The sequence below is a fragment of the Pecten maximus genome, chromosome 15 (assembly GCF_902652985.1).
Source record: "Pecten maximus chromosome 15, xPecMax1.1, whole genome shotgun sequence".
NCBI lineage: Eukaryota > Metazoa > Mollusca > Bivalvia > Pectinida > Pectinidae > Pecten > Pecten maximus.
In genome coordinates this window covers 16,808,064-16,867,918 of record NC_047029.1, presented here as the reverse complement: position 1 = coordinate 16,867,918, position 59,855 = coordinate 16,808,064, and the positions used below count along the sequence as shown (strand labels likewise).

Sequence of the window (59,855 nt, the reverse complement as noted above, 5' to 3'; positions counted from 1 at the left end):
GAGAAATAATCTCGTTATTACGAGAAATAATCTCGTAAATACGAGAAATAAACTCGTTATTACGAGAAGGAAACTCGTATATACGAGAAATAAACTCGTATATACGAGAAATAAACTCGTATATACGAAATTTTTTATTTATTTTATAATGATACCAACTAAGTTTATTTTTTTATATTGGTCCTATTCGGCTTCCGTATAGGAGAGATAAACAGAAGAAAATTAGGAGAATTTAGAAAATAATTTGCTCTATTTTGAAGGTACAAGACCAAATAGACTGATTGATCAAGACAAGAGAGGTGGAGGACGCCAAACCGGAATCAAGTTAATAATCATTTAGTAGAGTAAATTTACAAAAAAAAAATGTATTGAATTATTCTGTTTTTGTTTTTGTTTTTGTTTTTTCTTTTAATTTAAGCTTCCTCTGTTTAGGACTTAACGTTTTTGCATCAAAGCTCATTTTAAAATTATCGAAACACTTTTAAGTCTATATTAAGTTTTTAGGTCTATATTAGTATATATATCTGGCATCTTTTTATTTGACAACTAATTTTGAAATTATTTGGATTTATTTTTATTTTTCTCATATTTTGTGTAAAACGTTGGATATCAAAACTAAATTTTGTGTGCTATATAGAATTTGCGTCAACTTCTCATATATCTTGCAAATTGTGTATATTAAGAGCACAAATTTGGCATTGATCTTTTATGTCCTAAATGCTCTAAAACGTTAGCGTAAGCATTTTGCAATTCTGCATGACAACCACCAGGGAGCTTTGTTACATAAGGTGTACCATTTTCACTTGTTTCTGATGCTGATGGTTCCTGCAGGGCGAGCTGAAATTTCTTCCAAAGAAACAAGTCTTCGGATTTTTCTTTGTCCCACTTTAACCGACCGATTGATTGCGTTCCCTACCACGTAATGACTAGTTATATCAATTAGTGAGTTTGACTAGAACCATCACCTAGGGACAGCATTAAAATGACCGATGTTCTTACTAAGTACACATTTTTTTTAAATGAAACTTAATCAGAACCTGTACTGTAAAAGAGGTATATCAACAACAACAAAAAACAGTTATTCTGCGTATATATCGGTTGCATTTTGCTATGTTGTGCGGAACCCCCTATGGCGTACCTATGGCGTATATTTCCCTATGGCGTATTTTAGGGTCACCCACCACGATATTTGTTTTGTTTTCATTTTCCCCGCGCAATATCACTGTTAACTCTTTTACATTGAAAACCACTAATGCTATACACTCATTCGAACTACATGTTGTTTACGCTGGTGTGTAAAGACAAAATACGAGAGTGCCGAATGCCAACCAACATGGCCGCCCTAGGTTTTAAGGGTCTGACGCGGACAGGCCTTGTACTTTTTGCGATTGGTTTAGTGTTTGGTTTCTCTCTAACATACTTATTCACCACAACACGATCATGGACACCACTGAACAGACCAATATCGCGTGCACAGTACGTGAGGGATATGATCCCACGTCGCCCGGAACAACACATGGACGATGATGAGACTGGGCCAGAACAGTCAGTAGCCTGGTTAGACCAGGCGTTTCACAGTCACGCAGGTAATATTAGCTATAGCTGACGTTACGATCTTCACAACTGAAGTATGTTAAGGTGTATAGTCGATTGCAATGGCCTACAACATCAGGTGGGAACAGGTTATTCAGAAAACATGCATTGAAGTGTTTGAATTAATTTTCGAAATCCTCGCTTATTTTGCATTCAGATTGTCAACAATCTGCAATCTGATCGCGTAAGGCTTGAGTAAAAAAAAAAAGAAGAAAATCCGGATTTTCTAAAAACAAATGCAAAAATACTCATAAATATGATATTCACTTAACTTAGTATTCGGTTTATTGTTATTTGTAGTTTTATAACTTCTGAAATATTGTGATTGAATCTGATTCTCTATATAATATTGCTGTGGAACTTGTGTTATTTCTTGAACAAATTCATTTTAATAAGTTGTAAATTTTGAATTTTCATCAAGTCATGATCAAGACTTGAAATTCTCACTACTCAATACTTCAAACACGGAGTAATCAATGAATTGAAAATTGAAGTCAAGGCAATGAGTTAATAGTTTCCTTAGATAATTTTGTAATATACAACAATTGTTCAGATGACTATTTGTGCCATGCTGTCACAAGATTTCAATTACAATTCAAAAATTGAATTTTAATATATGCTAGCCTGTCAATAACCACAAAGTGAGTGTAGTCAAAATCTACTGTACCCAAAGTCATGCCAGTAGATAGCAGTACATTGATACTTATTGCCTAGTACATCTAGTGCTTACTTGTGTGAACAATAAATCAATAACAAAATGGTTCATATATTTATATTTGACTTCACAAATTATGTGGTGTCTGAAGATCTGAATGAAGAGAATAAACGATGTATTAAATTATTTTTATGAAATATTCAAGTCATAGATCATTCTCTTTTTAAAATATCGATTTCGGGTCCATTTTGGTAATTCAACTATGACGGCAATCAGGCCGTGAATCGCGAATGATTAAAAATTAATTTAAGATTTTTCTTGGTCATATAAACCCCTATTTTACATATAATTAATATATGATACATTTGGACATTGGAGAACATTTTTTTTTTTTTTTTTTTTTTTTTTTTTTATATTTATTTTATTTTTAAGACATTATCAGTACATAAATATGTAAAAGTCACACACACAAACGCACATCGATTCCAGTATGACTGGTTTGTTATCCACATATATTCTTAATATCATCTTCAATGTCATCATTACTTATATTTTTCATCATCATAGTCTCATCATCCTACTTAAACATTAAAATCATCATCGTAATACTAATCATCATCATACTAATCGTCATCTTCAACATACTCATCCCCATCATCATCATCATAATCATCCTCAAAGGCATCTTCATCATAATCTCATCATCATCATCATAATCATACTAATCATCCTACAAATCATTATCATCATAATCATCATACTCATAACCATCCTAAAATCATCATCACCACCATCATCATCATATCAGCATCATTATATCATATTCTCATCTTCACAATCATATCATCCTAAGAATCATTACCATCATAACATCATCATCAGCATCATCATCATTAGTCATCATCACAATCTCATCCTGATATCATCATCATCATAGTCATCATCATCATCATCATATTCTTATCTTCTTCATCATCATAATGATAATAATAAACCTTAAATCATCAGCATCATCATCATAATCTCATCATGATATCATGTATATATAGTCATCATCATAATCATCATCATCATCATTTTACTCATCATCATACTAATCATCATATAACCATAATCATCATCATCATACTCATCATCAACATCAATTTAACTACAAGGATAAATACATACAAACCAAACATACTCCTATACCTGTATACATATTCTGATAAACATACATCCATCCACACCTACATACATATTCAGTTTCCTGGTAGCCTGATCAATCCTGTCGAGGGCTCAGCTTCTGTGTTGGTCATATCAACTCTTGCCACATCAACTGAGTCATCGGCACCATTGACCAGGCTCCACACTGACTGCACCATTTAAATCTAGCATATACACACAAAACACACATACACATTCAAAACAATATCATATGTATACACATTCAAAATTACTTAAATGTGCACTAACTAACTACCTTACCTACACACACACACACACACACTAACATACACTCTCACACACATACTCATGCATATTCACACATAATTGCATTTAATAGTCTACTTGATATTTTGACTTATATATAAATCATTTAGCAAAAAAAAAACAAAATAAAAAAAAAGGAGACAACAAAAAAGGAAAGGGATAAAGCAGAGAGAGATAGAGTGAGGTCATGGGATGATGAATTCCTTCTTATCCGAATTACAGTGTACAGGTGTTATTGTCAGCACAATGTCAGGATTAGATTTCAAGTTTAATAAGATTTTCCCATTTTCTCCATTCATTCATAAATTTTAATCTTAAAGTGTTATTTTTGCTATTTGAAATATATTTTTGCACAGAATAATGACTTTGTATAGTTTTTACTAAAGTATTGATATTCAGAGAACTATGCAGGCATCGTGTTGTGTAGATGTAGTGTTTAATTATCAAAATTATTTCATTATCAACTCGAACACTTGGGCTATTGTAACTAGTAATTCCAAACAGAAAGGATTGTTTATTGATAGAAAAGGGAATAAACAATGCATCAAGAAGTGATTCTAGTGTCTGTATGAGTTTTTGAACTTCTTGGCATTCCCATAGAACATGACTGACTGATTCTCTTTCATAGTTACATAGGTTGCATAAGGGACTGATAACTAGTCTTGCCTTAAACAGTCTTGAATTGGTAGTTAAAATGTTATGAGTAATCCTGTATTGCAGCCATTGAAGCTTAGTATTTTTTGTTACCTGGAATGGTAATTTGTAAATATTTTCCCAATCTTTACGAGTTAGTTCAAATTGTCCCCCCCATTTTGCTTTACCAGTTGGTTCTGCTTTAGTTATGTTTAACAATTTATAAAAACCTTTTGTACCTTTCTGGTTCCTCAAAATAATCTGAATATAAAAAGGTATTATTGGCCGCACAACCGTATTTTCAAATGGTAACCTATCAGCAATGAATCTTTTAATGGAAGATACAAGTCCTTGGTATTGAAGGAAGTTAGTTGTTATATCATATATTTGAACAAAATCTTTATAACTTAGAAAAGATTCAATACTATCAGATTCCAACATATCCACTACATTTATTACTCCTTTTCTGTACCACTGATTGTAAAAAACTGGTTTACCTGATATAGTAATATTCCTATTAAACCAAATAGGTGCTTGTAAAATTGAATTATCCTTAGGAATAGTAGTTTCTAAGGAAATATGTAATTTATACCATGCTCTAAAAACCTCCTTCCAATATTTATTAGTACAATTCTTATGGCATTTTTGTATATACTCACCTCCAATATTTAGCAAAACATTAGTATTTACACTAGTATTTAATATCAAGGACCACTTGCCTGGTGTACGATAAAGTCTTCTAATCCAACTTAGTTTTAATGAGTCCGCGAAAGCCTTGATATTAACCATTTTTAAACCGCCATTTATGATATCTTGGACAACAGTTTCTCTCTTGATTTTGTCTACTTTACTGTTCCATAGGAATTCAAATAGAATAGTGTTAATAATGCTGAATGTTTTTTCATCTGGATTAGGCAGAGCTGTAAAAAGGTGGATGAATTGTGAAATAAAAAGAGATTTAATTATGTGTATCTTCCCTATCGGTGTGAGGTTTCTTCTTTTCCAAGTATTTACAAGAGTTTTAAGTTTTACAATTTTCTTGTCATAATTGATCTTTGGCATAGCATGGAGGTTCACATCAAATTCTATCCCAAGTAGACTAAACCGTTCCCGTCCCCACTGTAGATTAAGTTCAGGCATAAGTATGTCCTGGCTATATTTTTTTGACCCTATCCATATGATCTGTGTCTTATCAATATTTACTCTAAGCCCTGAGAGATCTGCATAGGTATTTAGTTCGTTCAGAGATTCAGATAATGATTGTTGTGATCCATCAAGTGTGAAAAAAGTGTCGTCAGCATACTGAGAGAGAAGTATGGGGAAATCACCCACTTTAATACCATTAATTTTTTTGTTATTTCTCACTTTAATAGCTAGAACCTCGGCACATAAGATAAATATATATGGTGCTATTGGATCCCCCTGCCTACAACCCCTTTTTATATCGAAAAAGGTAGATAAATTACCCCCCTGATTGATGGTGGCCGATACATTCTTATGTAGAGTTTTAAACCAAGAAACTATATTATCTTTAAAACCAAAATAATTTAAGACATTTTCAATGAATTTCCACGAAACTGAGTCAAAAGCTTTTTCGAAATCTATCATTAGTATCATGCCTGGTATATTATTGTCTTCTGTAAATTGCATCAAATCAAAGAGTAATCTAGTGTTTTCTCCGATATAACGCCCCGATAGAAATCCAGTTTGGTCCCTACTAATAAGTTTGTCTAATACTGTTCTGATTCTACATGAGATAACCCCGGATGCTATTTTATAAGTAATGTTCAATAACGAAATAGGACGCCAGTTTTTTAGAAAGTGTCTAGGTTTATCTCCTTTAGGTAGACAGGTGACTATAGCTTGTCTCTGTGTGACAGATAATTCTCCATGTGCATAACCATAATTTAAAGATCTTACAACAAAATTTCCCAATTTATTCCAGAAAAATTTAAAAAAACTCTACAGTAAACCCATCAGACCCAGGACTCTTATTGTTTTTCATATTTTTTAGAAAATTGCCGGCTTCTTCAAGAGAAATTAAACCTTCTAATTTTTCTGCTTCTTCAGCAGAGAGTTTAGGAATGTTTACAAAGTTGAGGTATTCTTCAATATCAATATCTAATAAAGTGCCATTTTCCTTGTAGAGATTTTCATAAAATAACTTAACTCTTTCTAAAATTTCTTCTTGCTTTGTAATGATAGTTCTTTCATCTGTTTCAATTTTAGGAATTATTTTAGAGGTGAAGTTTCTATTTTCCAGCCCCAAAAAATATTTTGTCGGTTTCTCCCCTTCCTCAGTCCATTGTGCTCTTGACCTCACTAAGCTACCTTTCAATTTCAGGATTCTCAGCTGTTCTAATTCCTTTTTCTTACTTTCTATCTCTACTATATCTATGTTCTCTTTATTTTCAAGATTTTGAATGGTACTTTTTAATTCATATTCTCGTCTATTTCTTTCTCTTTTTTTATAAGAGGAGTGGGATATAGTCTTACCTCTGATATTCATTAAAAGAACTTCTAAAAATAGTTGGTCAGTAATGGTTAATTGCAATTCCGCATCTGAAATTTGGTCAATATGTTCATGATCATAAACAGGCAAAGAATATTGTTTTTTTGTATCCAAGATGATATCTTTTACCAATTCTATATATTCTAGATCATGTAATAGAGAATTATTGAATTTCCATAAACCTTTGCCTTTAGTAAACTTATTAGATTTAAGAGAGATTGAGAGACATTGGAGAACATATAATTGTGTCCATTCTCTGAAAGTAATATTTAAGCAGTATTTTTCTCGGTTTTGGTAATTCCAAGTCAATATAAGTCTGTTCCCTAAACCCATATTTTTAGCCCACCATCATCAGATGGTGGGCTATTCAAATCGCCCTGCGTCTGTGGTCCGTGGTCCGTCCGTCCGTCCGTCCCTCCGTCCCTCCGTCCGTAAACAATTCTTGTTATCGCTATTTCTCGGAAAGTGCTGAAGGGATCTTTCTCAAATTTCACATGTAGTTTCCTCTTGGTGCCTAGTTATGCATATTGCATTTTGAGACCAATCGGAAAACAACATGGCCGACAGGCAGCCATCTTGGATTTTGACAGTTGAAGTTTGTTATCGCTATTTCTCAGAAAGTATTGAAGGGATCTTTCTCAAATTTCACATGTAGGTTCCCCTCGGTGCCTAGTTATGCATATTGCATTTTGAGACCGATCGGAAAACAACATGGCAGACAGGCAGCCATCTTGGATTTTGACAATTGAAGTTTGTTATCGCTATTTCTCAGAAAGCACCCAAGGGATCTTTCTCAAATTTCACATGTAGGTTCCTCTTGGTGCCTAGTTATGCATATTGCATTTTGAGACCAATCGGAAAACAACATGGTCGACAGGCAGCCATCTTGGATTTTGACAATTGAAGTTTGTTATCGCTATTTCTCAGAAAGTATTGAAGGGATCTTTCTCAAATTCCATATGTAGGTTCTTCTCGGTGCCTAGTTATGCATATTGCATTTTAAGACTGATCGGAAAACAAAATGGCCAACAGACAGCCATTATCCCTAAATCTTAAATTTGTTATATAGGTTCCCTTTGTTTGAAAAGTACTAGAGGGCTGTTTCTGAATTTACACAGATTAGTAAGACTTAGAGGTAGGGAAAAGTATAGAAAAGATCAATCTGACATGGAACCTATAAAGATCATTCAATGGTGGGCGCCAAGATCCCTTTGGGATCTCTTGTTAATTTGATTATATTGTCATGGTAGAAAGTACAGAATAGAGCTTCATAAATATATTTTCAAAATTACTAATTGAACATGACATTTTAAATATATAAACCAGGTTACCTCCCATCACCGAAGGTTAACTAAAACTTGCGTCTGTATCATTCAAATTTTAATATATACGGTATGTAAATACACGTATAGATTAGATATAGTTTCGAAGTTCCTGTCGTAGTTGTACCGAGAGAAATATTTACATCCAATCACCACTAGTTTATATATAATTAAAGGGAAAAATTCTCATTAGACTGAACTACCCAGGTGACCAGTATACTCTCCACTTGAACATATTGGGAATTCCGTCAGAATGTGGGAGGCCATTTTGATTTGCAGGACAACAATTTAATCCACCCTATATAAAACATCAAAATTTGGAATATGAATCCATGGTTTTCCTGAAAAACTCCTACATTGTATTTTCAACTTTTTCTCAAGTTCCACCCGTGGGATTCAGCTCAAATCTAATAAAGCAATCCTGAGATGGTCCTGACCAAGTGTTATTATTTTCCGGGTTGGTCTGAAATCCGAGATGGCTACCATCGTATAAAACACATTTAAAACTTTTTCTTCATGTCTGCTGGTGTGATCAAGCTGAAAATTGGTGAGGATGTTGAGGAGGGGGAGGAGGGGGAGCCAACAAAGTGCTGTTATTTTTCAGCCTCGTAACAACTTTGACATGACAGTCATGGCTGTTCTTAATTCAATATGGCCAGTATGTATATGGCCACTACCTTGAAAAACACATTTTAAACTTCTCAATCTGACCTTCATTTAATATGGCCCCCATTTTACCATTTTAGATTTTAGATGAAGTGTCTTAAATGACTAATTATTGATCAGCTATCAAGCAATGAAAAACAAATATGAAGTTTAATTGTTACCGATATTTCACGAGAACTAGCAGCTGTTCAGAATTGTATCTAAAACCATTCACTATTCTAATAATATTGAATCATGTTCTCATTTTATATGTAAAAAGGACAATATCAAACAGTAGAAATGAATCTTTTGGTAATTTGCTCCTTGTTCAATATATTAAATAGGATTTATAAACAACCAAACAATATGCTACAGTTTAATAAATGCTATTTATTAACTGTATGTATGTGGCCTGCACAACATTGTGTAGAATGTATTATCATAAAACAACTTACATATCTATACATTATAAAAGAAATAAAAACAAGAAAACATATACAGACATGATCATCTATACACATACAAAGTTTGGCCTTGGGGGCTATATCACACTACATATATATAACTATGGAAATCTCACGGATTACTGACGTTATCCCACCAGGAGCGAACTGTCACTCCTTGTCCCAGGATTACTGCCAATATTATCCCACCAGAAGTGAAATGGTCACTCTCCAGGTTCCAACGGCTGGATGAGATTTCCCATTATCAATACGTACCCCATGAGAGGATATTTCTGACAATCCTGGATCCAGATATACTGAGTACCTCATATACCTGGATCCCATGAGAGGATATCGGGTCATGAAATTCCTGGGTCCGCATGATATCTATTGTGCTGTATATAGATCCCATGAGAGGATGTTTCCTGAATCCTGGATTGGACCATAAGCCCCGTTAGCCCATGTAGTACCAATCCCATGAGAGGATTCAACTTGTTGGAAAGTCCTGGATCTATATGATACCTATAGCTTATAGGCACCTTTATATTATGTAGGTATAACTGTATTAACTTGGGGGCTGAATACAACAACATGTGTTGTGTACCTCCCGTACCTCCCATATTGTATATACCTTATTGTATCCCTATTCCTATGGTGATATAGCCCCAAATACTATTACATTATATAATGTTTGTATATTAAAACATGCTTTGAAATATGATGACACCAATATGGACTTGTGTCAATTTAAACATCATCATTACAATTACATATTATAATGAACTGCTGTACGTGTTATCTAATGGTTACACTATATATTTGGATGTTTATTATTAATGTGCATAGCAAATTGAAATATATATAATAATGTCCACCAGACTCAGAAGTTACAATTTACATGTTCCAATGTACACTAATCACTATAAGGTGGAGGTTGGGGTGGATGGTGGTAAGCTTGTAATTATGAAATAAGTCCACACACTCTGATAAATCTTAAAACACTGTGGGTGAAGCTGATCTAGTAGTATAGGTCAGCTCCTTAATTATGTGTGGTTAAACTGCTTGACCAATCATATTGGTCTTGACCGATTGATTGACAGCTTAAGCCAATCAGCAGCATCTCAGCTAGTTAATTACTACCATATGCTCACTGATAGAAGTGTAGGAAATAGTGGGGCTGTTCTTTGTGCCATAATATTATATAACATAAGAGCATGACCAAGCCCTGATGGTGGTACACACATGTTAGTAATTATATAGACAAATGGCTAAAGCTATAAACAAATCTAACTCTTCAAAATCAACAATGTTGTCAGGCTATCCACAGAAAAGGCTGTTTACAAACAAAGTTTATTATAAATAATAAACTACAATTTATAAACAACCAAACAATATGCTACAGTTTAATAAATGCTATTTATTAACTGTATGTATGTGGCCTGCACAACATTGTGTAGAATGTATTATCATAAAACAACTTACATATCTATACATTATAAAAGAAATAAAAACAAGAAAACATATACAGACATGATCATCTATACACATACAAAGTTTGGCCTTGGGGGCTATATCACACTACATATATATAACTATGGAAATCTCACGGATTACTGACGTTATCCCACCAGGAGCGAACTGTCACTCCTTGTCCCAGGATTACTGCCAATATTATCCCACCAGAAGTGAAATGGTCACTCTCCAGGTTCCAACGGCTGGATGAGATTTCCCATTATCAATACGTACCCCATGAGAGGATATTTCTGACAATCCTGGATCCAGATATACTGAGTACCTCATATACCTGGATCCCATGAGAGGATATCGGGTCATGAAATTCCTGGGTCCGCATGATATCTATTGTTCTGTATATAGATCCCATGAGAGGATGTTTCCTGAATCCTGGATTGGACCATAAGCCCCGTTAGCCCATGTAGTACCAATCCCATGAGAGGATTCAACTTGTTGGAAAGTCCTGGATCTATATGATACCTATAGCTTATAGGCACCTTTATATTATGTAGGTATAACTGTATTAACTTGGGGGCTGAATACAACAACATGTGTTGTGTACCTCCCAAATTGAAGCTGTATACCTCTCATATTGATAGTGTGCAGCTGAAAAGCCCCCAAGGTGTATACTTAATTTTTTTATAAAACAGTTATGGGTCTCTATCATCATTATGTTATCAGTTGTATATTGACTAAATTTTTTAGAAGTTCATGAACACTGTAATGTAGTATCCTAGAAATCCAAAATAAGCCTGACTCGACACGAGAGTTCATGGACTTTTCTTACATTCCAGGTGCACTATATAGTTTAATTCATTTCTTGATAATAACGCTGTCGATTACACACTCTGTGTTATTGAAACAGTACATATATACACATTTCATGCACTTGACATGCTAAACTGAGCATCCTTGATAATGTTAGGAGATGTCCTTATATATCTTTGGTAACAGTCTGAAGACCATCTACCTAGAGTTTTAATGAGATGGTCTTCCACCTTAGCTGAAGCAGCAGCAGTTGCAGCTCCAATACGAAAGGAGTGTCCACTGTATAGGGTAGTGTCTAATCCAAATTTCCCTAAACTATGTTTCAAGAATTGAATAAATACATTCCTTGATAACACTGTGCCCTCGCTGGTTACGAATAGGGGTGATGTACTGGTCACTTGGTACATGTTCTTTCGGATACTAAGATAGCTACACATCGCTTTGTGTGGGCACACTGACAAACCATTTGCAAAAATAAGAATTTGTACACCTTTCCTAGCGGGATCCGTTTTGGAAGCTTTAAGACAAATTTTGAGTAATCCGTTAGACTGGATTTGAATATCACCTACACACAAATTTATACTAGGATCAAATCTGTTTTGGTTAATAGTGAATTCTCCACACCTCAGAAATCCATAAAAGGCTACACAACATACTGCACGATACATCAGTTGATCATGATAGCTGTATTTCACATCAGCCAGTGACTCACTCAATTGTTGCAAAATTTTGAATGTGATAGGCAGGCGTTCTCTTGTACCTAGTTTCTGAGTTTTCTTTACTCCATTGAGAAACAAACTGAGTCGAGGAAAACTATTTCCTTCCTTAGTTTCCAAAGGGTTAGCTCTCCCATGTGTCAGAAAATGGTATCTTATTCCACATAGATACAATTTAATAGTAGACAACTGTAGGTTGAGAGAATGCACACAATATGCCACGAAGAAGATTAAAATATCCTCAGAAATAGGTGGTAGGGACGAAGTTGTCCATATTATACCATACATCACAAGGAATCTGCAGAAGGTTTGATAACCTGTTGCATAAGCTTTTCTAGTGCGTTCCCCCACAGTACTGGTCCATATCTTATCCACTGTTTCTTTTAATTCCACATTACCTCTGAGGGAGGAGGACACTTGCTGGGCTTCAGCGCTGCTCTGGGTGCTAAGTCCCGGAAACGATGCATCTGCAAACGAGATAAACTATCAGCAATGTTGTTTTGAATTCCAGGGACATGTTCTGCATGGAAGGTGAAATTATATTTCGCTGCAAACCACGTCATATTCCTCATAAGTTTCATGATATGTAGAGATTTTGACCTTCCCTTATTCACAATATTAACCGTTGCGATGTTGTCACAATGAAAAAGAATCTTTTTTGTTATCCAACTTTCACCCCACAGAACCACTGCTGCAACAATTGGATACAACTCCATGAAAGCCATGGATACAGATTTTTCGGAAACAGCACGTATCTCATTCAGTAGAAAGTCGGGCCATCTGACAGCAAACCAGTGCCCATTATAATATGCTCCGAAACCTATTGTGGACGATGCGTCGGTGTACAACTCCATATCCTCTGTGGATGTCCAGTTGATATCATAAAACACAGATATGCCGTTCCATTGTTTTAAGAAAATGAGCCACATATGTATATCCTCCTTGCATTCCTTATTAATATGAACATGATGGTGGAGTTTCTTAACAGTTGTAGACATCTTGATAAGATATGATATGAAAGATCTGCCTGGTTTAACAATGCGTGTACAGAAATTTAAATGACCGAGAAGTTGCAACAGTTCTCTTTTAGTACAAGACTGTCTATGTAACATTTCTTCGAGAAATGATGTTATCCTACATATCTTGTCCTCAGGCAGTCTAGCTTCCATGTTAACACTATCTAACATTATACCGAGGTATTCAAGGACGGTTGTTGGTCCTATAGTTTTGTGAAGTGACAAAGGAATGTCTAGCTGGTTGAACACACTGAGTACTTGTTTCATGTTATATTCTCCATCACTCTCAGGCCTACTTATTGTCAAAAAATCATCCAATAAATGTAATATATTCGGTATTCCGTAATTATTTGTTGCAATCCAACACACTGCTTGAGATAGTTTGTCAAAGATAACTGGACTAGAGCGACATCCAAATGTGAGTCTTTGATAAAAATAATAGTTATCCTCCCATTTAATGCCGAATAAGTGCCACTGTTCAGGTTTGATTGGAATAAGTTTGAAAGCATCTGTAATATCAGCCTTACACATTAAGGAACCTTGGCCCAACTCCTGTATAATCCTAATGGCATCATCAATTCGTACATATGATAAAGAGCAGGAATCTTTGTCTATCAAACCATTGATGCTAGGGTGATCTGGGTTGTCATGTGGTGCAGATAAATCGACAATTAAACGTTTCTTTTTTGAATACTTCCCTTCAACAATTCCTATAGGGCTAATGCGATAATTTTCAAAAGGGGGTGTTTTAAATGGTCCTAACAAATATCCTTTATCGCATTCTGTTTGTATAAGTAAACTTACTGCATCTTTGTCGTTGTTGGTTGACAACAGGTTCTTACACTCTTTGTTCAATAGTTCCTTAGCTTCCACTTTTGTATCAAAACCACTACGTAATCCATCACACAAATATGAAACAAACTGACGATCAGGGTGTAGTAGTAGCTCTTTCTCAAGTCTGTCAACGTTAACGGCGGTAGAAGCTTTACATGGTACAGATTCTGTTAGTCATTGCACTGAGTTGCCTGCTTTTTTAGTTTTCCTACATTCGTGTATTCCATGTGTTGTTGATTTGCATGTTACACACACATGTTTGTAGCGGCAAGATGTCCATGAACATCCTTTCTCTGTCTGAAAGTGTCGGCATATTTCTACACCCTCGTGGTAGAATCTTTCCTGTTTATTGTTCTTGTTCTTACTGCCTTTGTTTATACTTGTTGCAGTATGAGTAGAACCGTTGACTTTATCACATTGCTGTGTAGCATGAGTGATAGAGTTACACAATTCACACGACTTTGGTTTGCACCCCGCCGTGACCATGGCGTATATTGCACTGTCTGTAAGACCCCAGTTAAGTTTGGTATTGTTTACTCGTAGAGCCTCTGCTGCTTTGGCGGAGAATAGTTTATGATAGTCATTGAATGCTTGTTCACCATAACAAGTGTTTATTCTGATAATGAGACTTTCATACATGTCTAACTCTAATTGCCTTTGCTTGAACACATCCGTTACGATACGTCGATATTTCCCAAATGCCAAGATGAATTCAGAAATTGTCAGGCGTTCAGTGAGACGCTTGTCAACTTTAATGTGCGAGTGTGGACATGAATTTTGGGGTAATGACAGTTCATATCCCGGAATCAATAATGTTGACAGATTGACATCCTTGCCTTCCAGAATGTGCTTGCGCAAGGACGGCGATACAATGTCTAAGTGTGGCATCAGATCTGGGGGTATCCCATTTGGGCCAGTATGCCTAGTTATAAAACTTTGGGACTCACCGGTTTGTGGCAATGAAGATGAATGGTTGGACTGTTCAATTACCGCATACGCTGATCGCAGTGTACCATGGTCTGGCTCTGTTGTCCCGGTAGTATGCTTCATCATTGATTGCTGCATCAGCAGCATCTGTTGTTGCATGCCTTGCATGATAGATAAAACGTCAGCCATGTTCGGTTGACTGTTTCCGGTTGATGGTGGACATGCACGGTTAGTACACATATCACTGCGTGGAGCTTCTAGTTGTAGGCCTAGTTGGCAATCATTGTGCTGTTGTGAAGTACTTGCACCTTCGTTAGGCCCTGACACATTTCTTGTAGCTAAATTATCGTTCGTGTTCACAGTTACATGCTCTGACAGTACTTCTATGTTTGATTGAATATTAGGTGCCTGTGTAGGATTGTTCATGTTTTCAACATAGAACTGACGTAGCACTGTTTTCGACATGGCAGCGGACGTTTTAATTCCCCGTTTAGACAATTCTTCTCGAAGTTGAGTGATAGTCCAATTCCTGTAATCCGCAGGGTCATAAGGGAGAACGTCCCTGGAGGCATTGGCTCGGCGTGTGCGGGGCATGTTTTAGCACTGGTGTGTTTCTGTTTAAAACATAAGTCCCATTGTTGGCAAGCACAGATGTAAACAATCACCAACTGATCACTTGAGAAACACACGTGTTCCGTACTGTCACAATAATATCAAAGTAAAGATATTACTTCCAAGTTGTAAGTACACGTAGGTTAATTGTAAAATTGCACTGTAAGTGCCTAAGATATAAGCTTGTAATTATGAAATAAGTCCACACACTCTGATAAATCTTAAAACACTGTGGGTGAAGCTGATCTAGTAGTATAGGTCAGCTCCTTAATTATGTGTGGTTAAACTGCTTGACCAATCATATTGGTCTTGACCGATTGATTGACAGCTTAAGCCAATCAGCAGCATCTCAGCTAGTTAATTACTACCATATGCTCACTGATAGAAGTGTAGGAAATAGTGGGGCTGTTCTTTGTGCCATAATATTATATAACATAAGAGCATGACCAAGCCCTGATGGTGGTACACACATGTTAGTAATTATATAGACAAATGGCTAAAGCTATAAACAAATCTAACTCTTCAAAATCAACAATGTTGTCAGGCTATCCACAGAAAAGGCTGTTTACAAACAAAGTTTATTATAAATAATAAACTACAAAAGGTAAATAAAAAAAACTTACACATAAAACCAGTGAAAATCACCAATGGCGGACAATTAATTATATATTATAAGTTCCTCTAAAAATCTTGTTATATATATATTAGTTGATCCTCCCCCAACATTTTCCTGTTTTAGGAGGATGCATGTCCATAAGTTGTTTATTTTCTAAATAATCTGTACAAATTATTTCGTTGCAGGAGAATCAAATGAGGAAGCAAAGCTGTTGGCTAAGAAAGTGCGTGTTCTGTGCTGGGTGATGACTGGGCCTAACAACATTGAAACCAAGGCCCGGCACGTGAAGGCAACATGGGGTCATCGCTGTAACAAACTTATCTTCATGAGCTCAGAAGAGGTTAAAGACTTACCAGCAGTTGCTCTACCAGTCCACGAAGGACGAGATAACTTATGGGCAAAGACAAAGGAGGCGTTTAAATACATCTACAAAAACCATATAGATGATGCTGAATGGTTTATGAAAGCAGACGATGATACTTTTCTAATTGTTGAAAATCTACGATATTTTCTCAGTGACAAAGTGTCGGAGAATCCCGTGTATTATGGAAGGCGATTTAAGCCCTATGTGCGCCAGGGCTATATGAGTGGTGGGGCTGGGTATGTTCTCAGTCACAAAGCAGTCAAGCTTTTGGTGGAAAAAGGAATAGACGATAGTTCAATGTGTCGGTCTGATGGAGGCGGTGCTGAGGACCTGGAACTGGGACGATGCATGCAGAAACTCGGGGTACAGGCAGGTGATTCAAGGGATGAGCTACAGAGGGAGAGGTTCATGCCGTTTGTCCCAGAACATCATCTTATACCTGGTATTCTTCCCAAAGATATGTGGTACTGGAGCTACAGTTTCTACCCAGCCAAACAGGCAAGTGGCCATTTAAGTGGTACACTGATTATGTTTTGTAAAACTATTGAAGATAACTGACTGGTAGCAGTTACGGTAATTTCAACAAAAAAAATAGCACTTTATGGATATTCCCAAATTTCATTATATTAAGTAGATTCTCCTTGGACAGTTGTTGCATATATACTTTTCTGAAATATGGGATCCAAGATGGCTACCAGATATAATTAGTGATCTCAAACTGGAAAGTTTTAAAATAAGATCAACCCTAGGTTAAGTCACAATCTCAAAAAGAAGATTTAGGGTGATGACAACGGAACTTCGGGTATAACAACAAGCATTGAATACATCCAACTTCTTAACACGTTAAGAAATTTATAGAATATTAATCAATATTTTCAATAGTGGTTTGCAGGGTGTCCACAACACCTTGGCTTATAAATAATGATTTGGTAATAATAAAGTTGTTCATATTTCTAAACAATTCTATAAAAAATGGATCTTAATTATATATAATGTTGAATCTTTATTTATATTATTATTGGATTATATAATGAAAAGCTTGCATGAAAGGTTGTTATAGAATCCTTATTATAGGTATACCGTCATGTTTCTGTTGACAGGGGCCAGACTGTTGCAGTGATTACGCCATTACTTTCCATTATGTAAATCCAAATATGATGTATGTGTTGGAGTATCTCGTCTACCATCTAAAACCGTATGGCTACAACACCATCAATCAGTGCAAAGGTCAGGGAGGGGTCATACAGAGGACACAAGGTCAGAACCAGGAGGAAGCTGCAGAAAAAGACGAGGAAGTACATGTAAAAGAAGAAGCACACACAGAAAAACTAGAGGAGGAAAAGAAAGAGGAACAAAACAAGGAAGAAAAAGAGAAAGAAATTGAGGAAGAAAAGGAGAATGAGAAACAAAATGAAGAAAATGAGAAAGAGAACGAGAAACAAAATGAAGAAAATGAGAAAGAGAACGAGAACAAAATGAAGAAAATGAGAAAGAGAACATGGAAAATGGAGAAACTGTAAATCATGAAGAGAAAGAAGAAGAAAAGCCAGATTCAAATAAGGAGAAAAAAGCTGAGGAAAATGTACACGAGAATGAAATCAAAAAAATAAAATCAGGTAATTCTGAAACAAAGAAAGATCCTGAAACAAACACAGAAGTTAAACATGTACAGGAAGCTCAGATAGAAATAGATGAAGAAAAATTTCAACAGATCACTGAAAAAATAATTGAACAGGAAAACAAAGAAAAGGTGAACATAGATAATGTTAAGCTGTATCAGGTAGGTGCAGTAGGTAAAGAGGAGGTCGATGAAAAGCCAAAAGAAACCATAGACAATGTTAAATTATACAAGCCAAATAACAGCTAGCATTTAAATCAAAATCTGAATATAGGAAGCAGATGAATATTTTTGTTATACGTTTATAGAACTGTTAATGAATTTGTAATTTATTTTGTTACAAATAAGTCCCAAGGACCAGATTCACATTTTAGTTCCTGGTCAAAAACTGATCAGGTACATATCATGATTGTATATGTATGAGGGGCGTTTTGTAAGTGCAAGTTTAATATATACAACTGTATTACAGTACATCTGGAGTACGTTAAAATAAAAATGATTGGTCCATGGATAAATTGCCCTTTAATGTCAGTTTTTATTTCAGACTTCGTCAATTTAAGGCTACACCATACAACTATATTAACATTTGCTCCACATTTCCCCATTGACACAATGCTAAGAGGCAGTTGCCACCATACGCCTATAACACCCAGTGCCTCAGGCTATATAACACCCAGTGCCTCAGGCTATAACACCCAGTGGGTCATCATGTGACATTAAAAAAGGCGGTTTTTTTTTTGTTGGTTCAGTTTTTTTCAAAGTTGACGGAAATGGTAAGACAATGTAAATATAAGTATTGAACAGTGGTTTTAATGTTGTTATAGTCGATATGGCAGCAAGATGTATGGTGGGCAAAAATTGCCCACCATATATATATACATCTTGTTGCCATATCGACAATAACAACATTAAAACCACTGTTCATTGCTCAAGTAACTACAGGACATCAATTACATGTATCTAGCAGTATTGAGGTGTAACCTTGCCCACGTCTGTTTTTAATGCCGTCTGCAAAAACAAGGCAACATATATATAGGTATCACTGTGTCAGCGTTGGGTCAATGGCGGCAGCGTCCTCACAGAGGTTTCGGTGCTATAACTTAAGTTCCCTTTGGCAAATCAAACTCAAACTTCATGCAGAGCTTTCTTATTACAAGCGCTTGCTTGGGATTGCTTTTCAGGTCCAAAGGTCAAGGTCACTGTTACTAAAGATAGAAAATTTGTGTTACTTTAGATAACAAATCTGTTTCCATGCTATAACTCTTGTAATCACCCAACTTTCTGTGTAGATGACACATGTTTTATTTTTGTCAGGGGATGTAAGAATGACAAGGGGGGTGGGGGGGTGGGGAGGATTGCTGAGAATGAATTGAATTGAAGATATCCCCAAGTGGTTAGCATTTTAGTAGGGGTTATCATGTGGGATACAAATTAACACACTTTTTACTTGGGGAGGGAAGCAGGAGTACTTGTGTGTTATTCCATTGTTGTATCATTAGTTCGCGTGGGATTTTTTAGTTTTTTTCCCCACTAATTTATGATGCTGACATTAACGTTACTCCCACAAACAAATGACATAACATTCAATAACTGCTCACAAGACCAGATAACTCTGCATTACAAAAAGGCAGAATAGATAAAAATTCCATTACATACACCAGCTGTTATTGATAAAAATAATAATGAAAAGCTTTATTTTGATTATGACGATTTAAAAAAAAACTGATATCATAAGAAATCATTTATATGTTGTATAATTGGTTTGTAAATTGTGATATATTTACTTCTAAGAATCAATTTGTTTCAATTTTAGAATTTTTGCTTTTTTGGATATCAGTGGGTTCTGTTTGTATCAAGTAGAAAATAACAATTGATCTATTGTGGTTTTTTACACACCTGCAAAATGAATGCAAAAATATACAATATGGTATTATTTGAGTACATTTAATTTGTATGTTCTTATCATGAAATTAAGTCATTGTCCTCAACAGATCTCTGTTCGAGGGATTCTGAAAGTGCCTGTGTACGGTACGTGTGTACCTGTATTTAGAGTGATTGAGTATTACATTACATCGTGCTTGTAGAACTTTGTATGACTACATATTTTAAATGTGTTTTTTTTTTTGGGATGATAGCTATTTGGTAGTTTAATGTACTGAATTGTTTTGTATTTATATTAACTGTTGTTTATTCCACATTGCTAAATTTAAAGTTTGCAAAATTATGCACAGATGCAAAGTTTGTACTTTTTTATTAAATTTTAATTTTGCGACTTTTTAAAGAATTTATTAACTAATTTGTAGCTCATCTGGTCCAAAGGACCAAGGCGAGCCTATGTCATACCATGGCATCCTTCGTCTGTCATCCATCCATACATCAACAACTTCTTCCAAGCGACTTCTTCTAATTATATAATAATTGGAATTTAACATATTTGACTGAAGCATCCTTAGATGAAGGGGACCAATTTTGTGTGAAAGATAAGCCCCAATAGGGGAGATATATTGGAAATTCTTTGAAATCCTTCTTTTGCAGAAAGGTTGTGTTTTGCTTTAATCACTGCAGTGTCCAGGTGAGTGATACAGGCCCTCTGGATCTCTTGTTTTGTGATTGACATTTTTAATTTTATTGAAATATAACTAATTTGTACATTGAATTATTCAATATTTATATGGTTGATTTCTTTGAAAACCTCTTTGAAGTGTAAAGAAAGTAAATAATTATAATGGCTGTACCGTTAAGCATTAACATATATTTTCTGTTTAATCAATGATTTGTTTCCAGTTTGTTAGATTTTAATTCTATAAACTTTCACTGGTTGTGGTGCTGCCACATCTACCTAACATTACTTGTAATTGTATTTGGTGATTTCTACGATATTGTGCCATTACTATTGGATTTTTGTTTTTCTGTCAGCATTCCATTTCAAAATAACACAATATGTAGATGTGTTATTTCTTTAATCAGATGGTGGGCTAATAAAATCGCCCAATATCTCGTCGTCAATGGTTCGTTTTCAATCCATAAACAAGCATTTTTATTGCTGTTTCTTGCACTGGAGGGATATTGCACTGGAGGGATATTGCACTTGAAGGATATTGCACTGGAGGGATATTGCACTGGAGGGATATTTATCACACTTCACATGTACATTCCCCTTGATCCAAAGTTATGCCAAAGAAGATGGCTTACAAGCAGACATCTTGGATTTTTGACAGTTGAAGTTTATTACCGCTTTTTCTTGAAAAAGACTTAAGGGATATTTCTCCAACTTTTCATGTAAGTTCCAATTGGTCTCTTGTTGTGCCCTTTCAAATTTGAGTCTCTGTCTCTCATTGGGAAAACAAAATGACAGACAGGCTTTGAAATCTTGGATTTTGACAGTTGAAGTTTGTTACAATCTAATTAAAATCTAGATGGTAATTCTCACTACGTTACATGAACATCTAACAACATCCCATAAGCAGTCATGTCAGAGTGACCTCTGAGATGTGTGTATTTCACTTTCAGAGCGAATTGGCAATTTGTTGATGTCATCGAAGCAAAACATTTCGTCACAGCATGCATATGAAGCAAACCATTTTGGCACAGTATATAGCTATATGCTTTCTGGGACGAAATGACTTGAAACAAATTGACAGATTATACAAGCTATGCACTCTTAGTCATGCTAATTCGGACATATAAAATTCACTTCCAAGATTCTGGAAGTAGTCATTTGATTGGCTAATCCAAAAGGTCATCCTGACGTGACCCATTATGGGATGTTGTTAGATGTTTATGTAACGTAGTGAGAATGACCATCTAGATTTTAATTAGATCGAGTTTGTTAATGCTATTTCTTGAAAAATGCTGAAGGGATGTTTCTCACGTTTGATACACATAGGGAAAACAAAATGGTTGACCAGCAGACATATTGAATTTTGACAGTTAAAAATTGTTATTGATACACATCAGAAAGTTTTTCTCAAATCTTTCTTTGACTTCATACATAGGTTCCCAATGTTATCAAATGATTTAGAGGAAGACGGGAAAGAAGGTAAAAGAAGAGAAAAGATCAGTCTTACATAGAACTGATAAGACCTGTCAATGGTGGCCGCCAAATACCACATTATGTGTTTTTGTTTTACTATACATCATATATTACTCTACACCCTATGTTAAACAGTACTATATTTATCTGGCTTTTAGCCTGGTAGTCGTTCCATAGCCACCCATGCATGTCCATTGCAATACAAATGTCCATGTAAACACTATAGATAAACATACACAGTACAATATAAGAGAATATTTTGTAAGTATTATTAGCCATACTTTTGAGATCTCAAATATTATTTGCTGGCAACCTGTGTTCATTACAGTTTTTTGTCTTTTCAATAATTTCTGCGGCATGTAATTTTCCAGTAAAAATTCATACACTTGAATGTGTCATGTCTTCAAGGATATTTCTATCATGCAAATAAGATAAGCTATTCCGACATAAAATTTGATTATATGACAAGAAATCTTGGAATGGTTTAATGTTTTTAAGTTATTTTCCAGTGACAGGATCTAATATATATGTATATTTCTGTGATGATAATTATTATGTGATGTCAGAAAAATGTCAGATTTATAATCATATTTTTTTAGTTCATGATTTTCCTGGTGTTAATCAAGATGATATTTAAGAAGGAAGTTGGTAGTGAAACCACACTTTCTGAGCAATCATTCCAAGTTTGATTGTTGTTTTCTGCCAAACAGTGTTAGTAACTAGAAAAAACAGAATATTCTCCCTGTGGTTACTGTCCATGGCTAAACAGAGGCTTAATTGGCACATATTCACAAACTCCACAGTCAGTTTGTGTATTATATGTAAATAATATTAGTCAAGAATTTTAACATTTTATTTGTATTTCTTTTTGTTTGAATTTAAAAGTAGCTAATGTCAGTAAAACTTGAATTTAAATTGATAGTTTCCCACCGATTAAATTCACTACCTAATAGGGACTCTACTCAGAGTAATTAAATTTTTTACCTTATAGGGATTCCACTACAATTTTGCTCCGGTTATTTATCTATAATAATGTATTTTGTATGTCACCTTGTTATGTTTTTACTGGGTATTATAAAAGTACCTGTTACAGTGATATTGTTGTTGTTGACTTGTTAGATACTAGGTTACCAATCCATGGTAATTTTAAATGGATGTTAGCTCTGTAATTAAATTACTCTGTATACATGGAGTCATAGTTAATTAAACATCAAATATGAATTGGATTATTGGAGTAGGACTTACATTCTATTTGGTGTTCTGCCTGTGTGAATTTTTATGATAAACTAATATTGTTGCACAACAGATTTTTACCGTTTTCTTATTGGTGGAGACCTCTTCATCAGGTCTTGTCAAAAAGCAATTTTAACCTGCAATTGGTGAATTCCTTCGAGAGGTTAGTAATGCAAATTGTTAACCTTGACTCTAAATAGTTACAAGGAATTTTTTATGCTTCAGAATTTTTGACCAATCACAAAAGAGATTAGTCAGTCATCGGGCTATAACCTTTATAATGAAAACAGGCGAAAGCACTGCTGGGCTTGGTAAGAAACGTTCTGGATGTATTTCTACACCTATCTACAAACAATTGGGGTTAACTTACACATAGGATGGCATCAAAACTGCCAAAGAAACACAGGCAAAGATATTCCAGAATCATTTTGCAGGAAAAGGCCATGACTTTAACTTTGAACATCAAGCTGACATTGACCTTTCAGTGAATCACTTGTACTAACCTCAGGTAGTCATTTTGATACTAACAGTAAATGGAAAGCTTTAATTTTTCATTTTTTCTTTATAATACAAAAACATTTTGATATTTAGGTTGTTTTTGTTTTATTAGAATTTCTTCAACGACTGTTCAAGACTGTTAAATTCATAAATTACATTCTTCTATACAACTTGTATAGTAAGAATCATTTCATAGGTACATATTGACTTTGTTAACGTGTTTAGGTTAACACAAGGAATTGTTAACCTTTGAAAGGCAATATTTTCCTTGGCCTCCAGCCTCGGGGATATCACCTTTCTTAGGTTAACAATTCCTTGTGTTATTAGACCTTAACAGGATGGATAATTGTATATTATGAAGCACAAACTGCACAAATAGTGATGTGAGCACATAGAAGATTATTTATACTGTTAACATTTTGTCAGACAAATGGCAAGTTCTGTCAACATTTTGTCAGACAAATGGCAAGTTCTGTCAACATTTTGTCAGACAAAAGACAATTAAGTTCTATCAACATTTTGTCAAGAAAAATGGTCAGAAAAACATATACTTTGTTTTAATGTATAAATACTGGTCTGCTCATTGAATTGGAAGCCAGGTTCAGGTTTGTACATGTATAGACTTGTACATGTATAGATGACTTGTACATGTATAGACTTGTACATGTATAGATGACTTGTACATGTATAGATGACTTGTACATGTATAGATGACTCGTACATGTATAGATGACTTGTACATGTATAGATGACTTGTACATGTATAGATGACTTGTACATGTATAGATGACTCGTACATGTATAGATGACTTGTACATGTATAGATGAATTGTGATAATTTCGTTGTAATTAGTGTCGGATATATTTCCACAACGATAGTGAAAGTGTTTATATCATCTAAAACCTATCATGTAAAATGTTGCCTGGTTTTGTTTTGTAAACTTTTAACTTTATCTTTTACTTTGTTCACTTTGAATTATTTCTTCAATGATAATTAAGAGTCAGGCGAGATGCTTGGTCACAATGGTTCTGTTGTTTGTTGCAGATTTCCGAATTTCACAGAATATTTCACAATTTATTTAGAAATTCATAAATGATTAGGTGGTTCTATAGTAAATACCCTGGGAGTCGTTAACCACAATAATGAAGTTGTAATACAGTATTTGGGTTGACATTATACTGTGCAAGGAATACTTCTGCCAATTTCTTTTATTCCAGATTGTCTGTCATGATGACAAAGACATGATTCATTGTCGCAAATGAAGTCACTTTTTGCATTGTTTTAACTTGTCTACACACTGTGAATAGAAATTGTTAACACCAGAAGGAAAAACAATAAAAAGTATTTTTTTACATCTGTTTTAGTTTTATTTTTTTACTTAAAAATACAATCTTTAAAATTTCATTATAAAAACATATTTTGATATGATGATATTTGAATGATTGATATAAAATATAGATAAATACTATAACAAGAGTTAATTACGTGAACATGGGCTTGACATGTTCCTATGACCCAAAATGTCAAAATAAGTTATCTAGGGTGGTGGGGTAGGAACTTAATCAATTAATCAATAAGTGATCTAGACGGGCGGGCCTTGATAAGTGATCTAGGGTGGTGGGGTGGGGACTTAATCAATTAATCAATAAGTGATCTAGACGGGCGGGCCTTGATAAGTGATCTAGGGGGTCGGGCCTCAATAAGTGATCTAGGGTGGTGGGGTGGGGACTTAATCACTAAGTGATCTAGAGGTTCAGGCCTTGATAAGTGATCTAGGGTGGTGGGGTGGGGATTTAATAAGTGATCTAGAGGATCGGGCCTTGATAAGTGATCTAGGGTGGTGGGGTGGGGACTTAATAAGTGATCTAGAGGGTCGGGCCTTGATAAGTGATCTAGGGTGGTGGGGTGGGGACTTAATAAGTGATCTAGGGGGTCGGGCCTTGATAAGTGATCTAGGGGTGGTGGGGTGGGGACTTAATAAGTGATCTAGGGGGTCGGGCCTTGATAAGTGATCTAGGGTGGTGGGGTGGGGACTTAATAAGTGATCTAGGGGGTCGGGCCTTGATAAGTGATCTAGGGTGGGGACTTAATAAGTGATCTAGAGGGTCGGGCGTTGATAAGTGATCTAGCGGTTCGGACCTTACGTTATTTTTTTCATTCTCGGTCATTGGAACGTTTCAAGCCCCTGTGATTACATGAAGAGTGCTAGGATACCTAAATAAGCTAACAATAGGCACAGTGGGCCTGTATCACTCACAATGATGCTTCATCACGACAATGTATACACTGCTTCACACAACAGGAATACTCTACAATCGGTACAAAAGCTCGCCTCACATTGATATACCACTACACCTCACACTAGAATTAGGGGGTGAGTTAATTAACTATCAGTACAAAGTTCGCCACACATTGATACATGTATACCACTACAACTCACACTAGAATTAGGGGGTAAGTTCACTAACTGGAATCTGTTTATTGCAATACACGTACACTGATATTTTAACAACAAAAAAACATAGCAATATTTGAAGGTAAAGAAGACAGGCCTCTGACCATAATTGATTTCCCTCTATGTTCTCCCAAAGAAAAATCAACATTAAAATATTTCAAAAATTTGCAAAAAAATTCTAATTCAGTGTCACCAGTCCACTATATTATGGAAAAAATAAAAATATTACAACTTCCTGTGTCCTGCCGCACAAAAAAAACCCATGGAAATGGTGTAAAAACAAAGTTCTATCACTAGAATTTGATATTGCTCTATAAACCTAAGTTAAAATTATGCACATATCTGCAAGAGCTAAGTCAGGAAAAAATATTTAGTTCAGTCCTGAAATTTCCATATGTACTACATTTGTGTACAACGACCCGGAAGTATAATTGTGGTCCGAGGCCAGACAGTTAAATTAGGTTTTGCATCGTAGAAAGCATTGAAATTATTATGAAACATAGTTGACTCTGGGAAGTAATAGCTAACCCACACAGCAACCCTTAAACCAAATAGTAGAACCCTAGTACACTTATGAAGCAGTCTACTGACACATTTCAACACTTGTACAAAAAACTTATCATTTAGAAACCAAAGTTGACACGAAAGCATAAGCTCGCTCTCTGTGGCGAGCTAAAAATTCTGAAAATGACACCAATATAAAAATTAATTCAATTCTAGCAAAACAATTACAAAATTTAAGTTCCATAGAATATACAGAGGCAGAAAACGATAGAATTTTCGTGTTGTTCAACTTTGTCAATTGATATGTCTCCCTGGTAAAAGATACTAGCTACTTCTCTTTAGCTCAATCATTAGAGCATCAAATTAGTAATACATGTACATGTACAAAGGTTTTGGGATTGATCTCTTGTGGAGCCATTAATATAAATATCCAATACAAAATGTGCCAGTAATGACTGTTCCATTGATACAGACAATAATCAACATATAGAACATTAAGCCGCAGTCAATATTTTCTAACATCTTCAAAACAGGGATGTTTTAAATCACAATTTGGTGGGATACAAACATTTTGCGACTTGCTTTAATTTGCGGATCTTCTGTGAGTGATAATAATGGATTTGCTTGGTAATGATTTATGAATATAATAGTACATTGTTTAATAAAACACATAAAATAAAACTCCAAGTGTTACCAACAGAGCTGATGACATTAAAAGTCTCAGTCTCCAGTGTGCTTTACTTCTTTGAAATTTCCTGTGTAAATCTCGCACCTGTTTTTCCGTTGATATCAAACTTCCGCTATTGTCTATAACATAGGTGGCGACTTTTACTTTCTGAGCCAATGGCATTTGAGCGTCCATTCTGCCTCTGGCTTCCTCTTCTGTCAGTTTATTTCTTCCATCGAGTCTTTCTACTTGTTGGTCCTCAGAACTAAAACATCAAATGACACGTACAGTGGTAATATTCAAGACATGCTTCCCTTCCTAAGTGAAAATATTGAGGAGATTTCCCATAAGATTGTCAATTAATTCCGGATTCATAAGTTTGTCAGTCAGACCTGCCCCCAGTTTTTCATCAATATTTCTTTAAAGCCACATACTCACAAACAACCTAAAATTCTAGCTGCACACGTATTACCGTATAGCGGGAAATTTTAGCGGGGCTTTAATTTGGCGATTTGGCGGGTCCGTTTATAGATCGACAAAATTTAACCCGTCAAATTTTAACACCGCCAATTAAAAAGACGCGAAAATTTCAATTTTGCCATTAGTTTCCGTTCCGATCGCCATTTACCTTTGATAACTCCCGAGAGTAACGACTGGTGCGTAACGTTGGTTGTTGCCTTGCACCTGTCGGCCAAAATGCCGATAGGTATGAATAGCTATAGCTAGTGAACAACTACTCACGATACATGTATAGCAATACAAGTATGACATATATAGCATCATAATTATTTTTTGTGAAAACAAAGCCATCTACCCTTACCATTCAATGGACTGATGTTAACACTTTACCTGTATACTCATTGTCTAACATACCTGTACGTATACACATCATACAATAGATGACCACGTCGATAGCATACGGTTGATTAAATTCTCTTTGTCTGTTGCTTGTACACATACTCATATAAACACTAATTTGACAACACACTTCATCAGCATGGATAGAATGTATGGGCATAACATAATTATCTATGTATACCGGTAGGTAATATATATGCTCAACGCCAAATTAAAACCCTAGATTTAATGGAAATCGCTAAATTTTAACTCGCCAAAATTTAACTTTCAGTTTTCATGACCAAATCGCCAAATTTTATGACCGCTAAAATTTCCCGCTATACGGTATTGGCAATCCAAGATGCTCATTTACGCTCTCCTAACATCATAATGACCACTGGCCTGGACACTTGACCAGGGGATTCCCTGAGACATCAGTGTATAAAAATAACTCGCCGCATTTATATTTATCATGAGATTGGTCACGAAGCCAAGAACGAGGCTATAACAACGTGCACTGCACATAAACTACACACATGGCTGTTGTTTACATATCAAGCATATATACAGGAACTTTGCCTAATAATGCTTTCATTTAAACACAAACAGAATATCCACGTAATAACTGAACAAAATAAATATAGTTTATATTTAAATACTTAATTTTAAAATGTAGCAATATGCATACAACAAAACATCAATAAAATTTTGGATTGGTGAAGTTGACAATGTTCAAAAGCTAACCAGCAATCCAATAGACGTCTGGCAAAATCAGAATTTGAGTCTATTCCCTTTTCTTTTCTTGCTAAGTTCCAACAAATCATTTCCTTTCCTAAAAAAATACTCGGGTTTTGCCGATTCCACTCACGTTTGCGTCTTTTTTTGGCAGAATCTGTCAGCGTTTTCCCAGATCCACGCTTTTGGCGTTCCGCCATTTTGCATGGACTGTAAAACCCGCCATTGCATTATGCGACTAATTTTCAGAGAAACTTGGTCCGGGAGCCACAGTTATTATTTATGGGAATTCTGCGTATACTTTCATAAATACACATTTTCTTTCAGATTCTGATTCACGATAATCTGTTAGGTATGTATCAAGTCCGAAAACTGTGAAAAGCTCAAAATGTAAACATTGATATATGTTTCTTCGTGAGTATGTGGCTTTAAATATTCCCACAAGATAGCATAACAGAATTTAAAGATGATTTGATTTCCTTATCTAAGACGTTTCCTTAAATTCCGAAAAGCTTTCCTATGGATTTTTTTTTTTAAGTTAAGGGGTTTCTTTAATTACAATCAAGTTCAGGACCATTAAAGAAACCAGGGCAAGGTCCTAAGGTAATGATACTGGATAATTCACATCACTATCTTGATACATATTACAATATATATATATAGTCATTTGTTTGAAATAAATACATGAACTTTAATTATTAACCCTACAAGTACTGTACATGTACAGATGTGTGTGCTGAACTTGGTCACATGACTGAAGTAGATTTAATTATTTAATTAGAACATTCTATCGGTCAAATGACTAAATCATTTAATGTTAGCTTGTCATATCATATTGATAGTACAGTGAAATTGGATGTTGGTTTGAGGTTTCACACCCTTCTAACCACTAAGGTCAAACAAAGACCATTTACTCTTAGGACTTACAAGAGGCCAATGAGCCTTATCGGTCATCTGGCTCTAAAGACCCTTCTACTGTTGTAGTATACATACTCAGAAGTAAGTATATTGGTACTGTTGGTCATGGAGGCCATCTTGGATTTCGGACTGACCCAAAAAATAACAATACTTTGTCGTGGGCACTCTCAGTTTGAGCTGAATTCACCAGATAGAACTTGAGAAAAAGTTTGAAATATGAAAAGTTTACGAACAGCGGATGACGAATAGGTGTTGTTCAGGAAAACGGGAAAAAAGATTGTGCAAAATGGCCACCAAAGCTGCCATATCAAATTTCTTCATGATTCCGAAAAAATAGCAACACTTTGTTGGTTCCACTTTCTTAACATCTCTACAAAATTTCGGCTCAAAGGCACCATTGGAATTGGAGAAGAAGTCTAAAAGGTGTTTTTCAAGATCGCTTTCATGGCAGCCATCTGGGATTTCGGACCAAAAATTTGGTCAGGACCTTTCTGCAAGTTTGAGCAGAATCCCACAGGTAGATCTTGACAAGAAGTTTGAAACATGAAAAGTTTACGTACTGCGTACGACCACAGACAAATTAAAGCACGATGACTAAAGGTCAACCTGACCCAAACCTAAAAATATGTCAGAAAGACTATACTGTATACAAGTATACTCCTAGTTAGGACTCTATCTGTCAGGAAAACAATATTGTACATACCAGTACAGTTAGGACTCAATAGGTCATGATAACAATACATACCAGTTAACTACTACGGTATACGTCATGTAAGGAAGAACTTTTCCGGTCTCGTACAGAAGAGGAATGTCGAGGACAGCAAACGAATGACCTACAATGAAAACTATATCTGTCAAATTCTGTCTTGTCACATGTACATGCACTCTGCATATGAGTAGTAATCTATGAGAAAAGGTAGGACCTGCCTCATTGGTTTATTTACTTTTGGGAATTATCAAACGAGAATTGCTGGCACTATTCATAATCAATCAAAGGTCCTTGTTTTACAAATGTATCTTTTTAAATTTTAGGTACATGTATGATAATATTTCCCAAAAAAAAATTCTAGTTTTAGTCACTTTTAATTAAATTATTTTTATAGCTGATAACCTCAGCCTATATTTTTACCATGTTACCCCAGAACATTTAGTTTAATAGAAAATGCTGATACTCATGTAACAGAAAACAAGAGGCCCAGAGGGCCTGTATCGCTCACCTTGTTTTCATGAAATATGAAACAAGAAAGATGCTTAGTATATTGTTTAAACCAATTGACCTCTTTAGATCCCGCCCTTCTGCCCCTGCCTTCGGACCAGGTGAGCTAATAAATTGACAGATGATATGACACAAAATTTTACAAATTCAGACATTATATCCATATAAATCTTTTCCCAATAAAAGTATATTGTTATTATGATACCTTCAGTTAACAAGTGAATATTTCTGCAGCTGCCATCAATCAAATGTACATTTTACCTGTGATAAAGAGGTTGAAGATTTTCCATAACATAGCTTTATGTATTTCTGGGTGAGTGAGTGAATTCAACAGTCGTCTTTTCTGAGGATCAGCAAAAATTATCTCTCCAAGTTTTTCTCTGTTGAGTTCTCCATTCTCCAATAACACTTGGTCTCCAAAATGATGTCGGATCTTTTTCCAGGCTGGGGCTCCAGGGGAAACAACTTCATAATACAAAAGGGAGATAACACCGTTAAATATATGGATCTTCACCCGATACATCAGCCTGCACTACATGTACTATGATATGGAGAAACAATAATATAATCATAATTTATTGATTGAATAAAAAAACATAACAATGAATTTTTTAATGTATTTACTATGCGTTTAATCCTGCAGTTGCTTTTTTATCAGTGTATGTATATAATTAGTTGTACAACTGTATTGATTTTGATCAATTTTTGCTTTCTCTGAAGTTATTTTTTCATAGGCATAAATACTGGATAGTTTTGGAAAAGTAACAAAGAGTGTCATCTTTTTAACATGGCCCAATTACTGAAAAGACTGTTATTTAAGAATCGTTCATTTCTGTTACCCAATTTTGTCCTAAAATCGTTCATTTCTGTTATCCATTTTTGTCCTAAAATAACAATTTATATCACTGACTTAAAGTTTGTTCTTTGGTGACTTGTGTATATGTACATGTACAGCCATTTGGAACATATAGTACAAATGTCATAGGTGAGCATGAGTTTACCTGTCTTCTATATATATTTAGCCACATATGTTAAGAGTAAATGGAGTATTCCTTGTTTGTGTAATAATGTATGTTGATGAAAAAATTTGTGTTTCTTTTTCAAATTATCAGGCATAGTGCACAGGCGTCTGCATCTGGTTATTATTTATAGAAAAAAAATAGGCTTAAATCCCCCCCTCCACCCCTTTAAATACAAACCAGTAGCAGATCTATATGCCTAGCTGTGATTGGTGTAATTTAGTTATTACTCGAAGAGGTAGCTATTACGAGGTTGTGTCCAACACCTCTATACATGTAATTAAGGTGGATCGTGAATCGTGATCATGATACTTATCCCATATTATGTCACAATATATATTCAATTTCATCAAATATAAATTACGGAATCCTAAAAGAGCATATAATTAATATTATTATATTTATGCTAACTAGTTGATATCAATAAATCAGTAATTAGCAAAAGCTTTTGAATAAAAATTTGAGAAAAGTTGACTAGGCGACAAATGTTTGGGCTTAATGGTAATTAACACATGTGCACAGGTAACCAGGTTGTCTATGTCAAGATATACCTGGAAAAACTATATATAGTCTACATGGGTTAGCCACACACGTACCTATATAATATCTGGTTAATTTACACAACTTTTTTGTGTGTAATGTAAAACTAAAGAATTCAGAGAGCTTTATATCTAAATTTTATTTCCTGAAACAGTTACAATTAATATTATCATTGTATTAGTTTATCTACATCATGTATGTCATGCCAGGCTTTTTTGTAAAAAAAATATATGAAAAAGCTCAAATTGGACATGGAAATTATTGAATAAAACACTATTTTGATCATTTAAACAAAATCAAGCCTGGCATGACACGGATAAACACTAATACAATCGTATTATTGTCACTGTTTCACAAAAAAAATATTATAGATAAGCTTTCTGAATTCTTATTTTCTATAGTTTTTTCAGAGACATATATACAGTATATATGTCTCTGTTTTTTTTTTATTATACCAATTATAAACTAGGCCATTTTTTCTCATTCAAATAATTTTATATTGAAGTATCTGTTTTTAATGTTTCTGAAACTAACCTTTAACGATTATATATCACATCAAAACATTTGTGGATGGGTTCATTCATTGATTACAAACCGTTTGGTTATTTCTCAAACCTTTCTCGACACAAGTGAACTGAAAATATAAGTTGACGAAATACCCCTCTTTACAAATTACTCCTTTCCTTCCTCTCTTCCACCTTAATTTTCTCTCTTCCTGATTATATCTATTTTTCTCTGTCATCCTGTTTAAACTGTCCGAATTGTATAGTTTTCACTCTTAAATGCATAGTGTTTACATAATTACTGTATGCAGAGACCTACAGTTATACTGTATGCTGTCCATTTTTCAATTGCTTATTTATTTATAGGTGATAGATTTATATAAGTGTCTTAGACACTTACATAGTATTTCTATTTTCCTTTAATTTTGTATTGTATGCAATGTAATGTACTTAGATATTTGAATAAAAGAAAGTTTAAACTAAGTTGATGAACTTCCATCCGCCCCATATAATCAGGGGTGACCATTGTGACTGTTACCTTCCCGAGCTAATTTGTCTGCGTCGACAATTTTACAGCCAAGATCGGACAGGAGATTGGAGACCGTCGTTTTGCCAGAGGCTATTCCTCCGGTAAGGCCCACGAGAAACATTGCAAGTAGCTATAGGCCTACTTATTGTAGAAACGGAGCATACAGTGTGGCTGAGAACCGAAACCGGAAGAAGGTTGTACTTAACCCGTGAACATATTAGAAAACACTAACCGAATCATTTGATATTAAACAAAATAACATTCTTCAAAATTTAACTATTTGGTTTTCTATTAGAAAATAAATCTAACTTATTATTTGAAATGATATAAAGACTATGCCTATTTAATATGAAGAGTAATAGAGGATTGAATCATGCATGCATCAGTTAATCTACGTGTTATCTTTAGCGAAGTAATATTTTGAACGTCAACATGGCTGCCCCCATGGATGTTCCGTTGCATCACGTCCGAGGAGAAACTTGTAGCACAAGACCGACTTATAGAGAAGGAAGAAACCCAAAGGCCGTCAAAGTAAGATAATTCAAGTCGCAAGAAAATAATTCTACTGAAGGCGAAACGTTAAAACGGCTGACTATTTCAGAAAAAGTGTCATTTATATAATTTCTTACTAAACAGTTGAGTGTAAGCTAACCTTTACACCTAGTGCACTACGTTTAAACTACAGGTAAACTAGTAGTGCACTCTACCCTAAGAGGTGATGAACAGCAAAACCCCCATACATGTAATGGGCAGTACCCAAGGCTACCTGTGATTTATATAAGGCTGTGTGACGTATTCAACGAGTTATTAAAAAGGTTTTGGAAGTTTAGTTTGATGTTATATTTCAACCTTTCTATTCTTGTTAATTATACCAGAGACCTATATACTAGGGATTCGCAACAACCGCTTTTCTCGCAGAGTCACGACCTCACCTATTGTTCTCATAACCGGAGGTATATTTAGCACGAGATCTAGCGAGACCGAGCGCTGCGGCTGCGCGATAGGTGGATATCGGAGTTGTTTATATTAGTGACATGTGCCGTGCCAAGAGATGGCGACGACTGTCTGTGCACATGTGTCACCGCGTTTGGCCGAGATAACCCCATACTGGCGATAGTTATACCTATGCACTGTAATGTATATCGGCAGATGTGAACAACGATATTTAAGTAGTGTCTAACCGAAAAAAGCACCATTTTTCCGTTAAAGATTCATATAGAAACATGGAAAATGTCGTCCGATTTTCTACCATTAGACGATGATCTAAATTCAGATGTATAGAGAAATATACTGACGACGATTCTTATATTTTCGATAGTGATACGGACTTCAGTCAGTGCTTCCCTAATTATACCGGACTCTTACAAGGGGAAATATAATCACCTGTGTTATTTTCTTTGTATCTAAATACACTTTATTAATGACAACTGTCCAAGTATTGAATTACAGATGCTTGATCTTTTCTTGCTAATGTATACCGACGACATGGCTTTATTTGTTAACTGCCCAGAAGATTTACAAATTATGTTGGATTCTTTATATGCATATACCATAAAATGGAATCTGGAGGTCAATGTTGATATAACTAAAATCATGGTGTTTAGAAATTGTGGACAAATAAGAAATAATGAGCCATGGAAATATAATAATGAATAATAATGACAATATAGAAATTGTTGGCAGTTTTAAATACTTGGGTATGCTGTTCAACTACAATGGGAAGTTTTACAAAACACAACATTTTGCAGAACAAGGCAGAAAAGCTTTATTTTCTCTGACAACTTCTCTTAGAAATCATTGCTTGAGTGTAGAAACTTATTGTTCTATTTTTGATTCGTATGTAAATAGTATTTTACGTTATGCATCGGAAATATGGGGATTTCATAAAGCACCGGATGTCGAAAGCGTACATTAGAAATTCTGTAAAAAAAAATACTTAACTTAATAAGGTGCCTAAATCAACTTGCAATGACTTCGTTTACTGTGAATTGGGTAGATTACCATTAACTATTATGAGAAAATTAAGAGTGTTCAAATATTGGTGAAACAGTCGGATAATCTGGTATTGAAAACATGTCTTGATGAAATGGTAAATGAGAATGACGTGTGGATATGTGACATTATGAATGAATTAGCCGCTTTAGGTATTGAGTACATGTTTTATTCTAATTCACTAGTAGACTATGCTTTTAAAAGCATTGAGCAGAGATTGACCGATGTTACAAAACAAAACATGTTAACAGATATCTAGTTCGTCGAAAGGTAGATTATATATCGATATCTGATAGATAGCCACTGCATGTGTACAGTTTTAAACCTATAGAAACTAAATATAAATGTATGTGGAGTATCCTCACACAAATTAAATATAGAAATAGGTAGACATAATAATATTACCCAAAGAAATAGAACCTGTAACAATTGTGATTTGTGTGACATCGAGGATGAGTTTCATTTTATTTTGATATGTCCATTATATACAGGTCTGAGGGTAAAATGTATAAAACAATATTACCACAAAAGACATTCTGTTTTTAAATTAATCCAACTATTATCTGTTAATAATGTTAGAGAGTTGTCAAATTTAGGTTTATATCTATACTTGGCTTGCAAAAGACAAAATTTATTAGTGTAGATAATTTTATATTGAACAGTTTTCATGCAACACTCTCCTGTACACATCTGTAGTTGTTTAATGTTATATATCTTATATACCTATAGGCCTTAGAGCTCATCTGCACCCACCACTAGACCAGTGATTCGTTGATTTATTTCACCAGCAGTTTCACAGTATAAAAACCACCATTAAAACTATGCCTTTGATCTTTTTTTGGAGATATTTCTTGTTTATTAGACAAATGCTATAGCAAAAGTCTTAAGTAAAATGAAAAAAAAAAAAAAACACTGTCATGTTTGATGATTGATAATATTTTATTATTTAGTATTGAAAACTTTGATAGTGCTTAGGTCATGTACCCATGGTAGATCTTTTCTTCTTTGGCTTTCTGAAAAAAAAATCAAGTTTAATAAGTCTTGATACATTATGGTATAGAATAGGCAGAGAAGCTTCTATAAGATTTAAATTTGAAACATTCAAATTTCAAATACCCTGCAGTAAATTCATTACCCCAAATGTTGATTAAACAGATTCGTAAATTCAAAATTAACCTAAAAACATATATATCTAAATATGAATGGACCCATTTAAGTTTAATTAGGGAATGAGGACACACCTGAGGGATTTTTGTCTTCCAGAGTACAGGTAAATATTTAGATTGTATACTGCACAGCATGCCTTTAGTGAACTCTAGTATTTTGAGGAGATGGACATGGCCAGCCTAAGGACAGGTGTTGACAATGAGACACACCTGTTGATTCATGTATATCTCAAAGGTAATAAAGGTGTGGTCAATGTCCCTATGGTTTGGATGGAGTGGGGGAGCCCAGGTGATCACCATGACAATATTTTTTCTGTAGACCCAGAAGTACAGGTACATACAGGTATATACTCTACATATATTCTGAATGGACCCCCCTTTGAGTTTATTAGGAGATGCCCAATGACCAAGTGTTAATGTTTTTATCAAAGGTGAGGTGTGATCAATGCCCCAAAGGTTGGGGGGGGGGGGGGGGGGGGGGTGTATATATATCGGTCATAATGGGTAAACAAATACATATATAACCTTTTGATTTTATTAATTTCCCACACAATACAATAAAATATATACTGCAGTATTTAATGTTTTGCTATGTGCAAAAGATATCATAGCTATTATATTCCAACACACTCATTCCTCGATCAATCCCTGCAATTCTGTATCAAATATCTGTTTTGAAACACTAAATAATTTACAAAAAGTATAATATTTAATTTAATTTACATTAGACTGATTTATGCTTTTTTCAATTAGTTTCAATTAATGCATTTCTTTCAATAATGGCTTTATTATTCATGAGATAAATGTTAACAGAAGTCATGATTATACTATATAAAATTCTACAGATTATAGCTATCAAATCACTAATCTAATTATAAATATGATATTAAAGACAATGAATTACACAACAAATTTGACTAAACGCGATACAGTAACTATCGAGCAACAATTATTTGAAAACCATTTTGAAATTGGTCAATAAATAAAAAAGGAGTTAATTATATAAACTGAAACCATGTAGCACTGTCCTTAACACCAGCCATTCACAGTATAACCATAATTTGTTTTGTTTACTTATTTTCACTGGGCAATAACTAAATATTCACAATGAATTACACAACAAATTTGACTAAATGCGATACAGTAACTATTGAGCAACAATTATTTGAAAACCATTTTGAAATTGGTCAATAAATAAAAAAGGAGTTAATTATATAAACTGAAACCATGTAGCACTATCCCACCAGCCATTCACAGTATAACCATAATCTGTTTTGTTTACTTATTTTCACTGGGCAATAACTAAATATTCACAATGAATTACACAACAAATTTGACTAAACGCGATACAGTGACTATCGAGCAACAATTATTTGAAAACCATTTTGAAATTGGTCAATAAATAAAAAAGGAGTTAATTATATAAACTGAAACCATGTAGCACTGTCCTTAACACCAGCCATTCACAGTATAACCATAATTTGTTTTGTTTTCCTATTTTCACTGGGCAATAACTAAATATTCACAATGAATTACACAACAAATTTGACTAAACGCGATACAGTAACTATCGAGCAACAATTATTTGAAAACCATTTTGAAATTGGTCAATAAATAAAAAAGGAGTTAATTATATAAACTGAAACCATGTAGCACTGTCCTTAACACCAGCCATTCACAGTATAACCATAATTTGTTTTGTTTACTTCTTTTCACTGGGCAATAACTAAATATTCACAATGAATTACACAACAAATTTGACTAAACGCGATACACCACTTGTATTCGTAATTTCATAATTTTCTTCTATAAAGTTACCTGCTAACAAATATATTATAACACATGTGGATCATGTGGACCTTAATTTTTTTTTACAGTTCATGCTAACATGTTTTTTGCATTACTGTATAAAAACAAAATTTTGGGATACATTTTGATCAGCATTTAAGTGTTTCCCTATTGCATTAAGAAAATGATTAATTGTTCTTTACCTTAAAACAATGGGGATTTTACCTCTTCTTGTAATTAAATCTTATAAACTATATTTATTGAATATCTTTATTGTGAAGAAAAATGTATATAAAAATTAGTTATTTTTTGTGGATGATTCACAAAAAAAAAAAAAAAAAAAAAATGAAAATACATCCACAGGTAGATATTATATATGGGTAGTGTTAGATGCTAATTACTACAGGTAGGTAAGGCAGAGGAGCATGGCACAGCATGCTATAAATGGACCCCTGGGGGGTAATTGGGGACTTGACAAAACTATAGCCAGGTGTTAAAACAGGCACACCTGAAGACTAATCCTCATCTGATACATGGTGTTATGGAGGTCCATAAGGTGGTGGTGAGGTGGGGTTTGGGCCCTGGGGCCCAGGTGGACATGACAACAAGCATGTCCTGAGAGTACCAATTATACATACAGGTACAGGTACATAACTTGTGTAGATATTATAGTTCAAGTTCAAGTTTTATTTTATTTGAGTGTCACATGTCAATACAATACTTGATTAAAAAATGTACATAAGAACAATAAAATACATATTGACATCCAGCCATTATTGGCTTATGAGACACTAATTACGAATAAAATCTATTAAAAGCTATCAATTATGCTATCCGTTATTGTTAAATTATACAATGATTAAAATATATAGATTATCAATGTCACATACTTATTTTTTGGAGTTCAGAGACATACACTATAGTCTGTAATAGTTATGGTATTATCAGGCTACACATGAGCCTTGAATTAATTAGTAAATAATTGTACTGCATATTAATGAGCAAATTGCTCATCTTAATAATTAATTAAATTTCACACTGGATATATGAAAGTTACAACTGTACCATCCTATAGTGTAGAACATGGTTAGTCTCCAACCCTCATATATACAAAATACAAGATATTACTTTCAGGAGAATTAAACATACTATAACAATGCTGTTGGTATATATTTCCTGCATTTGTACGTATTAAAAATGGTAGCTGCTAATATAAGCTATCAGAAATGCTATCCATTATCATTGATATCTACAATGATTAAAATCTATCGATTATCATTTTATCAATATCACATGTACACTTATTTTGAGGTTCAGAGACTAACATTAGTCTGTAATGGTATTATCAGGCAACATACATCAGCCTTGAATTAAGTAAATAACATAATTGTACCGTATATCAACGAGCAAATTGCTCAACTTAGTAATTAATTAATTCCACAAAAACCATCATGTAGTGTAGAACATGGTTAGTCTCTGGCTAACCCTCATATATTACAGCATACAAGATATTACTTTTAGAAGAATTAAACATACCAGGGTTCACGCAGTATGATGAGTGTAGGACAAAAGCCCCCCCCGGACATTAGCCCCTCCGGACATTAGCCCCTAGGACAAAAGCCCATCCGGACGAAAGCCCCCCTGGACATTAGCCCCTCCGGACAAAAGCCCCTTCTTTATAAATTTAGCTGGTATACTTTAAATAAATCTGTACTTTTGAAAAACAGAAACTATATATATATATTGTGGTTTTTATCTCTGAAATTTGGAGAATAATTGTGTGGAAAATGAAGGTCCTTGGTTCAATGTCAGTGTAGCATTATATGTCTGTGGTTAAACATCATAATTTATTTTTTCAAACTTAATATTATTAAGTCAGCTAAAAATTTCAGGAAAGTTCTCCATGATGAACAAATTGTTACTGATTACACATAATTTTTGACTTCCTAATATACTGCAAATATTGCTAATCAAAGAAATGCCTACAAAAGCAATAAACATTAAATTTTGATCCCTATTTACAGTATCTCAAATTATAATATAATAAGTACCTAACCAAACATGTTGCTCTGCATTGTAATAAGTTTAATTTTAGGAATGATTAAAATCAAAGAAACAATGAAGCCATTAATGATATATTTCTTTCCAAGAGAATACAACATCAATGAAAAACCTACCAAACACTGTTTAACAGCTTATTGTTTATGTAACAGACAGTTCAAGTAGTTGTTGTTGGAACCAGTTGTTTACATTGCCGAAGCCACTGATGACATATGTATATGTACCAATTAAAATCATAAAAAATTTCAGAGATAAAAACAACAATATATATATATAGTTTCTGTTTTTCAAAAGTACAGATTTATTTAAAGTATACCAGCTAAATTTATAAAGAAGGGGCTTTCGTCCGGAGGGGCTATGTCCTAGGGGGCTATCGTCCGGAGGGGGCTTTTGTCCTAGGGGGCTAATGTGCGGGGGGGGGGGGGGGGGGGGGGGGGGGGGGGGGGGGGGGGCTTTTGTCCTACACTCGTCCAGTGGCACTGTCCATTACCTGTAAAGGGGGATTTGTGGTCACACCTGCTGGACGTAGTGCAATACTAGTTTACCTGTAGCTTAAATGTAGTGCACTTACTAGGGTGTAAAGGTTAATTAGCTTACACTCAACTGTACCTGTGATTTGTAAGGGTGTCTGGGATGAATTTTCTTAACATTAATTGTTTATGTCGGGTTTAGATGTACGATCAATGTACGTGTGTGTGTGTGTGTGTTTTAAACTTCAATGTTTTCCAAATTGCTGGTGTTTGGGCCAGAGGAAACTCAGACAAATTTTTGCTGCCCCACTCCCCATCAAAATTATTGCATAGAATCGAAGAAGCATAATGATACTGTTTAATTTTGTGCTACATGCATGTTTGTTTGTTTGTTTTTTTGTACAAAATCCTTGTTAGAACACCATCTTTAATATTTGTCAAATATTTCTTTCCAGGTGTACACTGTTAACCTTGAGTCTAGCTACCTCCTGGTACAGGGCGTTCCAGCTGTAGGAGCAACACAGGAACTTATCAAGTTATTTGCTCTGTATGGTGCAATATCAGAGTACAGATTTCTGGATGAATATCCAACAGCTGATAAATTCACAGATGTATACCTCATTAAGTTCGAACGAATTCAGGCAGCAAGGTACACATAACTAATTTATTCAATTTGCCCGTCTTATCATTAACATGACTATGTACCATTTTCCCTGTAACTCATCCCTCAGCTTCCCTTTTCCTCCACTTCCCTTTTCTTTATGCCCCACACCTATTGAGGTAGGGAATGTGTAAACACCCTGACATATAGCTCCCTCATCCAGATCCCAAACCTCTCTTATTTAAAGGTATAAGAATGCAAAAGACAGTGGAGTTTACAGTTACAGCATTAATTTTAAAACATGGAAACTAGAAGCTCTTACTGAAAAAAATTACTGTATATATATATATCTTTATACGCCCTTCAATGGCGGGTCGTATTATAGTATACCCTGAGCTTTCAGTTCGTCCTTCCGTCTGTCCGTTTATTTTTACTTTTTAGCACTCTCTAGCCTTTATTTATCAACAGATTTTCTATGAAACTTGCTACAAATATTTTATTGGAACAATAGCTCAAGTGAGTTTGTGTTACGGAATTTGGGATTATTTTTACCAGAGTTATGTCCCTTTTATTTCTTAATATGGGCATTGTGTAGAAAATGCAAGAAGTTTTCTATTTCTTATTCAATCTTCTAAGATTTTGTTCACTACAACAAGAAAAAGTTATGTTCAACATACCTGTATATTAGGGATTTTTCTGCGCCCGTCAATGACACTACATTTTCCCGTGGTAGCTTTTCCAGTGACAGGTGTATGCATGTGGAGCGCTTGTTATATTTTAATGCACTGTAAGTGAACCGCCGCCTTCCTTAAATTGTGTGCGTGCCCTAGCCTGAGGATTGACTCATTGTATATACAATTGTACATGTATATGGTGCCAGTAATACACATAAATATAGATTATGAATCTTGATTTTGAAAGATTTTTTTTTTTTTAACTTTTTGTTTTGAAACAGAGAGGCACTAAAAAAGAAGAAATCAGTAGATTTAGAAACTAATAGAAAATGACACCATCTAGTCTGTAATTATTAAAACTACATTACTGTAGTGGAACTGGACTAGGATGAACATTGGTGATCAGGTACGTACATATGTACAATAAAAAATGTATCTCAATCGGTAGAGCATTCGGCTAGTGTTCAGAGGTCCCAGGTTCGAACCCCGGTTTGGCCATTCATTTTCCCTCTCCTAATACATTAACATGATCATGTTTCAGAATTGCTAGGAGGAAATTGGATGATTGGTCATTTTTTGGGGGCATTCTGCATGTAAGTTACGCACCAGAAAATGAAAGTGTGGAAGAAACTCGTCTAAAACTACAGGATCGAAGGAAAGCCATTGCTGTGAGGATCAGGAAAAATGGTAGGTGGTTGTTATCAATCAACAAAGCCAGGGGTTAATCTAGAATTCAGGAATACTACCCATTATGAATTAGATTAAAGGGGATTTGAAGGGCCGCAGTACTAGTGTCTTGAATTATTCTTTAAACTTCAGCATTTTACAGCTATTCTTTCATGGAATTTTTTTCTTGATTGGGATTTGTTTTTATTCAAAGGGGAAAACATCTTCAGTGGGGAATACTACCTAATTTCAGTAGTAAAATCAGTCTAGAAATTAACCTCTGAGAGCATACCATTATACTTAACCGCTGATTATATAAACTGATACAAAATATCAAGTCAGCTTTGGCGAAATTAAATCAATATAATATTATAAAATCTAAATTATACCTTTTTTTTCATTTGATAATCCAATATCTAGTTCAGAATGGTCAAGCCATAATGTATTTAACATTATATCATTAAGAAAAAAACACTACATCATAATAATAATACATATTACCACTTTTTTGATATCAATGCATTCCTGTCTAACAGAAAATGAAATGTCACCAAATGTAAATAGACCTCGGTTGTAAAAGGTCCTTAATTCATTAATAAAGTTGCCCAACCGTTATTGAAAATATGAAACACCCAAGCAATCCAGTATAAATGTGAAGTTCATGAATATCTTAAATTTGTGTAAATTATTGCTTTTTTAAAGAGTATTTGTTAAAATCTTTTGCCCATTCAAATTCACTTGAAGTTAGTGGTTTACGCTAAGTATATGTGCTTTTGTAAACACTTGCCATGGTAAGAACCATAGAATGGGTATATATATCAATCTCATAGATATGTACAATAAAAAAATCCACTGAAGAGCCTAATCTGGGAGACCATAGGTATTAAAAAAACTCTAGAGAACTCAATAACATATGTTGTTTGATAAAAGTCCTAGTGCATCATCTTACATTGTATATTTTCAGAAGCTGAGAGTGGCAAACCCAGAGTCAACAACAGTGGTACATCTGGCCAATCACAGATGGCTATATCAGGTCAGAGGTCAAGTTCTCAAGGTCAGAGGTCAAATCAATGGTCTACAGATAGACAATCTCATATAAAATCATTCCAAGACAGTAAGTCTTCAGAAACACGTGTTCCTAGGGATAAAACTTCCACTGGGGGGCCGGCTGACAGGACTCGTGAAGGTGACACTCGCGTTCCTCCGCCATCATCTAAGGCAGATATTCTACCATTGGAGGAGGAACAACAGATTTGGATTCCACCTCCTCCAAAAGAGATGGCTTACAGAGAAAATTCACATCACTCAACAACAGATTATGAGTTCGCGCGAGTGAGAACAGCTCACTCTGTGTACCCAGCCGATTATGATGCTAGAATTTCGACAGGTTCTGACGAAACGAAAAAATATCCAGGTGCATACACGCAGCAAAAATGGGAAGAAAATCCAGAAAAAATGCCTAAAACTAATAAAGACTTCAAAGAAAGGTTTCAGAAACAAAATTTGACAAAGGGAGATAATGCAGACGACACTAAACAAAAAGTTGGTAGTAACCGTAATACCGATCAGAGTATTGTTAAATATTCGGAAGTAAAAACTCAGGCAGGTGTTGTTGTCCGTACATTCAAACCACAGACAGCACCTCCGAAATTTGTTCCACGACAGATGCTGAATTTATCAAAAAAGACTGTACACAATTCAGTTAATGCTCAGAAGGATGAAGTGAACAAAGAGCTTAGACAAAATGCTTTAAAACTTCGGGAACTTCATGGGCCTGTAGCTCGGGGTCAGGACAGAGTTCAGGAACCAGTAAAACCTACGGAAGCTGAGGAATCCATGGAGAAGACAAGGTCACAGATTAGGAAACGTGTCTCTGAGGTAAGTTTGTATACATATATATATATGGACCATCATTTGGAAAATCGTGCCAAGCCCCTGTGGCTTAAACATATACTGTATTTCACAACTTTTGTATTTAAAAAAAGAATGGATATGTTAATAAGAAACAATGAGCTTATCAACAGAGACAGCTGATTTCTATCCCCTGCAGTCTATAATATGGGTTGGTAATATATGCTTTCAAGTTCTGAAAAGTTATCCTTTGTATTCTAAGTTGTTAAAGAAGCTATATACAAATGTACATGCATCTACATCACCAAAAAAGAGTTATGGTCTATTGGAAACAATAGGATTGTTGACTATTGTTTTATAAATACCAAAGGATGCATACTCTACATAATTACCACCTTCGAAGGGGGCCCTGGTTGTTCCAATACTTTGTCACTAGCCCTCCACCTCTGGATTGTGAGTTCGAAACCTACGTGGGGCAGTTGCCTGGTACTGACCGTAGGCTGGTGTTTTTTCTCTAGGTACTCCAGCTTTCCTCCACCTCCAAAACCTGGCACGTCCTTAAATGACCCTGGCTGTTAATAGGACATTAAACAGAAATAAACCAAACCAAACCACCTTAGAATTGTATCTTATCAATCTAAAGTGTGTTAATATTTGTTAATTGTTTCCCAAAGAAATTCTGTTGAGCTCCATCTTTATATTTTATATGTCACCTTCATCCTTATAAAACAATCATTTATAGGACACAGCAAGTATCTCTTCTCATTGGTAAATAAGTAGGTACAGGTTCAATGTGTATTTCTATAATGTGTGTGATATTACCGTAGGGCGTTTTTTTTTTTTATACACTGTTGACAGTGTAACTACATGTATTTCTTTGCAATAAAGTATATAAAATTTGCTTCATCAAAAATCTCATAACCGTTGAGGAAGGATTGATGTCTTATATTTCAAATATTGATCAGCATTAATCTCCAGGTCCCAGTTGTTCAAAAGATGATTAGACTAATCAGGATTTAAAAACAATTTTAAAATCCCATTGAAATAATTGGTAAATCTAACTTTTTTTTATGAAATTATAAAACTAATCAGCATCTTCCTTACCTATTTTATTACATACACAAAGGTTACGAAGTAAAGGGGAAATTAAATTTAAAATAATCCAGTGATTAAGCTCCTTTTGAACAACTGGGCCCAGATCAAGGCCATTAATATTGTTGTACAGATCATAAAAGTTGCTACTAATTTTGTATTACAGATTACCAGTGCTGAGGAAAGCGTGACGAAGAAAGCTAAATCAAGCTGACAGTACCTTGGTGTAACATCTGTTATATTTATTGCTCTATTTAATTCTGTCTCCTTAAAATAAAATGTTTTCAAAAACTGTTGGTCTTTTTAGTTGTTTAGTATATGATCTTGTTTAGCAGTTGTCTCCCTTTGTCCATGTGTCTTACAAATGCCTGAGTGAATTCAGGCTTAATGAAAGTATCAACTATAGATAAATTTGTGGTGAAAAGTTTAGTTAGATAATCCGACACTTCAACCTATAGCCATTGTGTTTTGTCTGTCGTCATGCACCGTGTGTAAACTTTTCACATTTCAAATTTCTTCCCAAGTTCTGTCAGTCCTACTCGGCGCAAACAAAATGTTGTTATTTTTCAGCTTCATGAATACCTCGACAATATTATAACATGATTACACCGTCATGGTTTTCCTGAACAACACCTATTTTAAACTTCTCAAATTTCGCCAGTGGGATTCAGCTCAAATTTACTTGAAATGATCCGGAGATGGTTCTGACCAATTAAGTGTTGTTATTTCTCCCGATTGTTGTCAGTGCCACGATACTGCTACTGAGTATGTATACTAATATTATACAAGGGTCTGATGAAGTCAGATGACTGTTAAGGTCCATGGCCTCTTGTGTTATTATCCCACCTTCCTCAGATGTTGGGCTAAACATATCACCTTTTGTCCATGGTCTGTCATCCATCCGTCCATCCCTCCTTCCTTAATTCTGTCCAATTTTCCGTAAACAATTCTTTTTACCATTATGTCTCAGCAAGTACTGAATAGATCTTTCTCAAATTCCATATGTAGATTCCCCTTGGCTCCTAGTTATGCATGGTCAATTTTGAGACTGATCATAAACAAAATGGCTGGCAGGCAGCTATGTTGTGTTTTTTTTTAATTTCTATACATTTTATGTATGTTTCCCATGGTCTCTAGCTGGGCATATTGAATTTTTAGACTGAAACAATATGTCCGAAAGGCAGCCATTTTGAATTTTTCGGTTGAAGTTTATTAGGTTTGCCTTAGCTTCTTGGTCCCTTGCTAGGTTCATTGAATTTTTAGACCGAGGCCGATAGCTAGGTGACGATTTTGAATTTTGACAGGTTGAAGTTTTTTACCTCTATTTCCCAGAAAATATAAGATAGATATTTTTTCAAATTTCATATGTACACAATGTAGGTTCCCCTTGGTCCCTAGTTGTGTCAATTAAATTTTGAGACTGACTGAAAGACAAATTAGCTGACAGGAGATCATTTAGAATTTTAAGGGCTGAACATTTTTATCATTATTTCTCAGAAAGTTCCTCGCGGATTTTTATGAAGTTTTCTATGTTGATTCACCTTGGCGTACAGTTGTGCATATTTAATTTGGAGACTGATTGGAAAACAAAATGGCTAATAGTGGCCATCTTGGACTTTGACAATTAACGTTTGTTATCACTATTTCTTCAGTGCTAGAAAGATATTTCTTGAACTTGCACTGGCAGATTTAAGAGGAGGCGCGGGGGGGGGGGGGTGACTCCCCCTAATTTGGCAAGTGGCCAGAGGGACGGGGCCAATAGGGGAAATTGAGGCAATTCCTTTAAATGGCTACTTGTCATAAAGTTATGAATGGATTTGAACCCAATTTAGTCAGGAACATCCTTTGGGGAAGGGGACAGATTTTGCATAAATGATGACTCTGACCCCAGAGGGGCCAAAGGGGCGGGGCCCAATAGGGGAAATAGAGTTAATTCCTTTAAATCACTACTATATACATGTATATATATATAGTCATAAAGTTATGAATGGATTTGAACCCAGTTTAGTCAGAGACATCCTTGGGGGAAGCAAAACAGGTTTTGCATAAATGGTGACTCTAACCCCCAAGGGCCAAAGGGATGGGGGTCAAATAGGGGAAATAGAGGTAATTCCTTTAAATCGCTACTAATCATAAAGGTATGAATCGATTTGAACCCAATATGGTCAGAAACATCCTTGGGGGAAGGGGAACAGATTTTGCATAAATGGCGACTTTGACCCCAAGGGGCCAAAGGGGTGGGGCCCAATAGGGAAAATAAAGGTAGTTCCTTTAAATCGCTGCTAATCATAAAGTTAAGAATGCATGTTGTAAATTTAGAGAGTCTGGACTTCATTATTTCTTTAAAGCAGTTGGGATCCCCACACTATAACCATATATAGCATTGTTTGAGGTTGACAAATAAAACGAATTGAACATGAACATTATTTTGACACTTGGTCAAATCCAACCAGGTGAGCGATACAGGCACCATGAGCCTCTTGTTTGTGGATATACAAAACAGAACAGATTTTCTGCATTAAACATATGTGTCAAGGATACATACACTCAGGTTTTGAAGAAAAGAAATTTTCACTAATTATGTGATTAAGCTAATCACCTTTGGACAACTGGTTCCAGGTGTTCCTCAAGGGCGAGCATCTTCCACCATCACACTCAGCATACAAATTTAGGTCAAATTTAGGGCCTGATTAGCCAGAGTTTCCTCTGGCCCTGACACCATATGTGCCCTACACCAGACATGGTGTCAAGGCCAGAGGAAACTTGGACTGGGGTCTGATCTGTTGCTATATATAACACTTATCAGAACTGGGCCTTTTTATATCCACATTGTGGACTGTGTTACACAGGATCAGTTTTGTTATACCTGAGATCATTTATACTAGAATTTCAGGATATCAAGCCAGGGACAGAAATATGCTGATTATTCATTTATCAAGTCAAACAACGCATAATTGCTAAGTGATAATTGAATAAGACTTTTTTAAGAGTTTTTCTTTCAGTGTACAATACACTGTATGTATGTAACTAGTCATAGCTTGGATAATCTGTGATCAGCTGATTCATTGCTACTGTGACAAACATAACCATATATCCTGTCCTCGGGTTATCTCATTTCCCAGGCCCATGTGTTTACACTTGTCGGGATGCATTTTGAGTAGCTCCACTTACACACACAGGGACTTGAGAATTTGTTAGTCTACATGTTTTTGGACCTTCCCTAGTGTGTATAGCACATTTTGAGATGTTTTGGTTGGTTAAATTAAAATTTGGTAAAAATGACATCCCCGGTGTCCATATAATTTGTATACATGAACACCAGAAGTGTCATTTTTCAAATTTTAATCTAGCCCCCCAAAACATCTCAAAATGTGCTATGTAGACTGTAACAAATTCTCAAGTCCCTGTGCTTATACACATTGTATCTTGACCTTTTTGGAAATCAACACCACCTTTCATGGTTTTTTTTTTATTTATCATTTTAGAAATTTAGTTGTCATCAGCAAATAAATACATCTTTGACTATACTGAACTTGGGAGATCATTTACAATGAACAGCAAATGTCCGAGAACAGTTCCTTGGAGAACTCCCGATATGGCATCGGCCTGTTCGGAATCCTCGGCGTTTACTGATACTTTTTGTTTCTGATCTTCAAAAATTGTTGTCATCCACGAAATAATTTGTTCTGAGAAGTTATACGAATGTAATTTACTCATTAGTCGATTATGCGGAACTGTGTCGAATGATTTATTTATAGTCAAATATATCTAGAGCATCAGTCCCCTTCTTAAAGTTACAAGAAGCTACCTCCCAGATATGAAGCCGCACTGTCTGTGAGAGATGTTATTATTATTTCTCATGAACTTTGTGATGTGTTCCCTTATGACACATTACAAGACTTTGCATACGACCGACTTGAAGGCTGCAGTAGATTTTCTCTGAGCATTTGTTGCCCTTCTTGAAGATGGCACAAACCTAGTCCTATAATATAAGACTTCGAAAGTGATGGTGATTTTTTTAAAGTTTATGATCGGATTTTTACATTTTTGTTTTTGGTCCAACCTCGAATGACAAATAACAAAAATGTAAATATCCGATTATAAATGTAAAAAAATCACGATATGAACCTTCAAAGTTTTATATTACAGGACTAGCACAAACCCTGACTTTTTTCCGGTCATCTGGTGGAGTTCCTGTTTCCAGCGATTGGTTGAAAAGTTTCGTCAGTATGTATTTTTTAAATAATAAAACCTGTATTGACACTGTCAATCGGATTACAGTGTAAAACTTGACATCAATGACAATACATAATCTTTAGTTACAACGTAACAAGCAGGGATAACTTATCGCTAAGCTGCATGAAAAGCGTGATGATTTCAATTTCACGGTTGTTTTTTCCATTTCTAGATAGTCACACCCCTAATTCCCCCACCTACGTTGTTTACATGTCCAAGTTGATTCGATGATCAAGGACTTGTTCTCATTACAACGATTTTCGTGACAGATCTCGGCCACTGACAGAGACATTAACTACACAAGGTTCCGAGTGATGTAGGTTGATGAAGATCAAAGGACAACTTTATGGCCGACATCAAGATCTCATTTCGATTTATAAATGTCATCTATTTCCTTGAGCGATATATGTTAGTTGTGATTTATGTATGTTGATATGCTTTGTGCATCCATTGTCACCAGCTAGTTCTCATTTGAGAATATGACTTAACCATGTTTGACCTAGATTTGTTTGTCCCTGTGACAAGTGGTTAAGGTGGCCGAGTGGTTAAGGTGTCCCGACACTTTAACACTAGCCCTCCACCTCTGAGTTGCGAGTTCGAAACCTACGTGGGGAAGTTGCCAGGTACTGACCGTAGGCCGGTGGCTTTTCTCCGGGTACTCCGGCTTTCCTCCACCTTCAAAACCTGGCACGTCCTTAAATGACACTGGCTGTTAATAGGACGTTAAACAAAACAAAGAAAAGGCCCGTGACGTCGATAAAGTAGAACATACTTACCCTGTCGAAACCTATGGAACGCCAAATTAACGTATATTCAATTAATTGAACCTATCTTCAATTATTTGATTGGAGATAGGTTCAATTCAATTGAAGATAGGTTCAATTCAATTGAAGATAGGTCCAATTATTTGTACCTATCTTTAATTATTTAGAGATAGGTACAATTTAATTGAACCTATCTGTAATTAAATTTTACGTGTCTTCAATTGAATTAAACCTATCTTCAAATACAACATATCCTTAATCATATTAAACCTATCTTTAATTAAATTGCACCTATCTTTAATTCGTTCCTTTTCTCTATTTGTTGGTAATTGAAGATAGGTTCAATTCGATTAGAGATACATGTAGGTACAATTCAATTAGAGATAGGTTCAAATCAATTGAAGATAGGTTCAGTTAGTCTTATTTAAACCTATCTTTAATAGAATTGTACCTATCTTCAATTGAATTTAACCTATCTTCAATTATTTGAAGATAGGTTCAATTAATTGAATATACAATGTATGTTAATTTGGCGTTCCATAGAAACCCCGTCTTATCCTTGTCCTTTTACGGATCTGCATGCAAATGTATGCTTTTATCGTATTTGTCCCAATTTTATCGATTTTTATTCAAAAGTACGGTTCTCTTATATATCTACCTGTATTCCCTGTTATTGTTTTTTTCGCCAAAGAAACCTTCAACAACGAGCGTTAAGGATACGCGTTAAAAGCAGACCAACGGGACTTGGCCCGAATTCCCATCCCTGTTGTGAAGACAATGTGCGTATTTTAGAAAAAGAAACAAAGTTTATCTGACAATTTGTTTGAATGAGGTCGACATAATATTTCTACAGACGCTATGCCTTGTGGAGTTGACTTTCTACAGACGCTATGCCTTGTGGAGTTGACGTTTCGTCCTGGGGTGAAACTGTGTCCACTAAACAGTTTTATAGAGAAATAAACATTCAGAGTTGACACATCGACAAATGTAATAAAACCTAGCGAAGCCAGGAAACTGGGCGATCTCCCTTAAAAGGTACTTAACTCTACGTATACATCAATCCTGATGGCAAAGAAGGGAATAAAATGTACATTGTATTCAGAGCGGATGGATCAAGGGGTTTTGTCGCAGGTTCACTATACACTTTTTTTTTTAAATTCTTGTCAAATGAAGTTAAATTTAGTAAACCACGTGATCATCGCACCTTTCTGTATGTATTTCCATATTTGGTAGGTAGAGGATTACGACATTCTTGTCATTCCTTTTAAATTTCAACACTTTTGGCTTCTAGCATCTGAGTCGTACGAGGAGGAAAAAGTTCAACAATGTATGACGCAACTATATACATATGTTTTGGCTATTCGGCATTTTAATCTATCAATAGTAAAATTATATTTAACATGCTGTTCACCTTGACATTTTTGCATCATCATTTTCCAGCGATAGATCGGTGGTAAACATTACTCTTGGCGTTTTCATTCCCAATAGTTTTGCTACATTACGTATATAAGTGCTAACTAACTTTCTTTTGAAATGCATTTTCAAAATGGTTTTACTGCTTGGTAAGTGTACTTGTTTTTACATTTTTTCGAGCCTTTTACGTTCAGCGAGCTTCCCTACCGGATTTCCACACTTCTGTATGGTGGTTGATTTCGGCCACGTCTCACGCGTCATTCGACAAAAAAAATCCGACAATGCGACAGCATATACATGTCTCACTATCGCGTGATTTTGTCGCATGTCGCTCTTCGCGTGGCACCAATGCGACAGTTCGACATGGTCGAAATCAGCCACCATACGTCTGACCCCTACGTATCGCAGACTATTCCTACAGATAGGTAAACACTAAACGGCTTATGAATTTTCATTTTTTACACAGTTTATACGTCATTATGCTATGTATTGCTTACAAAAACATACATCCAACTGGTAAAGAAAGACATGTGTCTAACTGGTAAATAAAGACAGATGTCCAACTGGTAAAGAAAGACATGTGTCTAACTGGTAAAGAAAGACATGTGTCCAACTGGTAAAGAAAGACATGTGTCTAACTGGTAAAGAAAGACAGATGTCTAACTGGTAAAGAAAGACATGGGTCTAACTGGTAAAGAAAGACATGTGTCTAACTGGTAAAGAAAGACAGATGTCTAATTGGTAAAGCAAGACATGGGTCTAACTGGTAAAGAAAGACATGGGTCTAACTGGTAAAGAAAGACAGATGTCCAATTGGTAAAGAAAGACATGTGTCTAACTGGTAAAGAAAGACAGATGTCTAATTGGTAAAGAAAGACAGATGTCCAATTGGTAAATAAAGACAAATGTCAAATTGGTAAAGAAAGACAGAGGATGTAATTGGTAAAGAAAGACAGATCTTATTGCTAACGAAAGTACTGGTTTTCTAAGACAACAGGAAAGACAGACTTTCAGGATAACAGGAAGTACCAATATCTTACCATTAAATTTGTACATACGAGGTTTGCAGAATCGCACAGGAAATCGGTAGATATTAGTCTAAGTGTAACATTTTAACTTTTTCCTGTGGATTATGTATACCGGGTAGCCTTGTCGTTTGTCACACAGTTACTGACCTGTGATGTACACACTTACCTGGTTGTTGAAGACAGAACTTTAATGGCCTAAAGATCATTTGCACCGTATGTTAATCAGTATTTCAATTATAATGCGTCCCCACGCAGTTATTGTTACAATGTCTATGTCTTATCCCATCCACCTTACCGCGTCATCAAACCTTGTGACTGATACAGGCCTTATTGGTATTTTGTTCCAAATGGAAGTGGAAAAATCCTTGTTTTATGTATACCTTTCTTACTGAATGGATTTTTTTTATTAATCGACCGCCCTACACTTTATATCAATCCGTGCCTTTGTTTTTTGTCGAAGTGTTAGACTGTGCTGTGTGGTATTGAATCGAGTTAGGGACTGCCGACTTAGCGTATACTAAACCAGGCTACACACTGAACACCATGCGGGTCTCAAAAGGGGAATAATCCTGACAATTGATGCGATTAGGTACGTATATAGTCTGGGACGTACATATATACACCCCACGTGGGGATGTTAGGATCAATGTTAACTGCGTCTTATTGGAAAACATTTTCTCGTCAAAAAATCCTAAAACGTCTTACGGCATAACATTGGAGGGCACGACCTTCACTTCAATTTACATTTCAAATAAATGGATGTATTATCTAATAGAGGTTTCATCCATGATCCATTGATGGAGATTAACGGCCACGCTGCTAGGCCTTGTTCTCTCTACATGAGTTCTAAAGTCGTATATTTTATGGTGACCTTGAGAGAGTGATTTTATTCACCCTGAAGTCGAGTCTGCAGTTTCTGGTAAACTTACAACAACGAAGATAAAATGTCCATAGCGAAGCTGTGGAACGGAATTCAAAATTCCGTTACTACTTTAAGTTGGAAGTGGTTAAAAGCATGAAAGTGGCCCTTAATATCACGGGGGAGTGCGTATATCAATTTACGGGGAAAGCTGTGCGGAGGAATTGATGTTAAATTGACAAAATCACAGTTGATACTACAAATGTTAGGGAACATATTAAGTTCCTTAGGGAAACTTCCGTATAAATTCATTTATGGTACAAAACATCAACTTGATCCCCAGTGTTATTCGCTGTGGATTATCTGTGTGGCATAGATATTCTGTAGCATTATGCAATTAAATATCGAAATAAAGTGTAGTAAAAAACATACATACTCAGAAAATTTATGGAAAGATATATTTGTTTATGATATCAATGTGAGGAAAAATTGAAAAAAAAACCCGCAATCTTTAATTGAAAAATTCTATTGATGTATGTTGTGTTAACATTAAAGACTACAAAACCATTGTTTGTAATTCTGATATTTCACCTGGCTGTTAACTATGGCAACACAAATATCACCTGCCAGGTAAACATGTCCACGGTGCTAACAGATTTTAATTTCTGGTGATGAAAATTTAAACTATACCAACTGAGTATAGAATATAAACACTAATGAATGCCTAATTATGTTTTTATTTCTGCTTGATTCAGATTTATGATGAGCCAACTGGTTTGATGGACATTTGATTAACACAGAAAACAATGGTTTCACAATGGACATTTGAGTAACACAGAAGGAATCGGTAACACAATGGACATTTGAGTTATACAGAAGGAATCGGTAACACAATGGACATTTGAGTTACACAGAAGGAATCGGTAACACAATGGACATTTGAGTTACTCAGAAGAATCGGTAACACAATGGACATTTGAGTTACTCAGAAGGAATCGGTAACACAATGGACATTTGAGTAACACAGAAGGAATCGGTAACACAATGGACATTTGAGTTACACAGAAGGAATTGGTAACACAATGGACATTTGAGTAACACAGAAGGAGTCGGTAACACAATGGACATTTGAGTTACACAGAAGGAATTGGTAACACAATGGACATTTGAGTTACACAGAAGGAATTGGTAACACAATGGACATTTGAGTTACTCAGAAGAATCGGTGACACAATGGACATTTGAGTAACATAGAAAACAATGGTTTCACAATAGACATTTGAGTTACACAGAAAACAATGGTTTCACAATGGACATTTGAGTTACACAGAAGGAATTGGTAACACAATGGACATTTAAGTTACTCAGAAGGAATCGGTAACACAATGGACATTTGAGTAACACAGAAGGAATTGGTAACACAATGGACATTTTAGTAAAACAGAAAGAATCGGTGACACAATGGATATTTGAGTAACACAGAAGGCAATAGTTACATAAATGTTTGCGAGATGCATCCTAAGCAAGAAAATATGACTGAATCACAATACAGACACCTTTATCCCACTGCAGAGAACACCCAAGAATGTACTGCACACCCAAGATCTAAAGAAGGGAACCCTCTTACGCCCATAGTGGACTATCCTGGTTTCATTGGCTACAATTTATCCAAGTTAATAGCAAATATTTAATGACCACTTGTGGAGACATCAGATCATCATGTCAAAAGACCTTACGGAAAGTAAGTCACTAGTATTCATCCAAAAAGACAATATATTTTGTTTTCCGAGACACCACCTGTTAGCAGCGATTTTGGTACAGCCATGGGCAATTCAGTGTCTCCGATTGTGGTCAACTTATCCATGGAGCACTTGGAAAGGGAGGCTTTAGCCACGCCCCCCATGGAATACAAACCTAGTCTGTTCACAAGATATGTTGATGACATTTTGGAAAGAGTTAAAAAGGTCACAGAAGGATTTGACTACACATATCAACACCGTATATACTATATACCGCATCGAGTTCACCTGTGAAGAAAAACTAAAGTGATGGCACTATGCCGTTTCTCGACATACTCCTGGTTAAGAAAGATGACGGAACTATCAAAGTATTGGTCTACAGGAAAAACACACGGACCAACACCTTGACTTCCGATCGCATTACCCCTTACACCAGAAGTTGTGCATCTTACGAACTTTGCTCAGCAGATGTGAAACTATTGTCGATGAAGATCAAAACAAGAAACAAGAGCGAAATCACATCTATAGTGCCGTGAAAAAAAAGTGGATTCCCCGACTGGCCAATCCGGAAAGTTAACAACGAGCTGAGGGAAAACAAAGGAAAGACCAGGAGGGGGAACACCAAAGAAAAGAACAAAGCGAAAGGGCAGGTAGTTATTCCATGGAAACCATCCAGAGAATTGTTCTTAGTCATGAGATTGCTACGGATATGGAACCTTACAAGATTCTCCGGGATATCCTAGTCCATCCAAAGGATAACACTCAAAAAAACTTCGCCGAGTGTATATATACACAACAGGAGTACAGCACCGACAGGTTAAAAAACAACATCACCGAGAGGTCAATAAAACAAGAGGGAAACTTACAACACCGAGAGGTCAATAAAACAACAGGGAAACTAACATCACCGAGAGGTCAATAAAACAACAGGGAACCTAACATCACCGAGAGGCCAATAAAACAACAGGGAAACTAACATCACCGAGAGGTCAATAAAACAACAGGGAAACTAACATCACCGAGAGGTCAATAAAACAACAGGGAAACTAACATCACCGAGAGGTAAAAAAAAACAACAGGGAACTTACATCACCGAGAGGTCAACAAAGCGAGAGGAAACCCAACAACACCGAGAGGTTAATAAAACAAGAGAGAAACTAACATCACCGAGAGGTCAATAAAACAACAGGGAACCTAACATCACCGAGAGGTCAATAAAACAATAGGGAAACTAACATCACCGAGAGGTCAATAAAACAACAGGGAACCTAACATCACCGAGAGGCCAATAAAACAATAGGGAAACTAACATCACCGAGAGGTCAATAAAACAAGAGAGAAACTAACATCACCGAGAGGTCAATAAAACAAGAGGGAAACTAACATCACCGAGAGGCCAATAAAACAACAGGGAAACTAACATCGCCGAGAGGTCAATAAAACAAGAGAGAAATTAACATCACCGAGAGGTCAATAAAACAAGAGGGAAATTAACATCATCGAGAGGTCAACGAAACGAGAGGGAAACTAACAACACCGAGAGGTCAACAAAACAAGAGGGAAACTAACAACACCGAGAGGTCAACAAAACAAGAGAGAAACTAACATCACCGAGAGGTCAACAAAACAAGAGAGAAACTAACATCACCGAGAGGTCAACAAAACAAGAGAGAAACTAATATCACCGAGAGGTCAACAAAACAACAGGGAAACTAAAATCCCCGAGAGGTCAACAAAACAACAGGGAAACTAACAATACAACGAGGTCAACAAAACGAGAGGGAAACTAACATCACCGAGAGGTCAACAAAACAACAGGGAAACTGACATCCCCGAGAGGTCAACAAAACAACAGGGAAACTAACATCACCGAGAGGTCAACAAAACAACAGGGAAACTAACATCACCGAGAGGTAAAAAAAACAACAGGGAAACCAACAACACGGAGAGGTCAACAAAGCAAGAGTGAAACCATCAACACCGAGAGGTCAATAAAACAAGAGGGAAACTAACATCACAGAGAGGTCAACGAAACGAGAGGGAAATCAACAACAATGTGAGGTCAACAAAGCAAGAAAGAAACCAAAAACATCGAGATGTCAACAAAATAACAGAGAAACCAACAACACCAAGAGGTCAACAAAACAAGAAGGAAACCAACAACACCGAGAGATCAACAAAACGAGAAGGAAACCAACAACACCGAGAGGTCAACAAAACGAGAGGGAACCTAACAACATCGAGAGGTCAACAAAACGAGAGGGAAACCAACAACACCGAGAGGTCAATAAAACAAGAGGGAAACCAACAACACCGAGAGGTCAACAAAACAAGAGGGAAACTGACAACACCGAGAAGTCAATAAAGCAAGAGGGAAACCAACACCAAGGAGAGATCAACAAAACGAGAGGAAAACCAACACCAACGAGAGGTCAACAAAACAAGAGGGAAACCAACACCATCGAGAGGACAACAAAACAAGAGGGAAACCAACAACACTGAGAGGTCAACAAAACAAGAGGGAAATACCATAACAATACGTGAAAAGATATAGCGGAGACAAAGCAGAGAATGTACTGTTACTGGTTTATATTTTACGTCTCATTGACAATTAAAGCAGGTTTGGAGCAAAAACGAAACAGTAGACCAGGTGAACAGATGATGTATACAAGACACTTGTGCAAAACAAAAATTAAAACAGAACGCGAGAAGACAAAAAAAAAAAATCACGAATCCAACTTGATAAAACACTAAAAGAATGAAGATTGAAGTGAAACAAAAGAAAAAAGTAAATAACAGCTTGAGTCCACACGAACTCCACACCGATCTTCCCGGAAGTGGTGCCCTTCATTCTCAAACAACAGTCAGAAAATAAACACCGTAAACACAAATATGATTAAAAACGTGTCATATACAAAACACTTTAATTATCTGTCCTTGAATTTTATAACAAAGTTCGAGATAATGAAAAGACGTTGATAACTCCAGGCTTGTTTAATAATGATCATCCTGTTACCATGACAGCGTGTGTAAATGACGTAAATCCGGGATATAGGCCTGGCGGTAATGACTGCCGTACGTACACATCTCGCTCCGAGGAATAATTGGAACATCGGGACTGTTATAGATATTGGGCTTTCCCTGTATATGCCTTGTCTTAATTACCATGTCCATGTAGAGTAACTGTAAATGCTGGACTCTAATCATCTTATATGGAGATTATTTTTCGAATTGCCACAATTATTTTTCCTGATATTTGTTTTCCGAGTGATATCAACGGTCTGATTCCTACTAAAAATCACTTTGTCGAATTTTATCACTGGTGTAAAATTCCAATTACAGATTTAACACAGCGATAATGTCCCCGTGGTATCGCCCCGGGGACACCCAGATAGAGCGTCAGAAAATTTAAATCACAGCTTATATAATTAGCTACCAAGGCATTTAGGAATAAGACATACACGGGAGCAACATCATGACTATAATGTAAACATGGGAAGGAACTATG

At 35.5% G+C, this 59,855-nt stretch overlaps 4 protein-coding genes and 1 long non-coding RNA gene across 6 annotated transcripts; 3 read left to right on the top strand and 2 right to left on the bottom strand.

The window, feature by feature from the left end:
• Positions 1-1,295: 1,295 nt before the first annotated feature.
• LOC117343633 (glycoprotein-N-acetylgalactosamine 3-beta-galactosyltransferase 1-like) lies at positions 1,296-18,974 on the top strand. Its single transcript, XM_033906076.1, has 3 exons — positions 1,296-1,586; positions 16,463-17,139; positions 17,742-18,974. Exons 1-3 carry the CDS (start codon positions 1,322-1,324, stop codon positions 18,159-18,161), a joined length of 1,362 nt encoding a protein of 453 aa, XP_033761967.1. The 5' UTR covers positions 1,296-1,321; the 3' UTR covers positions 18,162-18,974.
• LOC117343634 lies at positions 9,204-15,544 on the bottom strand. The gene is made up of 2 exons (XM_033906077.1): positions 11,351-15,544; positions 9,204-9,880 (listed from the first exon to the last, which is right to left on the bottom strand). The coding sequence occupies exon 1, from the start codon at positions 15,512-15,514 to the stop codon at positions 14,297-14,299; it is 1,218 nt and encodes a 405-aa protein (XP_033761968.1). The 5' UTR covers positions 15,515-15,544; the 3' UTR covers positions 9,204-9,880; positions 11,351-14,296.
• A 3,034-nt stretch (positions 18,975-22,008) lies between the features above and the next one.
• On the top strand, positions 22,009-25,376 carry LOC117343531. The gene is made up of 2 exons (XR_004536040.1): positions 22,009-24,234; positions 24,327-25,376. It is a non-coding gene; the product is annotated as an uncharacterized LOC117343531 (long non-coding RNA).
• An 834-nt stretch (positions 25,377-26,210) lies between these two features.
• On the bottom strand, positions 26,211-34,139 carry LOC117343530 (dephospho-CoA kinase domain-containing protein-like). The gene is made up of 4 exons (XM_033905916.1): positions 33,957-34,139; positions 31,618-31,821; positions 30,886-30,973; positions 26,211-27,915 (listed from the first exon to the last, which is right to left on the bottom strand). The coding sequence occupies exons 1-4, from the start codon at positions 34,066-34,068 to the stop codon at positions 27,642-27,644; spliced, it is 678 nt and encodes a 225-aa protein (XP_033761807.1). The 5' UTR covers positions 34,069-34,139; the 3' UTR covers positions 26,211-27,641.
• A 235-nt stretch (positions 34,140-34,374) lies between these two features.
• On the top strand, positions 34,375-46,600 carry LOC117344155. 2 transcript variants are annotated; one of them, XM_033906809.1, is made up of 5 exons: positions 34,375-34,478; positions 41,880-42,073; positions 43,241-43,386; positions 44,333-45,243; positions 46,475-46,600. In XM_033906809.1, the coding sequence occupies exons 1-5, from the start codon at positions 34,380-34,382 to the stop codon at positions 46,520-46,522; spliced, it is 1,398 nt and encodes a 465-aa protein (XP_033762700.1). In that variant the 5' UTR covers positions 34,375-34,379; the 3' UTR covers positions 46,523-46,600. The 2 variants fall into 2 exon arrangements, with proteins under 2 accessions (XP_033762700.1, XP_033762699.1); XM_033906808.1 differs by having other exon boundaries at positions 44,330-45,243.
• Positions 46,601-59,855: the final 13,255 nt, after the last annotated feature.

Coding starts and splice junctions, on each gene's coding strand:
- LOC117344155 (XM_033906808.1), top strand. CDS start 34,380: ATGGCTGCCCCCATGGATGTTCCGTTGCATCACGTCCGAGGAGAAACT. Junction 43,387..44,329: donor TGTGAGGATCAGGAAAAATG/GTAGGTGGTTGT, acceptor GTATATTTTCAG/AAGCTGAGAGTGGCAAACCC. Junction 45,244..46,474: donor TTAGGAAACGTGTCTCTGAG/GTAAGTTTGTAT, acceptor TTTGTATTACAG/ATTACCAGTGCTGAGGAAAG.
- LOC117343530 (XM_033905916.1), bottom strand. CDS start 34,068: ATGTTTCTCGTGGGCCTTACCGGAGGAATAGCCTCTGGCAAAACGACG. Junction 31,822..33,956: donor AGACAAATTAGCTCGGGAAG/GTAACAGTCACA, acceptor TGTATTATGAAG/TTGTTTCCCCTGGAGCCCCA. Junction 30,974..31,617: donor CTTCAACCTCTTTATCACAG/GTAAAATGTACA, acceptor TTTTCATTGTAG/GTCATTCGTTTGCTGTCCTC.
- LOC117343634 (XM_033906077.1), bottom strand. CDS start 15,514: ATGTCGAAAACAGTGCTACGTCAGTTCTATGTTGAAAACATGAACAAT.
- LOC117343633 (XM_033906076.1), top strand. CDS start 1,322: ATGCCAACCAACATGGCCGCCCTAGGTTTTAAGGGTCTGACGCGGACA. Junction 1,587..16,462: donor GGCGTTTCACAGTCACGCAG/GTAATATTAGCT, acceptor ATTTCGTTGCAG/GAGAATCAAATGAGGAAGCA. Junction 17,140..17,741: donor GTTTCTACCCAGCCAAACAG/GCAAGTGGCCAT, acceptor TTCTGTTGACAG/GGGCCAGACTGTTGCAGTGA.